Source organism: Arachis hypogaea, chromosome 1, assembly GCF_003086295.3.
Source record: "Arachis hypogaea cultivar Tifrunner chromosome 1, arahy.Tifrunner.gnm2.J5K5, whole genome shotgun sequence".
In the NCBI taxonomy this organism is placed as follows: Eukaryota; Viridiplantae; Streptophyta; class Magnoliopsida; order Fabales; family Fabaceae; genus Arachis; species Arachis hypogaea.
Window position 1 is genome coordinate 101613949 of NC_092036.1, and position 71413 is coordinate 101685361.

The 71413-nt window shown below is 32.7% G+C and overlaps 8 protein-coding genes across 16 annotated transcripts; 3 read left to right on the forward strand and 5 right to left on the reverse strand.

The window, feature by feature from the left end:
* Window positions 1–5465: 5465 nt before the first annotated feature.
* On the reverse strand, window positions 5466–21085 carry LOC140183779 (zinc finger BED domain-containing protein RICESLEEPER 3-like). Its single transcript, XM_072232868.1, has 3 exons — window positions 20789–21085; window positions 20377–20707; window positions 5466–5560 (listed from the first exon to the last, which is right to left on the reverse strand). Exons 1-3 carry the CDS (start codon window positions 21083–21085, stop codon window positions 5466–5468), a joined length of 723 nt encoding a protein of 240 aa, XP_072088969.1.
* A 4107-nt stretch (window positions 21086–25192) lies between these two features.
* On the reverse strand, window positions 25193–27583 carry LOC112759454 (inositol transporter 1-like). Its single transcript, XM_025808051.1, has 5 exons — window positions 27430–27583; window positions 27266–27336; window positions 26604–26939; window positions 26400–26507; window positions 25193–26026 (listed from the first exon to the last, which is right to left on the reverse strand). Exons 1-5 carry the CDS (start codon window positions 27581–27583, stop codon window positions 25193–25195), a joined length of 1503 nt encoding a protein of 500 aa, XP_025663836.1.
* Window positions 27584–36826: 9243 nt separating this feature from the next.
* LOC112703827 (uncharacterized) lies at window positions 36827–39096 on the forward strand. Its single transcript, XM_025755453.3, has one exon. The coding sequence runs from the start codon at window positions 37462–37464 to the stop codon at window positions 38716–38718; it is 1257 nt and encodes a 418-aa protein (XP_025611238.1). The 5' UTR covers window positions 36827–37461; the 3' UTR covers window positions 38719–39096.
* Window positions 39097–42585: 3489 nt separating this feature from the next.
* LOC112703831 (late embryogenesis abundant protein Lea5) lies at window positions 42586–43364 on the reverse strand. The gene is made up of 2 exons (XM_025755471.2): window positions 43025–43364; window positions 42586–42944 (listed from the first exon to the last, which is right to left on the reverse strand). Exons 1-2 carry the CDS (start codon window positions 43102–43104, stop codon window positions 42737–42739), a joined length of 288 nt encoding a protein of 95 aa, XP_025611256.1. The 5' UTR covers window positions 43105–43364; the 3' UTR covers window positions 42586–42736.
* A 991-nt stretch (window positions 43365–44355) lies between these two features.
* LOC112703861 (uncharacterized) lies at window positions 44356–44703 on the forward strand. Its single transcript, XM_025755493.3, has one exon. It carries the CDS (start codon window positions 44356–44358, stop codon window positions 44701–44703), a length of 348 nt encoding a protein of 115 aa, XP_025611278.1.
* A 1203-nt stretch (window positions 44704–45906) lies between these two features.
* Window positions 45907–52664, reverse strand: LOC112703847 (kinesin-like protein KIN-13A). Of its 2 annotated transcripts, none has more exons than XM_025755485.3 (13): window positions 52313–52664; window positions 51864–52119; window positions 51550–51771; window positions 50743–50934; window positions 50069–50173; window positions 49826–49903; window positions 49590–49671; window positions 48836–48998; window positions 48167–48502; window positions 47561–47779; window positions 46859–47459; window positions 46691–46756; window positions 45907–46312 (listed from the first exon to the last, which is right to left on the reverse strand). In XM_025755485.3, the coding sequence occupies exons 2-13, from the start codon at window positions 52077–52079 to the stop codon at window positions 46130–46132; spliced, it is 2463 nt and encodes an 820-aa protein (XP_025611270.1). In that variant the 5' UTR covers window positions 52080–52119; window positions 52313–52664; the 3' UTR covers window positions 45907–46129. The 2 variants fall into 2 exon arrangements, with proteins under 2 accessions (XP_025611270.1, XP_025611266.1); XM_025755481.3 differs by having other exon boundaries at window positions 51864–52132.
* Window positions 52665–56888: 4224 nt separating this feature from the next.
* Window positions 56889–63849, reverse strand: LOC112703870 (putative ubiquitin-like-specific protease 1B). 8 transcript variants are annotated; one of them, XR_011867968.1, is made up of 10 exons: window positions 62854–63847; window positions 62605–62681; window positions 62431–62524; window positions 62216–62314; window positions 61672–61764; window positions 61462–61581; window positions 61250–61353; window positions 60814–60886; window positions 60191–60416; window positions 56889–57443 (listed from the first exon to the last, which is right to left on the reverse strand). XR_011867968.1 is itself a non-coding variant. In XM_025755516.3 (9 exons), the coding sequence occupies exons 1-9, from the start codon at window positions 63487–63489 to the stop codon at window positions 60354–60356; spliced, it is 1359 nt and encodes a 452-aa protein (XP_025611301.1). In that variant the 5' UTR covers window positions 63490–63849; the 3' UTR covers window positions 59615–60353. The 8 variants fall into 8 exon arrangements, 4 of the variants coding, with proteins under 4 accessions (XP_025611301.1, XP_025611291.1, XP_072063857.1 ...); XR_011867963.1 differs by having other exon boundaries at window positions 61672–61770; XM_025755516.3 differs by lacking the exon at window positions 56889–57443 and having other exon boundaries at window positions 59615–60416; window positions 62854–63849.
* A 3242-nt stretch (window positions 63850–67091) lies between these two features.
* Window positions 67092–68542, forward strand: LOC112703932 (uncharacterized). Its single transcript, XM_025755549.3, has 5 exons — window positions 67092–67388; window positions 67470–67576; window positions 67647–67794; window positions 67884–68078; window positions 68151–68542. Exons 1-5 carry the CDS (start codon window positions 67173–67175, stop codon window positions 68382–68384), a joined length of 900 nt encoding a protein of 299 aa, XP_025611334.1. The 5' UTR covers window positions 67092–67172; the 3' UTR covers window positions 68385–68542.
* Window positions 68543–71413: the final 2871 nt, after the last annotated feature.

The window sequence follows — 71413 nt, forward strand, 5'->3', positions numbered from 1 at the left end:
TGTCAGCATGCTTGTCCAAAGAATGAGTGGAATACATAGGAATTGAACGAGGTAGAGAGATGGCAAGATCAATGGATGAAGGTGGAATAGTTGCAATCTGAGGCAAAAAATCTGTAACTGTAGTACTACTAACACCTGAATTTTGATCATTATTATTATGAAGAAAAAGGAGAGAGAAGAAAAGATAGTTTCATGAAAATTAACATCCCTAGAGGTACTTATTTTTCCATACTTTGTTAAGCATCTATATCCTTTCTGATTTAAAGAATAACCAAGAAACAAACAAGGTTCAGATCTATATTCTAGCTTATGCACATTATATGGTCTAGTATGTGGAAAACATAAGCAACCAAACACTCTTAAAGAAGCATAATCAGGTTTGTTATTAAATAAAAATTCAAAAGGCGACTTATTCCCTGTTACATATGAAGACATACGATTAATTAAATAAACTGAAGTTGCAAAAGCCTCATTCCACAGAGTTAAAGGAAGGGAGGCAGTGGCTAAAAGAGCTAGAGCAGTTTCAACAATATGCCTATTCTTCCTTTCGGCTATCCCATTTCGTTGTGGAGTATGAGGGCAAGTAAGCCTATGTATAATACTTTCTTGGGCTAAAAAATCTGTAAAAGTCTTAGACAAATACTCTCTAGCATTATCAGTTTATAGAGCTTTTCTAGAATGTCCAAGTTGCTTTTCCATTTGAGATTTATATAGTTTAAACACACTGAAAACTTGTGATTTATTGGTTAAGAAATATATAGTTGTGTGCCTTGAGTAAGTATCAATGAAAGATGCATAATATCTAACACCTGTATGAGCAGTAATTGGGGCTGGTCCCCAAATATCAGACACAACTAAAGATAAGGGAGAATCATATATAATAGTAGATGGAGAGTAAGAAAGTCTGTGAGATTTAGCCAAACAACATGAATCACACATAACAGTATCAGATTCATTATTATTAATAGGTAGTGAACAACTTGCTACAATAGATTTTACAATTTGCATTGTTGGGTGACCAAATCTCTTGTGATACATATCTAAAGATAAAGTCTTAGCTATAAGAACATGAGAATTAAACTGACTACAGTATGTTTTTATTTTGGAATATAAACTTTTTGAAATATATACATGCCATTAGTTGCTGTTCCTTGGAGAAGCACCTCCTTGGTAGCCTAAGATTTCACAAAACACACATCAGGCCAAAAAGAGAAATAAACTTGATTATCTCTTGCAAATTTTGATACGCTAACAAGATTATGAGCAATTGAAGGGACATGTAATAAATCATAAAGATCGTATCTCTTTTCAGTTGGTTTATGATGTAAAAAGGATTTTCCAACACGCTGAATCTTCATACCTGAACCATTATCTATATACACCTAATCTTGACCATGGTATTCTTGTGATTGCTGTAAGTTGGACTGATCTGGAGTACAGCGATGAGAAGCTCCAGAATCAGTTTACCATGAAGGGTCAGCCATAGTAGTGGGTGTAGCTAGCAATGCTCTGGGGTTATGAAAGGAGGGAGGTGGAAGTAGGGCATTGTGCATGGAGGATGAACCTGAATTTTGTTGGGCATGCTGGAATTGTTGATCAAATCGAAAATAACAGTAACTGGAAACATGTCCCAACTTGCCACAAATTTGGCATTGTGGACGATTAGGATTGTTCCATGCACCCCTGCCTCCACACTATGATCTTCCTCCACGACCTCTTCTACCATAAGTTCCTCTACTAGGCATGTTTGTTGTGTGTCTTCCAAAGCTAGGATCAGAATTGTTTTGATTAACAGGTTGTGACTGAGTAAAATTTACCTGCGCCATAGAGGAATCCAATTTCTTGAATCTCTCAACAATGTCTTCTTGAGCCATCAAGAGAGCTTCAAGATCAGGAATGGAGTAGGGTGGATCTTTTGCTGTAACATATGTGAGAAAAGATTGATAATCTTCATTTAAGCCATCTAGAATGACATTGGTGTATTCTGTATCAGTTAAAGGAGCTCCAACAGTGGCAAGGGAATCAACCACTTTCTTGATTTCAAGAAGGTAATCTGATGTTGATCCCACCTTTTTTATTGATTTCAATTGCAATTGGAGTTGTCTGATGCGAGCCTTGGTTTGGGATGCAAAATGTGTATGAAGGCGGCTCCAAAATTCATGAGCAAAGTGACAGCCAAGAACTCGACGCTTAAAGGAGGGGTCCATGGATGAAAATAACCATGAAGCAACATTGTAGTCATCAAGTCTCCATTCTCTATATGCCTTTGATTCTTTTTGAGCTTGTGCATCTGCTGGTGAGGCATAGCGAACTGGAATCTTTGCTTTGTTTAAGTGATCTTCAAGTTCTTGACCTGAAATTGTAAGAATTGCAGAATGACGCCAGGTGAGAAAATTGTCATTGTTCAATTTCTCGGGTAAAGGAATGGATAGTGGTTTTGCAATTGTTGTCGTAGGTGTAGAAGATGCTTGAGGAATGGAACTGGAAGGTAGTGGGTTGTTGATGATTTATGGATCCATGGATCTTTGTCGCTCTATGATACCATGTAAGAATAAGAAAGAAAAATAATTTCTAAGCGGAAGAATGAAACTTATGCAGAAGGAATTAAAAGTGTTATTTTTCATTTTCATTGTTTGTACACTAGAGTAGGAGTATATATATATATACACACACACTGAAGCTTCCACTACTAACGTAACTAACCCTACTCCTCATAACAGAATTATTTGAAAACATTATTTGAATTAATTTGAGAATTGCTCAACTAATCTTATTAGATAGAATCTGTTTTTTTTTTTCTTCTTCTTTTTATAACAAATTCTTTATATTCTTTATATATGTTAATAGGCACAAATAATAGATTTGTTAGCCTCTTTGAAACTGCATCAGAACTCAAAATATAGGTTTAACTCTTATAGTAAAAATATAAGAATCCATATTTGTGGGTGGGTAGGTGAGCTTGTGATGCAATGCTTAATATTTTTGTGTGGAACAACGTCTGCGATATAATTCGTCTTTTTAGAAAGAATAGTTGTTGTGTCCTTTCTTTTCTAGAGAGTTATGCTTTGGTCTTTCAAAAACTCGGACCAAGTATGGTATCTACAAAAAATACTTTCACATTTATTTTAAATAATTACCTGTCAAATACACTAAACAAGTAAAGAATGACATTTATGTGTAGCTAATTTTTTTCATCATTTTTCGTCTAATGTATAATACTCAATTTTTGAGTTAATGACCATTCTATTATATATGCTTATTGAATTATTAGTGGGTATGGAAAGGGTATTAGTTTTTTAGAGTAGAGTTTGTTAGCTTAGTACATAACTATTTTGCTGAGACAAAATAAGCAGTCGCCGACCTATAGAGGTACAGATTACCTAAGATTGAGAGCTCTTCAACTCATCTCACATTAAAAAATCAGTTGGGCTACACATCCAAACCTTTTGTATTTAAGTCCAACCAAGCAGGCTCAATACTAAAAAAACTCACTCTTATTAAAGAGAGTGGTTACACGGAAACCCCAAACGTTACCATTTCTCATCGTGCGCTAATATGAAAATTTTTTCGTTCCTCAAATTCAAAACTGCAACAAAAAAATTTTAAATTTCTCTCAAAAATCTTTTAAATTCCTGCGGAAACTACTGCAGAATCTGATGGTGCATTTGAATTCATCAACAAAAACACACACAAAAACAAGAACAAAGATTCCGCAAGATACTGAGAAAACTATTGTTATTATGTTTAGTTAATTTCTCACAAATCTCGCACTTCTACTAGTTCGATTTAAGGTTTAGTGGATCGAGTTCATTCATTTAGTAGATCGAGTTTCTCTGATTCCATTTTTTCTTCTTTTTCTCCGTAACTAGGGCATCGAATGCAACTATGTTGTTAGTTTATTGGTTCTTATAAATAATTTAGTTCATTTCTTAATTAGTTTAATCGAGTTCATTTGTATGCAAAAATGAATTGAATGGATTTTTCTTACTGATTGAATGTTTACAACTTTTTGTTCAAATCTGAACCAAATTCGGTTCATTTGTGAATTGACTGAGGTTCACTTGATACTACTGTTAAGTATTAACCAAATTTGTTATACCTTAAGAAATTCAGGTTCGTTTCTTAGTTTAATTTATGTTCATTTGGTTTGATTTCACTTGAATCTCCTAAACTTGTTTATGTGGGGTTGTTTAGTTAGTTTTTGTTCAAATCTGAACCAAATTTGATTTATTTGTAAATTGAGTGAGGTTCACTTGATGCTACTATTGAGTATTGACCAAATTTTCTATTCCTTAAGAAATTTAGGTTCATTTCTTAGTTTAATTTACGTTTATTTGATTTGATTTCACTTGAATTTGCTGAACTTGTTCATGTGGGGTTGTTTAGTTAGTTTTTGGTCAAATCTAAACTAAATTCAGTTCATTTGTGAATTAACTGAGGTTCACTTGATGCTGCTGTTAAGTATTGACAAAGAGAAGCCACATTATAATGTAAGCATGTACACATTAAATCAACTCTAGTTTTGTATTATAAATATATCATAACATAATATTTCAAATCCTTGCAGAAAACTCACGATTTGATATGCTCAACAAGATCGATAGCTAGGGTGTTCGCCGAATTAAGTGAACAAAAGAAAGTTACCATTGAAGAAATGGAATTCGGTGCACTGAGACATATCCCAAAATTGAAGGTCTTGCACAAGCTCTTGAAGGAATTGATTCTTTGCTTTGATCTCTATCATGGATTCTTGGACACTCGTTATGGCAAAATCTACATAACCCCTGCTAAGATAGGAGATGCACTGGGCCTAATTTCAGGCAGTATTATACTTTCCCTCTTTTACAATTGTATTTTTCCTTTTTGATCTTTTTGTTATTTTTATATTAATTTGTTTATATTAAAATATTTTGTTCATTCATTCAGTATTGACAAAAAAATTTATTCCTTAAATAATTTCGATTCATTCCTCAGTTTATTTGAGGTTCATTTGGATATAGAAAATGAATTCGATGTATTCTTGTTAATGATTGAGCATTTTTTTACTGTTTGTTCAAATTTGAATTGATTTGTTTATATTAAAATATTGTAGGGGATAATTTTTCTGAAAAAGTTGCGTACAACAAACTGAATGAGCAGCAGAAGGAGATTGCTGACTGCTTCAAAGGTGCTACTTTGGCATTTTTGACAAAATCTGTGACAGATATGAGTGTTGAAGGGGATGAGAACTTGTTGAAATTCAAGATGACCTTCATCCTCTTTGTCCAGAAATGCTTCTTATTGTCGACAACAACAAGCACAGTCTCCCTAGTCCAAAAGCCACCTCTCCTTCATGTGGAGACGGTTTGACAATGGAATTGGGTATCTCATGTGTTGAGCTTCTTGATCAAGGGGATCAAAGCCCAGAGAACATGACACAAACTTTCAGTTGATGGCTGCATCTCTCTCTTAATGTTAATATATTTTCATGAAACGAAGTTCCCTGATCCAGAAGCAGATGACGCTCCCAGGCCACCATGGGTGGGTACTGGACACGAAAGAGTCTGGTCGGCCGGATTGCCTTCGAGACAAATAATGAAACAGTAAATAAAAAAATTATTTTCCTTGAAATTTCGGTTCAGGTGCTTTTGAATTATTATTCTAAGTAAATAAGTTTCTGTTTTAGGAAATTGTGAAAAGAGCAGAATTGAGTCTTTTTGACTGCTTATTCAAATCAGAAATAATTTTGATTTATTTGTGAATTAATTGAAGTTCACTTGATGATGCTGATAAGTATTGATAATTTTAGTTCATTTCTAAGTTTGTTTGAGGTTCATTTGGTTTAGTTTTACTTGGATTTGCTAAACTTGTTTATGTGTGTTTGTTAAGTTAGTTATAGTTCTGATATTTGTCAGCTGTATGCATTTGTCGTGTTTTGTTGATGATTGAGTCTATTTGACTGCTTGTTCAAATCTGAAATAATTTCGATTCATTTGTGAATTAACTGAGCTTCACTTGACTTCTTGTTTCTCTGCTTGTTTTCGAACATGGATTGTATGTTCAAATCATTTAAAAATTTTGATTTATTTATTTTTTAGTTAAGGTTCATCCTGATTTTAAATCAAAACTTTTATATGAATTGTCTGAAGTGAAAAAGTAGAAGAAACGAGTAAAAAAAGAAAACAAAAAGAAAAAAGACTGAAGAGAAAAAATGGCGGTGCTGCAAAAACAAATGTTGCTCTAGATAACCGTGACTCGATGGACGCGCAATATGATTTATCGCAGGCGTAAGATTAAGTTTCTTATATAAAGTTCTTTTTCATTCTCTGCTAAGTTTTCCTAAAACCTCATGTAATTTCTTTGCTTTACTAAATAATATATTTTTTTACATAGATTGCCGATTGTAAATTCGTTCAGCGAAAGTGAACCTATGTTACAAATACAGATGAGTTTAGCACGGTCAGTAAACGCACCAAGCAATAACAAGTAATTCCTCTTAATATTTATTAAGTTCTTCTACTTTTAATTAGAATATCTTGGTTGATGATTTAATTTCGTAACTTCTTTATTAGAAAAAATACCCCTGAATCCCGAGTTACATTTTTTAGAAGAAAAAATGGCATGGAAAAAAAAAAGAAAAACAGAATCTACAACCTCCAACTATGTAAGTTGAAATATTTAGGCTGGCCTTTTAAATTTAGGTAACAATTTTTGTTTAATTATTGACATGAAATTTTCTTTTAATTATCAGTAGCCCAACACCTGATCCTCAAGAACAAATCCTTGTGTTTTGAGAAGAAAGTCAGTCTCAACCTCTGGATATGCGATTTTTGCAATTTACTTTTCTATTCTAATCAATGTGCAAATTTACTTAGTGAAAATTTTCAATTTATTTTCCAATTCTAATCATTCAACATTAACTCCTTTTTTGTTTACCTTCATTAGAGTTCCTATTGCAATTGCTCTTCCAAGTTCTCTTGTGGAAGAGCTAAAACAACAAAAGATCTTTACCTCTGTCCCTTCAAAAACTCAAATAGAAGAAGCTTCTGTTAATGAATAAGTCCTAATTAAAATACTTCTATTAGTTTTCATGCTATATAATAATATTTTTGGTTTATTATTAAACACATTATTATGTATTCCAGTTACCAGTTCCAAACTCAACATCAAGCCCCGGTAGAAACTTTGAAAAAGGAATCAAAGCAAGAAGTTTCTCTTAATGTGTAAGTTTTACTTAAAATCCTTTTTATTAGTTTTGATGCTATATAATAATAATTTCGGTTCATTATTAAACACTTTCCTGTGTAATCCAGCTGTCCTTCGGAATCCCAACAGCAAGCCCCCAAAGAAACTTCGGCAAGGTAATTAGAGAAGAAGCTCCTCTTAATGTGTAAGTTTTACTTAAAATTCTTTTTATTAGTTTTGATACTATATAATAATAATAATTTTGATTCATTATTAAACACTTTCCTGTGTAATCCAGCTGCCCTCCAGAACCCCAATAGCAAGCCCTCGAAAAATTTTTGGCAAGGCAATCGGAGCAAGAAGTTCCTCTTAATGTGTAAGTTTTACTTAAAATCCTTTTTATTAGTTTTGATACTATATCATAATGCTTTTTTCTTGTCCTCGACATTGGAAAGATGATGTACCTTCATTCAGCCTTGGCATAAGTCCACCGACCTTGAAAAGTTGGTAGAGGCGGTAATAGATGCTGGGTTGACCATAGCATTGCAATATGCTGAGCAAACCAGTGTAGAGCCGAGTTTGAGCACCCCTGAAGGGTACAAGACTCCGGTGAAAGAAAAAGAAGTAATAGAGGAGTTGAGGGAGAAATGTTATTAGTGGATGACGTAAATAAAGGTTAACAAAGAAAGGGCAACCGATAAGTTTCAAACCGTATTCATGTTGGACCACAAAACTCATTTAGAGGGGATATATGCCACTTTTTATCTTTAAAACCCAAACAAGACGTAGAAAATACGGTAAAATCTTTGTCTATTACATTAACATTAATGATTTTTCTAAAAAATTTTATTCTCATATATCTAATAAATTTTCGTCCTATAGGTGGTTTCCGCAATGTGTATGGTTCTCAACGACAGAAAATGTCGTAGACTTGATGAAGAAATATATTGCTTGCCGACAAATATTGTGGTAAGCCAAATTTTTTATTCATTAAGTAATTTCGGTTCATTTCTTAGTTTAATTAAGGTTCATTTGAATCCAGAAATGAATTCGATGTGTTTTTGTTGATGATTGAATCTTTATGACTGCTTGTTCAAATTTGAAGTAATTTCGGTTTATTTCGTAGTTTAATTGAAGTTCATTTGAATCCAGAAATGAACTCAATATATTTTTGTTGATGATTGAGTCTGTATGACTGCTTGTTCAAATCTGAAGTAATTTTTGTTCATTTTTTAGTTTAATTGAGGTTCATTTGAATCTAGAAATGAATTCGATATGTTTTTATTGATGATTGAGTCTTTATGACTGCTTGTTCAAATCTGAACTAATTTCAGTTTATTTCTTAGTTTAATTGAGATTTATTTGAATCCAGAAATGAATTTAATGTGTTTTTGTTGATGATTGAGTCTTTATGACTGCTTGTTCAAATTTAAACTAATTTTGGTTCATTTGTGATTTAATTGAGGTTCACTTGATGCTGCTGATAAGCATTGACCAAATTTATAATTCCTTAAGTAATTTGGTTTAATTTTTAGTTTATTTCAGTTTATTTTGTAGAATTTAATGTTGGGAAAGCACAACCATAAATACATTGATCCAAACACTAAGGCATCCTACCATATCAGTGAATTTAAGGAGTACCTGTCTTTTCTTGACAAAAGAAAACTAACATCGCATCCATTTGTAAGTTATGATTTCTAAAACTTCTTTAATAATTATGCCGTTTGCTATCATTTAAATTAAAATATTCTATCCTTTTTCCAAACTTCAGCTGTTTGCACCAGTTTGCCATAGAGGCCATTGGTAGTTGTGGATTGGTGATGTTAAGAAGAAGGTCTTCCATGTGCTTGACCACATCAAGAAAAAGATATACCTGAGGAAAGAATAGCTTTGAACAAATTTTTTGTAATTTATTTACATAATACATATTTTTGTTGTAAGGTATCTCTTATTTCTAGCCATTATCAATCACTCCTTTTGCCCGATTAAGAATTGTTTGTGGGCTTGGTTTCGTTCAATTATTATTGAATTGAAATGCACTTTTTATATCCTTTTCAGGGTTTATAGTATCCCAAATGAGGGTCTATGTTGGGGCAAAACTTTTGGTAGACAATGAAGAAGGCCTTGAAGCACCGCATATTTCGATCAGCAGTCAACGAACATTGTATAAATCTTTCTTTATTATAGCACTATTATTAATATATTTTACTGTGCTTTTCTGTGTCTCTCCTATTAATCATATTTTAATTTCTTATTTTTTTTAGTTATGATTGTGAAATATATGTCATGAAATGGCTGGAAACAATTGATCCTAAAAAGATAAAAAAATGGAAAATACAAATGTAAAAACTGAAAATAGGTAAGTAATTTCTAAATTAATAAATTTCGGTTCATTTTTTATTTTATTTGGGTTCAAATTAAGTAATTTTTATTAATTAAATTGTAGGAAGAAGTAGATGCTTTTAGGCGGGAATATGGTCCAACTATTTTTTTGGACAAGGTAAATAAATTGAGAGACAAAGTCATTGAGGCATCTAATGCCATAAGAATCCCAATGCCATCCGCTGCCCTCTCAAATCCTTTTTGTAAATTCTCATATGAGGATATAGAAAGTAAATAGGTTCAATCTGTAATTAACACTAATTTGTAAGAAATTATAAAGAGGCAAACACTTCTTTCACTCGTTATAAATGTTCATGTATATATTTGAAAGTCTTTTTATAAATTTCTTTTTATTTATTTGTTGAAAATGTCTGGGCTATATTGAGATCACATTAATTTGAATGAATCTAGGTTCACACTAAATAGGTTGAATGTATTTATCAAATATGAAGAGCGGCAAAAACACAAATGAACCGAAATTTATACACCAAATGAACCGAAAAATGACCCTCATTATCTGACTATTCAATTCTAAAAACACCTAAACTGTTTGCCACAACAAAATTGCAGAAGCTAATTTGAAAAATTAAAAAGTGACTATTTAATAAAACATCAAATTGAAATTAAAAAAATTAACCCTCATATATGACTAGAAATGAACCGAAAATTAGTTATACATTAATCGAAATGTATTCTAATAAACACCTAAAATTGTTTGCCACAATACAATTACAGCAACTAGTTTAAAAAATCAAACCCTCATTTTTATCAAAGGGGGAAAACATTATATTAGCAAAATTTATTTTAATAAACACCAAAACTTCTATCATCATCCCTGGGATACTTCATATCCTTTACACGATAAAGGCTGGAGCTTGAATGAATCATTGATTCACTATCTAAAAGGTTCAACTGCAAAAACAAATAAATCATATATTAGCAAAACACATTTTTTCTAATCAAAGGCAAATCAATGTTACCTCGCTTAAAACTGGCTTTTTCATTGTTGCATTTGCGATCTTTTTTTCCATATTTGATCCCATTCTATTCTTGGGACGTCCTCTTGTTCTAACATGTGGAGGACTTGAATGTCGTTAACATCATTCAACATAGCGTCTTTGTGAGATAACGAACATTTACTTTTACTTTTTGCTTGATATTCTTGTATCTCAACCATGACATTATCAAAAGTCCGATGCAAAATTCCAGTCAACTCCTAAGATTCTAATGCAAATTCATAAATACTGTGCAAGCAAAACACAAAATCATTGAATCTCTTGCTTCTTGGCTCCAATAGAGGCTCGTCTTGGCTGCTTTTGCTATGTGTGTGCCTCCTCTTTATGTTCTTACTCCAGTGTTTCAATATATATTTCGGTAACATTTTATCTACTTGCTCAAAGCTCAAGACACTCAGAGAATGACAGAACAGTATACCCCTTGACTCAAACAACAAGCATTGACACTTTGCTTCACGTGATATTACATTGTATGTAACAACAAACTTGTTGAATGTTAAGTTAGAAACCTGCTCTACAATTTCATATGCCTTAAAACCTAGAGTGGAATGCATTAATCTTGTGATGCAATTTACCTTTCCTCTAAATTGTGCTTGAACTTTTCTGAACTTCTCGTGAGTATACACGTGTTGAAATTGAGGCTCTATTGGTGATTTTATTGCACACGGTATCACGATATGAAAATCGGTAGCATTAAATTCTCTCTCTATTTGCTCTCTGCTTCCTAGGCAATTATCATATCGCTTTACAAATTGAATCAAGGAGCTATTGCGTGTGATAAAATTGTTAAAAAAAAAAAAACATGCATGCTCTCGCTCCTTTATGTGCTTCTCATCCGGGCCCAAAAGTGGCGATCTAGATAAACTGAATCCATAAATGACGATCTTCAAATAGCTCTGCAAATGAACCGAAAGCAGACACAAAAATGAACCAAAACTTATACCCACTTTCACCAAAAAATAAACATCAATTAATTCGAATGAAACCTCAGTTACCTGAAAGCCACTTATGGCCTCCAACATCATACCTCATGAGAAAATCATTCCGATTCATGTCAAATGTATCTTTTATAAATGAGTTCCAAACAACATGACTCATCTCTTGTTTGATTTCTTTGTGTCACTTGTAGTCATTTAATTTACTTGAGATCTTCTTCATGATATGCCAAATGCACTACTAGTGAATTGTTGTTGGCATACAGCTCTGAATAGCCTTTTGTATTGATGTGCATTGATCGGTAAAAATCCCTTTTGGTGTATTTCATTCCATGCAACAAAACCAACATTCGAATAACCATTTGAATGATTGAATATCCTCATTTTTCATCAAAGTACATCCGAGAAGTGTCGACTGATCGTGGTGATTCACACCCACAAAAGAACCAAAAATCAGATTGTACATGCAAATGGACACCAATAGTTATTAACCGAAACTGGTTATGCATATGAATTGAATATTATTCACAGTGAATCAAATAGCTGTTTGTGTTGTAAGTCGTATCAAATGAAACAACATCTCCAAAATACTCATATGCAGCTTTGCATCTTGCATCAGCCCAAAATGCATTTTTGATAGAGTGATCAACTTCAAAGTTAAGCTCAAAAAAGAAATTTTGATTTTATCTCTTTCATTCTTAATAAGTAATTTCCAAATTCTTTAGTATCATCTTTGGAAATATTCCGTACTTTCCTTATAATTAATTCCTCACATTTTTTTTCAATAAAACTTAGTTCACGATGACCACCCACTGCTGTTAGAAATGATTGATATGTTTTACTCAGTCTGATTCCGACTTCCTCATTATTTTCAATGGTACGACGCACAAACATGCTTAACTCCCTATATTGTTTAAGGATCTCTGCTCGATTTAGATAGCAATGATATGAATGATTCAAAACAATTTTAGAAATGATCCAAAGACCAACGTCCTTCAATATATGTACATAAATCTTGGATGGATAGTTTATTCCAGCTGAGGGGTTTGTCTTCAGAGTTGGAGATATCTTGGATTTTCATTTTCCCTCTCTATTACATGTAATTAGTTGATTCTTAATTTCATCTTCCTTCCGAGTAGTGTTCCTTATTTTTGTAGAAAAACCATCAAGTTTGAAATAATCTTTGTAGAATTTTTCAGCTTCTTCGAGTGTCTTGAAAGTCATCTCAATCTTTAGGACAAATTGTTTATCGACAACACACTTGGACCGTAAAATGAACTGAAATATTGTCATAATAAGACCATTGTGTAATAACCAATGAACCGAAACATATGCATTTTATAAATTCAGAAACTCCTGCATTCTATCCAAATTCAAATTCAAATTCAAATTCATAAACAACACTAATTTTAGCAAAGAATGATGAAATTATTCATTATTACCTTATTCAATTGCATTCTATTCCATTCAATTCGAAATTGTTAAAAATAAACCGAAATAATGTCATAACAAGACCATTGTGTAATACCAAATGAACCAAAAAGTGTCCATCATATAAATTCAAATTCAGAAACTCATGCATTCTAGAATAAACCGAAAATATTATCAAAACAAAATCATTGTATAATACCAAATGAACTGAAAATTGAACACTAATTTTATTACTTTATTCAATTACATTCCATTCCATTCAATTCAAAATTGTTGAAGAATAAAACTAAATAAAATGAAGACCGATCTAAATCTCGTATACTTGATCATCATATCAAATGAACAGCATTGCCTCCAGGGCACCAGCTAGAGGGTTGGTTATTTCGTAATTTAAACATGTGCAAGCATAGTTAACTGCCAAAAAAGGGATTAGATATATAGGAGAAAATGAAAAGAAGAAAAGGGTATGTAAAGGTATTGCTCACGTTGTGTTAGGTGTGGCGCATGTAAACTCGACGAGGCCAACAAACATATCTAAATAAAATGCATCTTATTAGCTGAATTGATGCATTTACAGGTAGAACCTTTTAATACAATAATGCCTCTGCCCCCTAAAGCCACAACTGCTTCCGATACTTACGCTCTTGGCATCACTATTCACTCCTATACTCCACTTCATTATATTTCCGACTTTGGGTCTCATCAATTTAATACCCAAAGACGGGAGTGAAGTACTCGCTGCATGCATGTTCCTATTTTGTTTGTATGTATTGCCGGGAGAAAAGTTACGTAGTCAACATTTTTTTTTATTTTATTAATCTCGCACATGAGTTAACAACTTAACATTAACTAATTATTTATTTTTTTACTAGAATATTAGATTAGTTCTTTAGTATTTATTCCATTGTGTAAACTATGAAATTAAGTAATGAGTTTAATTAACTAAAAAACTTTTTTTTCCGTTAATATCATTTACATTTTTGAAATTATTTTTTATTTTAAAATTTAAATTCTAAATCTTGAAATATCCAAAAGGTATGGGTTAAAAAATAATTTTATAATAAAAAATTGATTAATATTATTAATTAAAAATTAATGTTTTATTTACTCTTAAGTAATTAATACGGAGCAATAATTGGTTTTGGTGTTTTGGACGTGTACTAAGCATTGCCGCAGAAACGTTTTGTGGTTGAAAGTAAGTGATCTGATTCACAATGATGTTCCCGTAGTTCGTTCTTTTGCACCTGTTTATTGTCCGCAACAATTATCAAAATCACTATAGAACAATAGTATACATTATACAACTCCCTTTGTTAAATCACATATTAGTAATTAACGTTCAAAGTACCTTAATTATTGTTTGCATTGTAGAGGAAACCAAAACCTTCATCCTTTATTTCAATAAGTTCGTATGACCTATTTATTCAATGAATGGAATATGAATTTTGCTAGGGAGACGATAAGAAATCTTGACAATGTGTACAATAGATTTTGAATGAGAGAAAAAATAGTATCAAAATTTTTCAAATTATCTAAACTAAAAAATTCAAACAGTTATTTTAAAAAATTAATCATCCTAACCTTAATTTACTAAAGCATTTTGCCCAAACACTCTCCTCCTCCCTTCAACTGTCTGTAACTCCCACTTTTATCAATCATCCACCTCTCTGGTATTAGAAGCTCTTTCATTAGTTATCATTGTCCACTCCTAGTAAAAATAACCATCTAATTAAGGATAAAAATAATCATCCATATACCTAATGAATTAAACATTCAGCATATTTTAATTATATATAACTAAACTCAATTCAATCAAAATCATCATCCATATAAGAATTAAAAGAATCATCTGCATATCTACTAAAATGATCATCCTAAACTAGCCATTGAAATAACTTTGTGCATATATACTGGAAACGAATTATGTCACGTTCTATTTTCCAAGTCTTCCAAACGGAGCTGAATTGGAAGTTCATTGGTCAAGGGATGAGCATGGTGACGTTTTGTTTAGCCACGGTTGGAAAGAATTTGCACAATCCCTGTCTCTCCAAGCGACACCGTTTCTCTTGTTCCTTTATGAAGTAAAAATAAACTATTACATAAAGAAAAAAGATTGGTGAGGATGATGTGCAGCGACGTTTGTCGACAATGAAGCCAGTGGTGTAACTGGATGGCACCGGCAGACTCAGTGTCGAAGGAGCGGCATGTGATTGTGGAGGAGGCTGCGGCAGCGCTGGTATGGCCGATGACGATGCAGCGAGACGAGATGAGAACTAGAGAACGATGACGGCGAGAATTAGACGTGTATTGGAGATTAGAGTGAGATTAGGAATAACCGTGCATAGTGCGAAGGAATTTAAATGCTAATCTTAATTTTTAAAATTTTAAAATTTAAAATTAAATAATTAATTATTTAATTTTTAATTTAAATTTTATTTTTTTTTTAATTTTATTATACATATTGTACACTAAAATTATTCTCTCCCAATATTTTTTCATAGAATATATATGTTGACCCATATATTTATTAGTATAGACTACTTTTCCAAGTTACTGTTTTAATAAGTGTATTGATCAAAGTTTTCAATGATAAAACTATTAATTGGATCTTGGAGTAAGGGTAATAGGGGGTTAAGAACTTATATTAAGATGGTAGGATCGGATAAGGTAGCATGATGATGTTATTTCTTTCAAAACGAAAATATATATGGAAGTGGGATGAGAACAGAAAGGTGGTGGGGACTGACTCAGATAGAACTTAGATGGGGACACTATGAGATGTGAATGAGAGTAGGATTTGGGAAACATAACATTAGAATCAAAGAAAGGAGAATGGAAGAGACTCCAAATTTTTCAATTTAATTTTTTGTAATTTGGTTTAAGATGAAAATTCACATACAATAAATTTTATGTAAAGTTGATAATTGAAAATTATTAGATAAAAATTTAGTCAAATCATTTAATATATCTCAACTATTAACTTCACGTGAAGTAATTGACTGCACCTAAATTTTTATATTGACTTAAACTTGTGTTGACTTTAAAAATTCACGTGGATATGCGTTAAATTCTCTATTTATATTATTTAAAAGGTAAATTTGGAGAGAATGCGAATAAATTCATGCCTGATATATGCATGATATATATATTCTAAATTATGTCTTATGAGTTGATATATTCAAAAAGAATGTTGCCACAACTTTATACTCAATTTAGGAGTTAATCTGCAACATTAATAACTACTAAACAGAACATATTATATTTATTTGATATTATTTTAATTAATATTTTAAAATTTAAATAAAATACATCGAAATAATTATATAACTATTATTTATTATTAAATAACTTATTTCATTTTTTACATTAATTTCATATTTTCCAAATTATTATTTATTAATTCAATGTGTTTAAGTATAAAAAATATGAGATTAATTAATTTGAAATATATATAAGTTTTTTAACCGTAAATAATAGATATGAGTCTTAATCTTTTATATATAAAATAATAATAATTCTATGATGCTTTTTAAAAATATTTATTATTTTTTTTAAGTGAGCAAGAATATTTTTTTAGGAATTAAAATGAATAATTAAAAATTCAACGGATAGTATGCTAATGGAGAAGGGAAAACAAATTGGTACTTTGTTTAAAGAAGTATATATCAATTTAGTACCTAAAAAATTTTAATATTGACAAATAGTATTTGATTTTTGTTATTAATAAAATAAATAATCTTTAAAAAATTTTAAAAATTTGACAAACATGTTCATAGACTCGTCAAAACACATTTTTGACGAAAAAGCTGCTGAGGTGGACACTAAATTTTAATTTAATGATATGGTATGTTTCTTTAACTAATTATTGAATTATCTTTTATAATTAATTAAATAATTACAAGTTGGAAAAAAATTCTCAAGTCTTTTATCCTAAGCTAACCTCCTCCATGTCAACCTTTGCAAAAGTGTTTGCCTTGCGCCTTCCACGGTCTCTCCTTACTTTTTTATTGTTGTTCCAGGCACTACCACCACCGATCTAAAAACTAGAGCTATATATATATATATATATATATATATATATATATATATATATATATATATATATATATATATATCTTTTTCAAATCCTCCCGATGATTGTACTTCTATTATATAATCTGATCAACTAAACAACAAAACAAAAAAATCAGAAAGAAAAACCAAAAAACAAAAATTGAAGAACAATAAAAAAAATTAGTTCAGCAGCAGTAATTCTAAGAATACAAATTTTGTTCATCAGTATTTAATAAAAGATGAAATGTGAAGAGGCTAACATACCAAAAAGAAGAACGGCCAACAGCGAAGATAGTAACGACAGCGATAAAGAACGATCTTGTTGGAGGTGACGACGAAGACCGGACTGCAAGGAAGACGATTCTAACTCTGGTGACACTACAAGAAATGTGCTGATCACTGTCGGAGTTATCGTCGGATTTAACATCGCATATTTCCGTTGTCTTTATCAAAATTTGGTGGCCACTTCAGCATCCTTCACGTCGGAAATGTGTTCTAGCGAATTTAGGGATACGCTTGTCAATTTTTAAAATTATTTAAGGACTATTTTATTGATAACAAAAGTCAGATACTATTTTATCAGCGTCAAAATCTTTTAGATATTGAGTTGATATTTACCTCTTGTTTAAACGTGCTTTTGATTCAAAAATAAATTCCATGCACGAATTATTCAAACAGCAATGCTAGGGAGCCAGCAACATTTGTGATTGGTAGCCATCAACTAGCCATCAATGATGATTTGATGGTGTGAAATTGGTGTGAGATTTCATCCAATGGCTCACTTTTCTCTGTTGGTTACATGCTGACCAAAATACAATAAAATTACTGACCCCCTAGACTTTTTCTTATTCAAATACAAGAGTCCAATCTCCAAGAGGCCAAACAAATGTTTGATCGATTTCAATGTGTAGGAGGGAATGTATTTGGAAAGTGAAAACTCAAATGTTATTGTGTTATGTGGAGTTATTAATTAAGAAGTATTAAATGATTTAATATGTTTAATAAATTTTAATTATTAATTTTATATAAAAATAACTGTATATAAATTTTTATTATTTTGAATTTTTATAAAGGACATTCATTATTAAAAAAAACACTACTAATAATATGTAAGAGAGTAAGAGCTAGTTTTTGTAAAGGAAAACACATATACAAATTAAAACAGTATATAAAATACATATATAAGGACATTTGTTATTAAAAAAAGAAAAAATAAATAATATGTAGGAGAGTAAGAGCAAGTACTTTTTGGGAATTGAATCCGCAATATCAATTTTTTTGGCGGCATTTATTTATAAAAATAGGACACTCAGACAAAGATACAAAAACACAAAATTATATTTGATAGAGGAGATATAGATAGAAATATTGTATTTAGAGATATTAAACTAATGTATTTTGTGTTTATCCTGATAGGAAAAATACAAAGACACTAATAAGAGACACAACTTATTTTTTATTTTTTTATTATTTTTATTAATTTTTTATAATTATATTTTTTATTATTATATTTTTCGTCTCAAATTTTTTTAATGAAAAAAAAGAGAATAAATTAATTTTTTATAATTTGTTTCAATTTATCACCAAATAAAATACAAAAACACAAAATTTTGCATTTCTATTTTTTATATCTTTTTCTCAATATCTTATATTTTCTGTTTAGGTATTTTCTGTTTTCAAAAACAAACACAACCTAAAAATTGTGGATGAACTGCGACATCGTCAATCCACTCCTTTTACCCAAAAATTTGGTGTCCCCCCTTTTCACTTCTTCAGATCTGAGTTCTCTGTTTTATGATTTGGCCTTTTGAACGTTGCCACCAGACCAAGTATATCACTGCTGTCTCTCCCTTTTAGAAACACATTGGTATTGACATGCATCATACTTATTTAAGTTCAAAATTTTACAAGCCAATCAATCACAATTACACACACAGAACGGAATATTAATATTAATATTATATGTATATAACAAATTAACCTCTATGCATATCATTTTTCTTTAATTAAATTCATCAAAGTATAATTTAACAAAAAACTTTATATGTATCATTTTGGTATATTTTTTTTCATCTTTTATTTTTACATACATTAAAAGTAATTGATAAACAATGAAAACATTTATATTTTATATTATAAAAAAATATACAGAAAAATTTAAACAAAATGTACAAACATTATTTTCTCATTTAATAAATAACAAACATGAAGTGTTCAACAAAAAGATATTATAAGTGTTATGTTGATTATTTAAAAAATTATCAAAATATTTGAATTATAAATTTATAATATATATTTTAAACAAAAACAATTTTTTTTAATATAAGAGTTTAGCCATCCAACAAGATTGCTTGGATGCAATCATCTTGCATTGAATAGCCAATAGCAACGAGAAAATCCATAAGCTTTTGAATGCTAAAAAGATACTCAATTGCTGATGAGGTTTGCTTGCAAGCTCGAAGCTGAGACTTCAAGCTTTGGATTCGAGTTCTTGATGATGTGGTGAAGATATGAATAATCTTCTTTCACATTTTTGCAAAAGTTGAGCAATGAACCACTTTGTTTTTATAAGCAATGAACCACTCGGTTGAAGTTGATGATTTTGATGATGAATCCAACTCTTCTTTATTATCAAGAACTGTGACAAATGCATATTGTGATGGTGCGTTTGCTAGATCAAGGTGATTATCAAGCTCAAGAGTTTGGATTATAAGCAGAACGATGTGTTGCTAAGTTGAGAATTTATTTTTTTCAAGCTTATTAGTGAGAGGAACCAAAGTGTTTTTGGCAGAGGATGATGACGTGGTGTCAATATGTTAGGCCCTATAAGGCTTTGGCCCTACTTTATAGGGCCAGAAGAATAAAAAGCCATTTAACTAATAGGGTCAAATTTTTAAAAAGTCCTCAGGGCCAAAAGCCCTCATGGACCAAAAGCCCTAGGGCCAACCCATGGGTTACTTAAACCTTTTTTTTTTTACATTCTCTATTTTAATAACACATAAAACTTATTAAAAGTCATTAATTTGTTTTATCCCTTTATCATTTTTATGCGTAAAAATAAAAAAATTGAAAAATAAATGTTAATAATGTACATTGATCATATTAAATCCAACTTTTAACTATATATAGCAAGAAATCAAACATAGCATTTACTGTCTCATCACCCTTTTTCTTACTCTCTAGTATTTACCATCAATAATGTCTCTAGAAAATTAAAATAAAGTTGACACAAAAATTCATCATCTAAAATTATGAATGTTGAGGGGGATGCATCGTTTCTGTTGACACTTCTTCTTCATGAATTTCACCAATTTCATCATCTAAAATCAACCAATTAAAAAATAGTTAGAAATTTAATTTAAAATATTATTTAAAAAAATAGCATAAATATTTACCATCATGATTTGGAACAAATCCACGTAACCAACTCCTTGTGCAAATAAGCATTTGAACATGCGCATGAAGAGTGGAACTTCTATATTTTGTTAAAACACGTCCACCAATACTGAATGCAGACTCAGATGCTACCGTAGTGATGGGAATACTTAAAACATCTCTGGCCATAACTGACAGAGTGGGAAACCTATCCTCATTAATCTTCCAAAAATTCAGCACATCATACTTCAAATCATCTTCATTGGTGTGAATCAAACCTTCTTTTAGATAAATCTCTAATTCATCTTTATCCTTGGAAGTTTGGGTTTCACAGTCAAATTCTCTGAACTCCTAAAAGATGTAGTATAAAGATTATTTAAGTAACGAATAAACATAATAGGAGAAAAATAATACTATATTAAAATTAAATACCTTCATCACCATTTTGCTCTTCTTTGTAAGCCTTCCTTCTTCAGGTGACATAGGAGATTGATTACTACTTTGAGAAATTGTTGAACCACCAAAAGTATTTATGTACTCTCCATACAACCTTTTAAATTTCTCCAATACTTCATTTGCCTTCAATTCAAAGGTTGAAGGATCTAGTTTTTTGTAACAAAACCTCAAGAACTTTAACTTTAATCGAGGATCAAGAATTGCCCCAAAAGCCAAGACAGTGCTATAATCCTTCCAATATTTATCAAACTTCATCTTCATTCTGAAAGCCATGTTCATAATAACAACATCATCACAAGTTTGATTGTCTTCCAAAAGACATTCAATTTTCCAAACTTGCATAAAATACAAATTTGATGTTGGATATGATGAACCCGAAATGAGATTTGTAGTTTCATAAAATGGCTCTAAAAATTCACACATTTTTTTTGCTAAGCTCCATTCTTCATTTGTCGGACAATCTTTATAAGCTCCATCTACAACACTAAGGATGTCAAACGCTTTTTCAAATTTAATTTCACTTTCCAACATCATATATGTAGAATTTCATCGAGTTGGAACATCTGATTTTAGACCAACACCTTCTTCAATTTCTGCTTGCTGCACACAATCTTTAAATTTCATCATTCTCCCATCAGAAGCTTTCACATATTTCACACTCTCTCTTATTTTAAATAAAGCTCCAGCAGCCACCTTTAACCCTTCTTGCACAATCAAATTTAAAATGTGAGCGGAGCAACGCACATGAAAATATTCTCCATCGCAAAGCAAACTATTCTGCTTACGTAGATGAGTTTTTAAGATGTTTTGCATGTTGTCATTTGCAGAAGCATTATCTAAAGTAATAGAGAATACTTTCTTATCAATACCACATTGCTTCAAAGAGTTAAATAAGACTGCTTCCATATCGGTTCCAGTATGGGGAGGAATCATTCGACAAAAATTCAAAATCTTACTCACTAGTCGCCAATTCTCATCAACAAAATGAGCTGTCAGACAAATATATCCTTCAGTGGTAGATGCTGTCCACACATCAGATGTCAAACAAATTCTATTAGGTATCCTAGACATCTTCTGCCTCAATTTCTCTTTTTCTATTGAATAAATCATTTGAAGATCTGAAACTAAAGTGTTTCTAGAAGGCATTATAATTGTTGGACTAATGTAATTAATCCAATCTCTAATACCCTCATACTCAACAAAGCTAAACGCAAGATCATGTTTTGCTATAGCCTGAGCAAGTTTTTTTCTATGAACATTCTGATCAATTTTAGTTGGCAAACCCTCTATATCATCATCAAATCTAATATTGAGGGGTATAGATTTACAAGAAACTATATGACGACTCAGATGAGAAGTCCCGTAACCATTCTTAGTTTTTGGATTTTTTCCAATTTTGTATTCATGATGACAAAAATTGCATTCAGCCTTTTCAATACCATCTCTGTCTTTTCCAATCTTCTTAAAAAATCTCCAAACATTAGATCTTTTACCAGAATCAACACTACCAGAAGCTTGAACAGGAGTCTCAGAAACAACTTCATCATCCATGTTTATAAATTTTCTAATCATATCCAAATAATGTGTATTAAAATTCTATAGCAACAACAACATTCATTAATTCATATTAATTATTCATCTTATCTAAATAGGCATATGCAACTGCAAAATTCAACAAATTAAACTAATATGACAACTATATACACATTAGAAATGACTAAAAAAACTACCTTCTATGACAACTATATTGGTCCACTGCATTTATAATTTTGTTTAATCCACTCCAGCACAAAATATCACAGCCATAGACAACAAAAATAGGGTAAAAGGTGAAAAAAGAAAGGTGAAAATGATGGGACTCTTCTGAATGATTCTAGAAATAAGTACATATAATAAAGTGTAGGAATCATTCGTAACTAAAAGTTATTAAGAGTGCTTAATCATTCGTAATTCACAGCACTAATCATGTTAGTGTTAGATACCATATAATCCCATCAAACATAAAATTATCTCAAGAAATTTCTTGATATTATTTTCTTTACCCCATTATTTTGCAAGCAGGATTTCATATGAACCATGCATCCTCCACCATTATCACACTTGTTGATATAGCTATATATACAAATGAAGAACAAGAAAAATGACTCACTAATTGATTAGGCTTAAGCTACAAAATTCTCCCTCAGAATCAAATAATGCAATCTAGATCCACCAATGGCATTATTTATCATACACATGCACACTCTTTGGTCCTTTAAAGCCTCCACAACTCCAACACTAGCAGCCACAATCCAAGGCTTTCTAGCTGAGCTACTTTGTATTAATTCGTCTCTCAAAAATTGAACAAGTGATGAATAACTATGTATTTTGATTCATGAAGTAGCACAAGGTTGATGTTATCTATCTATATAAGGAAGTTTTGTGGTGCCAAAGAAATTTGTGCCAAACAATAGCATCACTGAATTACTATTATTGACACCAAAAGTAATAACAACCTGGAAGCAACGAATTTTGCTATGTTCTCACAACTTGAATGCCATTCCTGGTCTGTGAAGTAATTGACAATGGCTTGCATGCAATCATTCAAAAGCACTAATAAACCTTGAAACTGGCAATCTAGGAATAGACATATAATGCTTTCAATGAGTTCTTTAGCTTGTTTACTCCTGCAGTGAGAATAAAAAGGCGTAAGTTGACATTGTCAAACCACTAAACAAGGATGTCAAATCATAAATCATATCCTAAAATCATTTGTCTAACTTTTGAATCATGAATCATAACACACTGCCATTCAAAAACACATCAATGAAAAAGACTAAAATAACAAGGATTGACACCTTAAATATGTAATATACTCAAGTTACAAATAAACACTTAATCAATAATCACTATGGTACAATAGACATTGGTGATGGTCAATAAATAAACTATGATAACCCAAAAGTCATCAGTAGACACTTAATTCGGGAATTCTTTAAGTGTGCCAGAGGTAATAAAGTAACAGAAAACCAATTCACTATGAACTCTTGCCAAAATCACATTAAACAAGTTTAAAAGCAGAACAATTGCTTATGTAGGAATCAAATAGCAGATTATTGAAAAATGGTAACTAAAACTCAACTTTGATTCTCAATTCCATAATCTCCTTTTGGGAAAAAATTGAAAACAAGTTCATAGTTCACATTCCACAATTCATAGTTCAACCATTTTGAAATCACCCACCTCAGTTTATTAACAAGAGAATTAAAATGGGTGATGCAATTTGCAAACAAACAAAGAAGAAACTCAGAGAGGGATAGAAAATGAAGAAACCTACCTCTGATTTCGCGTGAGGGAGGAGAAGCAGCCAAAGATTTCGCAGGTAGAACACAGAAGTAGAACGCAGATCCTTTGATTCCTTTCACAGTTTTACCGTTTCAATGCAAGTAGTTCTCGCCTTCTCGGGTCAGGGACTCAGGGTCTCAAGGAGGAGAAGATTAGATTTAGGGCTTTTAGGGCTTATAGGGCCAGCCCTGTTTTGCTTTTTTGTTGGGAGGGCTTAATTAGGGTTGGGCTTACAAAATATCATTTTGTAATTTTTAGGGCTGTGGGCTAGAATTTTTTTGGAGGGTTGAGGGCTAGCCCTAAGGTTTGGGCTAAATTGACACTTCTAATGATGATGATACAAGAGTTAAGGCCATCGTTGATCATGACCAGCTTTAATACCATGTAAAGTTATTGAAAGAGATGAAAACTAGAGAAAAAGTTACGAGAATGAGCTGAGGAAAATAGACCCTTTCCATTTTTTTTAACATTTGAAAAAATAAAGCATGATCTTTTACCTTTAATTTTATAAGTGGGATCAAAATTAAATAGAAAAGAGAAAGCAATAAAGGATGAGATCAAATATTGGACACTATTCAGTTTTTTTTTTCACTAGAGAGAATCTACTCCCTGAGCTGAGAATATAAAACTGAATTGATATTGGAATGTATTAATTTACATAGGAAGTTACCTCACTTATATACACAATAAAAACAAAGAATAACAACACATCAATAACTAACACTTGATCCTATAATAAGTTCTTACTTCATCTACCTAATTTTGCATTGCTTGTCACACATGTCACTAGAGTCTTCTCCCTTAACATTTCCCCCTCCCCCTCTCTCACTCTCTCAACATGTCACAAGATCCGAAAGTGAGAAAGGTCATGGACCATGGAATTCTTTAGCCAAAGCTACCGGTAAGCACGCAAATACGTGTGTGTACACACACATATATTACATCTTTCATTTTTTTCCTTTTAGTTTTTGTTCTTCTTCATTTCATGTTCAAACCCTAAAATTTTATGTCCTTTCATGCTTTTACAGGTATTAGACGTATCATAAAATTTATTGATCATGTACTTGCTTGCTCAACCATGCTTTCTGTGTTTTTATTTTTTTCATAGGCTTTCTCCTTCCAAATATTTGAAACTTCTTCAAAAGTCAACCCTTTTGTCTCCGGCATATAGAGAATCACGAAAACTATTGCAACACAAGCAACTGCCAAAAGAATCATAAAGCTCTCACCAAGCCCAATGACATCTACAATTGAAAGGAAGCTAATGGACATAATGACACTACCAACCCAATTAATTGTTGCAGACATGCCACCACATATTCCTCTATATTCTTCAGGGTATATCTCTGTGTTCACAGCCCAAGGAACAGGACCCATTCCAGGTGCAAAGAATATAATGTACAAAGCCAAACCCACAACAGCAAGCCACCCATAAACTAAACTCGGGTTGCCATGTCCTCTAACATAACATGAAGCAGAGAGTAGGATCAAGGCTCCAACTACACCTGTTAAACTACCGAGAGTTAGCTTCTTTCGACCTACAATGTCAATAAGGTAAATTCCAAGAATTGTGCCACCGGCATTAATTGCAGAAACAATAAGGGATAAGAACAAAGCCAATTCGTTTGATTTGAAGCCAGCTAATTGGATGATTGTTGGGCTATAGTACATTATAACACTAATTCCAGTAAGTTGTTGGAATGCTTGAAGTCCAGCCCCACATATGAATGCAAATCTAATTTCTTTCAACTTGAATACATCACTGTATTTAACTTTGACCTTATCCCTTTGTTCTTGCTTTATGTGAGCTTCAAGAATTTCTATTTCGTCCTCCAACCGAGGTGATGGATAGATCTTAGAAAGAACATTGGTGGCTTCCTCTTTCCTATTCTGCAAGTTAAAAGGAACTAAGCTTTTAGTTATTGTACCAAAAGGAAATCAACATAAGGATTTATTTTACCTAGATTTTATATATGACTACTAACATAAAGTTGTTTTCATGTGAAAATGATAGTTGAAAATTGTTAAATGATAATTTAGTTAGTTAACTTTAAAGTTTACGTTTATAATTTAAGATTTAGGTTTTAAAATTTAAGATATACAAAATAATTTAAAAAAAATTTGGTTGATGTTGGCTGAAAAAATTAGTTTCCTAGCATTACTATTTAGTTGAATACGTCAAATTATCTAACAATTACCACTTATTATCTTGGCACAGAGACAATTTCACGTGAATGATCACTAATCTCATATCATCGTTTACCTTCAAATAAAGCCATCTTGGGGATTCAGGGAGAAAGGCCATAAGAACCAATTGAATGACAGCTGGTGTACCTGCAATTCCAAGCATCCAACGCCATGTCCCAGGAACCTGCATACATAATTTCGCCATTAGAAAATCAAGAATGTAGATGAAGAAAAAAGTATTAGTATTGGTATTGTTGGTTAAAAGGTTGGGTATACTTACTCTAGTCAAACCATAATTGATGACAAAGGAAAGAAATTGCCCAGTTGTAATCATAAGACAATTGATACTAACTAATCCACCTCTTATTTCAGATGGCGATACTTCTGCTATATACATAGGAGCAGTAACAGAAGCGAAACCTACACCTAGGCCAACAAAAAATCGGCCCACTATGATAAGAGTTGGATTTGGTGCGACAGCGATAAGGAGTGATCCTAATACAAAACAAATATCTGCGATAATAGTGGCAACCTTACGTCCTAAGAAATCATTAATGTAACCACCAATGGCGGCGCCAAAAATTGCACCAATTAAGGCCATGGCAACAATTAGTTCCTACAAATATACAAAAAAGAGAACATATAATTGGTGCAAAAGGGAACTCTAATATAGTCCTATTGGTGCATATAAAATTTTTGTATCTTAGTTATAATTGCGTGAATTCACCATTTAGATAATACGGCATACCAATTCACAATTTATTTGTGTAATAAAACGCTATATGTACATTTTTCACATCAAATATTTTTAATGTGATGTACTGTATAACACATACTGATTTCTGTACCGAAATGAAATGCGTTTCATGTAACTATGTTCATAGTTACAAGCTAAAAAATTAAAGAAAATGAGAAAAAAAATCAAGTTTCTCCCACTCTTACTTGAAGAAAACTACTATTCTTTACAACTTCAAAATCATCTTTTATGTACAAGAGAGCACCAGATATCACACCTGCAAATGAAAACAAACTATGAGCTATATCATTTTGTTTCCTTTTTTTCTTTTTAACCAATGAAAGGGTACAAAGTATGCATATGTTTATACCAGTATCATAACCGAATAGAAGGCCACCAATACCAGCCGCAAAAGTAACTCCAACAACGTAAGAATTTCGGAAAAAGGATATTTTGTGCTCTGGATGCTTCTCCAAATAATCAGAGCTTCCTGCTTTAATCGACACGGATATATCAACCACCATTATTACTAGCGCGCTTGATTAACTAGTTGTAAATTGCATGTTATTCCATGAGATCGGATATCGTTTTATAGACAATAGAGTTGTTAAATTTAGAAATTTTGTTGGACTTCTTATTCTCTTAAAAGTAGTTGATGAGCATATATATGATAACAATATTTGTTTCTTTTGTAAAGGAATAGTTTTGTGCTGATGTTAAGATGCAACTAGATTATTGTCTCTTTTTTATTTCTTTTGCTAGCTTTCTGTTATTACTCTGTCAAAACAAACATGTACTCAAATATCTACATATGTTGAATTGTCATTTTAGGTCCTTAATTTTTTTAATTTAGATTATTTTAATTATGTGTTAATATCATTAAATAACTTTCTATTTTGTCTAATCGCATATATTTATAATATTCATGTGGGTGATTAAGTGAAAATTATTTGTTCATGTATTGATATGTTAATTAGATGTCTGTAAAAATCAATTTTACACTGATATTTATATAAATTAAGTCCAAATAATTAATAAATCTGAATCATACAAATTATTTGCATATAGTTTCTTTGGAGAAATGTTAGTAACAATATTTTTTATCAATATTAATTAATATTTTTAGCCAATATTTTTTTATATTGTTAGGAGTTAAGTTTAATGTTTAAAATTTAAAATTGTATATTTAAGATATAGAATATTAGTCAAATATTAATTAAAAATAATAAATTTTATTAATCATATAACATTGTTGTTTTGTTATGTTAACTTGAGTTGGGAATATATTTTTTTGGTGAACTTTTAAAGTTGGTGGAAATTTTTTCATATAATGTAATATAATCTATTTTTTATAATTCAGTCATGTATAATTTAATATCGTTGTGTAATTATTATTATCCGTCATCTTTGGGTGATAGAATAAATGATTGTTTGTACTTATGAAAGATGAAAACGCTAACATATGTACCCATGATGGATCAAAACTCATCTTGCACCCACGGAAGATACACTCCGTGTGACAAAAGTACCCTGTCTTGGATATGCATTTGCTTCGTGGTTATTCGAACTTACGTGACACTCCAACCCCCCAAGCTCTATCTACATGGAAGGCTACGGTGGTATATGATTGTTTGATAAGATTCTAATCATCAAATTGAAATCCTAGAAAGTTATCTTCCCCAATTCAAACCCTACCTCGAAAATTGAAACTTGTTGAATTTCATATAGTGTTAAGTGCACCCACGGTTAGAAAGAATAACATCGTAACCCCTGAAATATCTTTGCGTATATTTAACTCTGCTGTAATGATAGAAGTCACAACAATGCTTTAGGTTTGAAGAAGATGAAGGAGAAGAAGCTCGACAACAGATGCCTCTGTGGGAGGTTGGCACAATGACAAACCTTAATAGATGGTTCATCCGATGTCCTCTATGGGCAGTAATTGCCAAACACTATTATTGTTGAGGTTAGAAATTTATTTTCGAATTTTAGTTGACATTTGGGTGCGTCTTTTGTATTTTTTTAGAGAAGAGACTGCAAATACTTTGTGTAGGTGAATGAAATTGAAGAAGGATGGGAGGGCCTAGCAAGATCTTTAGCTAAAAGAAATTTGGAGTATTCCTATGCAAGGCATGAAGATAAGTTGACTATCACTGCAGTTGGGAAAAAATCTTCAAGCATCCTCAATGATGGCTAGGAAGATAGACAAATTTAGGGGCGAAATTAGGAAAATTAGAGTGTTGCTTTCAACCATTGCTTTGGGGCTAGCATTTTGTTTATTTTGTGAGTTGTATTTGGTGATGAAAATATAAGATTGGTATAATTTGGGATTTTTGTTAATCGTGAGATATGTGAATTTTTTTATGATCTTGGCATGACATGATGTCTAAGTCATTCTAATGTTTTTTTTATTTCTGATACATTGACATAGAGTAACTTGATGACATTTAATTTCTGATACATTGACATAGACACCCATGCTTTCAATTTGTTGTTGCCATCTAAATTAATTTTAACAAACTTTATCTCTGAACAATGCCAATCTAAATGCACATCAATCTCTATTTTCTTCTTAAGGAGCCAATAATAAGCTGAAGATGTAACATAGAAACCTGATGGTTTTGGTTTCCAAACCCAAGTGTCTTCCAAAATCATATCAAAGTGTTGTTAGAAGAGTGATAAAATTAACAATATCTTGGGGAACACTTGTATATAGATGCTGCAAGTTCCATTGATTGTCAAGAACATGTGCATGGCAAGAACAAGAACAGTTCAATTGAACATTGTATTTGGAGTTAGTTAATTCTAATTCTCAAAATATAGTCATCACATAAGCCAAAGAAGGCAAGTGAGGAAGTGCATAATCCATCACAAGAAATCAAAACAAAACATTATTATCACAACCATTATAAATTAGAAAATCACATCACACCCTCAAAAATAGCGTAACTAACTCTACCCTTAAAGAGATCATGAAAATGCATAACAAAATACAAGAGTCTTGTATCTCTCTTTAGTATACCAAAACAACAAAAGGCAAGCATAAATAGTCTGCGAGCTATCTTAAGTACATGAAAATACGAAAACATAAGAGTCTAAGAGTATCGAATTCCTCTCTTATATGAACGTTCACAAACACATCAGAACACGTAGTCTATGAAATTGGGGTTGAGTTATTGCTCCCGCTTGAGACACCATTTTTTGCTTCGCTTAATGCGCCTATCCTACCTCGACCTCTGCCTTGACCTCTATCTCTAACAGTTGTGCCTTGGCCTTTAGCACTTGTCGTCACACCAGGTGTAGGCATAAACTGCATGAAACGTGTGGTTGTCCCTACACTAGCACCTTGCAGTGGATGAGGTATAGTTTGAGAGTTGTGTGTGGAAGGGGTTATAGATGGATGGTTGGTAGATGGTGTAGGTGTTTCATATGTTTGTACAATCGGAGGAGGTCGCCTAACATTTCTCCTTTCAAGTTGTTGTTGCCATCTAAATTGTTGTTTCATGTGTAGATGGATGGTTGGAAGATGGTTGGCATTTGGGTATATTTTTTCTACAGTAGATATTAACCCCTAACAGTATACAGTAAAATAAGCAGTTCAACAAGAAGCATATATAACAATGATCTGAATCAAATTCAACAAATACATATATCTTGAATCACATTTCAATAATTATGTAAATAATGTTCAACATGCTTCAACACTTATCATCTCAAAGCTTTGTGTTTCTTAAGAATCCCCATTTTCGCTTCAAAGGGAAAACATTTATTTTCGATATTCCAATATGGTAACAACAAAGGGAAATAACAAGATCAGTAATGTTACTGAGATTTCATATCATTCAAAACATAAATCTATATATACATGCTTAAAATATCAATGGTGTCAAAAGTATTCATGTAATTGTTTTTGTTTAAAATATTTATCAATGGTGGACAAATTACCAAAAATATTATTCATCACTATAGTTTGAACTTCAACTGGAAATCAATTCGGCTTAATAAAGACATAATTTCCATTCACCAAAGATGCTATATATGCTAGAAATCAATAGCTCAATCTAATAAGCTCCACTCCATCCAGGTTCCACAATTCCACGGCCATTAGAGAACAATGTAATAAAAACCGAAACTTTTGCTATGGATGTTTATTTTATACAACTTCTGAAGTGTTAGGAAGACTCATATTACCATGAGAGACATCTTTATTAGAAAATATACCAAGATTTTAATATTAATACACACAACATTCAACAAGGACCTATATCAGATTTCAACAAGCATCTAAACAAGATTCAACAAGTACCTCAATCATAATCATAATAAGTCCCTAACCAAATTTCAAGAAAGACCGAAATCAAATTTCAATAATTATTTGGGTTCAATAATCAGATTTCATGAACTATATTTCAATTTTGTATCTAAATTAGATTTCAATAATCAGAGTTCAATAAGTCCATAAACCAAGATTTAAGAAAGAACTAACTTAGATTTCAATAATTATCTAAATAAGGCTCAACGATAACCTAAACTCAAATTTCAATAATTATCTATTTGTATTGGGTTCAATAATCAGATTTCATGAACCAGATTTCAAGAAAGACCTAAATCAGATTTCAATAATTATCTATTCGGGTTCAATAATCAAATTTCAATAATCAGATTTCAATAAAGACCAAAATCAAATTTTAATAATCAGATTTTATTGAGTATCTAAATCAAAGTTCAACAAGTCCATAAACCAAACTTTCAGAAAAACCTAAATCATACTTCAATAATTATCTAAACAAGGCTCAACGATAACCTAAATCATAACCAAATTAAGTCCCAAAAACATATTTCAATAATTATCTAAATCAAAATTCAATAAGTTCCCTAGCTAAACCAAATTTCAATATATGACATTCAATAATACCCTATATTAGATTTCAATAAGTACATGAATCAAATACAATGAGATCACTAAATCAAAATCAACAACTAATCAAAAGAAGTACCTTCTGCATATCTGACATGAGGTTAAACCCGTTTGCCTGAAAATCTCCAACATCTTCCTCAAGTATCTCTAAAAATCACTTCCAACTTTCTTTGTTTTTTGATTCTATAGTTGCATAGGCAATAGGGTATATATGATTATTTGCATCATGTCCTATTGCTGTTAGTAGCTGACCCCTGTAATACCTTCTCAGAAAGATTCTATCTAACTCTATCAATAGTATATAACCACCCACAAATCTCTTCTTCCATGCATCAAAACATACATAGATCCTAAGAAAAAGAGGATTTGAATCAGATATAGGATTCGTGTGTATCCTTACGGTCGAGCCAGGGTTAGCCTTCAGTATCTCGTTAGCATAATCACAAAGTCTTGCATACTGTGCAATTTCGGAACCCTTAATCCTCTCCTTTGCCTTCTTCATAGATTTGTAAATTTTTCTCTCGTTGATCATCACATCATACTCAGCTCTGAAGTATTCGTCATCCTTTCTCATTGTCAAGTTTGGTTGAACCGTTATCGTCTCTTCTAGCTCATCTATAACCCATTTTCTATCTGCTGACTTACAATGATTTTTTCTATCGTAGGTGTGTTCGTTTACAAAAGTCTTGACCTGATAACTTGCTGGAAATATTCTCTTGGCACAATATATTTGCCAAGGACAGTCCTCATCGTACCATATAGCTGATGATTGGATTTTTGACAGTTTAGAATTTCACAAATGAATTCTCGTCAAAGTATAGTCTCTAAACCAACAATAATCCTTTCATACAAAAGATTGTTTGTCACAAGTAACAAACCCCTAATTTTATAAACCGAAGTATTCAAACCTCTGGTCGTTCTCCCTAGGAATTACAATAAAGTGTCTTATTATTGGTTTTGAGTTATTTTGGGGTTTTGGATAAGAAGCATGAAAAGTAAATGGCAATGAAAATAAACTAACAACTATAAAAGGCTCTTGGCAAGATATGAGAACTAGAAATCCTATCCTAGTTATCCTCCTCAATTGTGATGAGAATTGTTTATTGCTACCACTTAGTTAACCCTTACTAAATAAAGGAAAGTTAAGTGGATGAATTGACTTGAGTCACAAGTCCTAGCCAACTCCCAAGGAAATACTAGCTTTAGTGTACTCCAAACCAATTAGCAATCTCTCCAATTACCGATCAACAAAGGAATTAGATAACTCAAGAGTCACTAATTACTCTACCTAGGCCAAGAGGAACAAAACCTACACTAAAGTCCAACCAAGCATTTCATCAAACACTTGGAAGGCATAAGAGAAAAGCATAGTAATTTGAGAACAAGAATAGAATCTAACAACAATTATTGCAAAGAATTAACAACAACAATCAAGGAAATCACAATTATCATGAATTAGCTCAAATTGCATTATTGAAAGAAGAAATAAAAGAACAACAATCTATCCATAACAAGATGAAGAATCATAAGAAGTAAAGTACATAACTAGAGAGAGGAAGAGGAGAAGATTAAGAATTGATAAAGGAAAAGTGAATCAAAGCATGAATTAAACCTAGATCTAAGAAGAGAGATTAACCTAAACCTAATCCTAATTCTAGAGAGAAGTGAGAGCTTCTCTCTCTAAAACTAACTCTAAACTAATCCTAATTATGCTATGTGCTTCCAAGATTCAATTCTGATGCCTTCCTCTCAATCCTTGATCCTTTTATTCTTTCCTATCAGTAATTGGCGCCAAAAATGGGTTCAGAAACCCTCTCAAATCGCCAGGCACGTGTTGCTTTAATGAAGTCATGTGCGGTTATAGACGCGTGCGCGTCCCTGGTCGATTCTGCAATGTGTGCGCGAGCGCCATGTGCGCGTGCGCGTGCTTGGTCGAGATCAATTCTTTTGTCTTTTGTGCTTCTCTCCATTTGCATGCTTCCTTCCTTGCTCCTTTGATCCATGCCTAGCCTATTTCAATCCTGGAGTTACTAGCAAACACATCAAGGCATCTTATGGAATCAAGGAGAAATTAGAATTCATCAAAATAAGGCTTAAAAAGCATGTTTTTACACTTAAGCATAAATATGGGAGAGATAACAAAACCATGCTAATTCATAGGCTAAATGTGACAAAAGGTTATCAAAATACTCTAAATTCAATATAAGATAAACCCTAAAAATGGGATTTATCAATAGCCTTGGATATGGTGAATCACAATGAGCAAAGAATATGCTTCTTCCAATATTGATATTAAACTTTTGGACTACCTTCCTAAAATGGTTGAGGGTTTCAAACTCCATCCCCAACACCAACCGCACCTGTGCTCTGAGAAAAAACTGGAGTCTAGTCAACATCTTCATCACTTGCTAAGCTTTGCAAGTCCTTTGACTCATAGCAATGATATCCAGCATTTTCATCAGAAAAATCATCCTCATCAATGGAGACATAGAAGGTTAGAGGCTTGTTTGGATCAGGGTTCCGAATAAAGGATTGTCCTGTAGGGGGAGGCCTTTTTATTGATCTTCTCATGTTCACGTTTGGCCGTCCCTCAACCTCATTTGAAGGTATGGTTTGATTATTTTGGGGAGTCCTATTAGAGTTAGAGGGTTGGACTAACTCAGGGATTGATTATGAAAGTGGTTTTCTATATGGCTCTGGGATGTATTAGGTCAGTTTTTCAGGTGTAGGATGGTCAGAGACATTGGTTTCAAAGGGTGGGACTAGGTCTAAACCATCAGTATGTATTGGTTGCTGGTCATGCTCAATAGGTGGTTGGGAAGGTTAGGATTGAGTTGATGGTGGCTCTTCCAGTTGCACAGGTGTTGTAGGAAGCTGAGAAATCTGTCTTACTTCATAGGATGATAAAGGTGTTGGACTTGCTATCTGTTGGGTCATAGTGACACTGTCCTCATTTTGGGCCTCAACTTCAGCTTGGTTATTTTTTTCATGGGCTTTTTCCATGGTTTGGGTCTCCTTCACAACTTAGACATGACCTACTATTTCAGCATCGTCATCATCTTCCACTACTATCAGTCTTCTTCTTGGACTCTTCTTTAGAGTTGAAACCCTTTTAGTACAACTCCTCATTTTCATCTTTGATGGAGTAATATTTTTCTCAACTAGCACAGGATGATCCACTAGATGCTTTGTATAGACATTAATTTTGTTACCGTTTTTCACAACTACCTCATACATTTTAACTATGTCCATATCAACCCTTAGTAACCTCAACCCATTATCAAGCTCCTTTCCAAGTTCTAGCTAGTAAAATTTAGCAAAGACGTATGTTCAATGTCCTTCAGCAAATCAGGTATGAAAAAATCATTGATGGTATCAACGTTAACCTTCTCAATCTCTGTTACTTCTCCACCAATGTAACTAACCTTCCCATATGACCCTCTCTCAAACTGTCCTCTATGATTAATAGGCATAGTTATATGGATCTTGGCCATTTCTGGAAGTAAAATTAAACAATACAATCTAAAAAATATTGTCTATAACTGTAGCTAACACAAACCCTCAACCAACTATTCTAACAATTCTCAAACATATAAAATTAATCACAAGGTTCGATAAAGGAACAGAATCAGTCTAACTAATGGCAATGACATACCTCTCTTCTTCGCGGATCAAAGGGAGTGGCGTCTTCGTTGTCGACGACGAAATGCCTAGTATGAGGCTCTACTCGCTAATCTATGCACGATTCTTTATTACGTCTTCATTATGACCGATTGTGCATGCTCTGGTCATCTTTTCCAAATTGGAATGGAGCGACGATGACGATGAAGCTCTGCTAGGACACAATGGATTCTCCCGCAAAATGTACTTCTTTTCCCAAACCCTTGGTGAAAAAAATTGTTCACATCCACATAGATAGAGCTTTAGAGGGTTGGAGTACCACGTAGGGTCGGATAACCACGAAGCAAGTGCAGATTCAAGACAGGACACTTTTGTCACACAAAGTGTATCTTTTGTGGATACAAGATCAATTTCGATCTATCATAAATACATATGTCAACATTTTCATTTTTTATAGATACAAATGGTCATTTATTTTTAGATAATATTTGTATATTTTGTAAAGCTTATATGCTAATCATTCATCAGTGACTAGTTGTATTTAATAAAGTTAATTATGTTAACTCATGTTGCACTCTGCTTAATATAGTTGTATAATATACGGTTAATTAAAAGTTTTTATATTTAATTTTAAGTATGATAACTATAACATTTATTTTTGTTAGTATATTGTAAAATTTATTTAAAGGTGAACTACTGATATTTTATAATATGTTCTATATAATTTAAAAATTTCATTACCATTTATCTAACAATTTGTTTTAAGAGTTTTAAATTACGAGATAAATTTTTATTTGTTGCTATAAATATAAACTAGATAATCATATATGAAATATAAGAAGAACTGTATACAAAAGGCTTTGAGATATCACTCTACTTTAAAATTGAAAACAGTCACTATGTCACTCTACCTCAAAATTGAAAATAGTCACTATTCCACACTTAGTAATGGATGACATTTGATATTCATCTCAAAATTGGAGCTACATGCAAATGCAAAACAAATATTTAAAATGATTCTAATTTTAGAAAATCTTAACATGGTCACATAACATTTCTCATCTCCCTAAAGATATTATAGCGTAGATCAGTTTAGAAACAAATTGCGACAAACATTTCTGCACTTTTCATAATTTTTGAGTTATATAATAATAAGAGTGGCCGTAGTTCAATAAAAATTTCATAGAAGAGAGGAAAATATATGAAGATTGCAAGGAGAATCTGAATAAATATAAATTTTTATTCCTAGAATTAAAAAAATAAAACGAAGGAAATGACCTCTACAGATTTTGGAGCAACAAACTCTATCTTTCATAGATTCTTCTGTTTGGATTTACTGGCTATTGGCTACTGGCTAGTGCAACATTACACGCATAATTTATAATTCCTTTTATATTTGAACAACCACCATTTATATTTTTTTTCTTAATATTGTTTTTAACTCATTTTTCTCGATAATTATTCAGTTAACCTTTTCCTTGAGCCGTGTACCATTATGATATATATGATAAAATTTTATTTTTTAAATGAAATCAAAAGTAGCCATTTTTAGTTAAACAAAAACTCAATAAATACAAAAGATAGATATGAAATTACATTTTTGAATTATAAAAAAGTTAAAAAATAATTTCATATGTACATATGATGATTGAATTTTTTTTTTAAAAGTAGTTGTTATTTTGTGGAAATTTATTTAGTAATGGTAATTTAGAAAGTATTAATGGGTTATAAGTGATGGGACATAATAGGGGGGTATGGAGGAGTGTTTGAGTTTGAGTTGAATAGAATAGAATAGAATAGAGAGTGAGGGAGTGATCCACGTGGTTGTGAGAAGTGTCCAACCCTTCTTAGCTTGTTGTGTAGATGGCTGAAATCAAATTAGGCGCCGACGACGACATGGCTGACGGTATGCAATGCACCGACCACCCTTACAGAACGAATCCCGGCGGAATCTGTGCCTTCTGCCTCCAAGACAAGCTCGGCAAGCTTCTCTCCTCTTCTTTCCCTCTCCCCATCCGCCCTTCTTCCTCTTCCTCTACCTCCTCCCCTTCCGACAACATTCCTCCCTCCACCTCCACCTCTACCTCCGCCTCTGCCTCCGCCGTACCTCCTCCCTCACTCTCTCTCTATCCTACTTCCTCCGCTAACACTACTCATTCTAGAAGGCCACGCCTTCCTTTTCTCTTGGTCAAGAAGAAGAAGAAGAAGCCCTCTCCCAGCTCCTCCGCTGCACCCTCTGACGCCGCCATTCTCAAGCGCAGCAAGTCCACCGCCACACCGAGAAGACCACGCTCTCTCCTCGACCCTGACGACTTACTCATCCACGATTTCACTCCCAGGAAGAGGAATCACGGCTTCTGGTCCTTTCTCTACCATTCTTCCAAGTCCTCCAAGAGCTTCAGGGACACCATCTCAGAAACTTCCAAGCCAAAGGAAAATAGCAAGTGCTGCTCCGGTTCTTCTCTCATGGCCAGAAGGACCGACATTGTTGTTGTGGAAGAAGATAACACTCCCAACAGTAGCCACTCCACCGCTTCCTTTGAGCGCAAGGTTTCCAGATCCAGATCTGTTGGCTGTGGTAGCAGGAGCTTCTCCGGCGACTTCTTCGAGAGAATCTCCACCGGTTTTGGTGACTGCACTCTCCGCCGAGTGGAGTCTCACCGCGAAGGCAAGCACAAGCAGGGGTCGTCTTCTTCTTCCGCTGGCGGCGCCGGCGCTGCCATGAACAACCACCACCACCATTGCATGAAGGAAAGAGTGAGGTGCGGAGGCCTATTCAGCGGCTTCATGATGACGTCATCTTCATCTTCGTCGTCTTCTTCCTCTTACTGGGTCTCATCCTCTGCTGACGATAACAATAACAATGGGAATAATAAAGCGTCCTCTTCTTCTACTGCTGCCGTTGCAACATCACTCTCACACTCCCATGGCAGAGTCAGGAGTTGGGGTTGGGCGTTTGCGAGTCCTATGAGAGCTTTCAGCGCCAAACCCTCTTCTTCCAAAGAGAATCAGAATCGGAGGGATATTATTAGAGATGCAAATCACAATGATAATCATAATAAGAAGAATGCCACGCCAAACTTGTCTGCTATACCTTCATTGCTCACTGTCAGAAGCTGATGAAGAAAGAAATCCCATTTTAATTACTACTATTCATTTTGATTTCCTTCATTACTTAATTAGCAATCTGATACTACTTTTCTCTTATAAATTTGGTGTTCATGAATAGTTGCAGCTGCTTGTAATGGAGGCGTAGTACTCTGATCTCTCCGGTGAGAAGAATATCTCTGTCATCACATCACGTGGTTCGTCTTAATTTATGTTATTATGACTGTTGTACTTCTCCTTGTTGGATAATTTTCTTACTTTAGTAATTAGTATGGCCAAGACATGTAATTTTTAATTTTGAGGAGAATTACTTTTCACATGCATACACATGTTTTGGAATCACCGTTGTAGAGGTTGTGTGCAATTTCAATAAAAATTGTTACTACTAAATACTAATTGTGATGAGTTATATAGAATACATCATGTGCAAAAGGTTCCTTATGTAGTCAAATACACAGCTAGTGAAGAAAGTGGTCCCGTAGTTTGACATTGAATGGGACTAGATCTTGTAGGCTGTGGCATGGCATTTATTCCATGTTCTCGCACTCCATCTACACCTGCTGTTACTTCTCTTGTATCGTATGGTATTCCATGTCACTCATTCACATACAGCTGTATACACAGTCCTGATTTTTGGTCAACATATCGTCATGTGCCTATCCAAGTACACCAAGCACCACACTCGCTAATTAATATTATTGTTGCCATCAGGAAGTAATTTAATTTCTTGTCTTTTACGCTAACCAACCAACACTCAAATATATACCGTCGGTAAAACGTCCAAGCAACACCACATGGTATATTTTTTTTATTGGAATAGTAAAATTGTCTAGTCGAAGAAGGGACGAAATGAAAGGAAAGAAAAGAAGAGTGATGGTGACTGGTGTTATTATAGGGAAGGGAAGAAAGATAGAAGGGTGCAAACATGGACATATGATGGGGACTCTTTCTCTCTCTCTATTCTCTAAGGGGTGATGGGAAAGTACACAAGGGCCAAGGAGAGAGGAGACACATCAGGAAAGCTGCTAAAGGGACACTGTTAACCTCATATTGGTGGATGCGCATCATTAAGATGTGGACCAACTAACCTGTACTTTTAACCCACACCCCCTCTACTTCCCATTTTCTTTTCTATCTTTCGTTGCAACTCACGGTAATTCACATTCTGTTACCATCTCAAATCTATCTTTCTTAATTATTCCACTGCCTAATATTTCTTTGGTTGCTAACGGTATCTTCTAGCTCGACCGGATAAGAAGAAAAAAATTCGAATTCCAAGAAACTTATTCAAATAGACGAGTGAGTTAACAATTATTCAACCAATTTAAATTGGTTCTTGATTGCCTAATATATCGACTATTGTTTTTCTCACCCTTTAGCTAGAACCAAATCGTTGAGTACAAATTCAGATTAGGGACGAGGAAAGAGTAATTGAATTCCTCTTTCTAAGCTTTAATTTTTTTAGTCCAATAATCAACAATATATTTTTAGCTCATATTTTTAAAGAGCAATGCTAAAAGGCCAGTAATATTTGTGATTGGTAGCCATCAACTAGTCATCAATGATGATTTGATGGTGTGAGATTTCATCCAATGACTCACCTTTCTCTACTGGTTACATGCCGGCTAAAATGCAATAAAATTGCTGGTCCTAGACTTTTCCATTTTTACATAATGTTGATTAACTGCTGGATAATAACAATATATTTTGTTTAGGGTATTATGAATTATGGTTACTTTCCAAAGAGCTATAGCTTGCGGGTATAGGTATGTAGGGTTTTAGACATACAATGCACTCAAGCAAGTAAATACAGAATTTTTTTTTCCATGGAATAAAGAGGAATAATCAGTTAAGGACAAACGAACATATTTCCTTTCTTCCTTGCATCCCTATACACGCTAATGTGGGTCTACCAACCTTTTTCGGCAATTTTCTCTATTGGTTACACCCGCTTTATTAATTCAAGTATGATCACATTATCTAAACTCCTTCCTACATACTCAAATCAATCTTAATGGTCCCAATACTAATTAGTTAAACTTGGATTAGGTTGTGATTAGTAGAGCAATGCGAGTGAGATGAGATGGGCCTACGGGGCAACGGGCTTGTGATGGGCATGGGGATCATGATGATAAAAATAATCATAATTATTGAGGAGGAGAGATGGGTCCACTAGTTTTAGAAATTTGGGCTGAGCAATGGAACGTGGCGTCTCAGGTTGTTCAGGTTGTAGGTCCAAGAGACAACAGTTCCATCTCTTTCCAATTCCCATGCACAAAATTACTTGCCGAAGAAAAAGAAGCAGCACAAAACAACAAAAAGCTTTTCCACCACAAAACAAGATGAGAACGACAAACTCACAAAAGCTTTGTTGAAAAGAATCAAACGAGACATAATTATCACGCTCAGTTCTACCGTGGCTGCAGTTACGGTGGCGATCGTGGTCACGCTTTCGCGGCCTATTCACACCCTAACACCGTAACACATGACATCCTGTTTAAAATATTTTAATGATATTCATAATTTTTATACGATCTGATATAAATTATTATAAATAGATGATTTTACTTTTAATCAAACTTGAAGAAGAATAACATGTCAAAATATTATATAATATCTAATTAAAGAATAATATGTTACTAAATTAACTTGTCCAATTATTTTTTTTCTTTTTAGCTTTTTATTTGTTCGAATTACAACAAAAAATGAAGTAAAATTATGAATTTTACCAACTGAACAAATAAATCATTACGAATTTTATCATAAAACAAAATTAATCTGTTTAAAAAGGAATTTCACATTCTAATTTCATAAATCCAAATCATCATATTTTTACCACGTCAAATAAAAATCTATTTATCCCAGCTTAACATGTAACATCGTAAGACTTGCATTTCATATTCGAGACCTATTTTTCCAAAAGATCACATTTTGTTATATCAAATAGAAATCTATTCCCACTTGATGACATGTAACGTTGTCTCACTAACCACTAATGAATTAGACAGTTATTTTTACTAAATTAATAATTAAAAATTATTACATAATAATTTAATTAAATTTATCAAATTATTTAAAAAAATTTAATTATTAATTTTGTATAAAAATAACTATATATAAATTTTTATTTCAAAATAAATATTAAACTAATATCATTTAATGAATTTAATAAACTAAATCAAAACTTAAATAAAAATTTATATATAATTATTTTTATAATAAATTAATAATTAAAAATAATTAAATAATTTAATATATCTGACTAAACTATCATTTTAATATTATTAATCTATAGAGCATGATATTTCATTGAGTCATCGTATCCGCATGTTACATACTGTATCCAATCATATCTTAATAAAAAATAAAAAATTATTCTCTAAACATATTTAGACATACTTAAATACTATCGCATATCATTGTATCAGTATATTCTTAATATGTATTATTAAAATAAATTTAAAAATAACATATTATTATTTATTAAAACAAAATTATTTTAAATACTTTATATAATTAAAATAAATATTAAAAATAATTAAAAAATCAATTTAATTTTATTATAATAAAATAATAAAATATTATTATAATTTATTTAAAAAAAATTAAATTTTATATACATACGTGTCTTTTATCTTATAAAATTTATCTTATAAAATTTTAAAATTTATGTGTTTTGTCATATCTATGTCGGTGCATCATAGTTATTAACTATTAATTTTATATAAAATTATTATGACCAATAATTAATTATCATTTCACACCTTTTTCTGTTCCGTTCTGCTAAGTATTTTGATTCTTATTAATCCGGTCTCATACAAATGGAGGGATAGCACGATTAATTGTGTTATTAGATTAATAAAAGAACAAGAAAGAAAAAGTATGAAGGATAAGTCCATTACTAATTTAGCAAATATAGATAGATAGAAACTAAGGACACGCAAACAAAAACGAGTATATCATTGCTATTGCTTTCGGATACGATCATAGGAAGCATAGAAAGCCTTTTGGTTTTGATATGATAATATGATTATGAGTGTGGGCCCGGGGTGTGGTCTGATGTGAGTTTGCGGTTGAGGAACATGTGTCGGAGCTCCACCGGGTCAATTTGTGGAGTGTGATTGATGGGCCTGTAGTAACCGCTTACTGGATCTGGGGCCCAATCTCTGCACACACCTCCTCCCCCCTTTCCTTCTACAATGGAATTTGAAGCATCAGACACTGCCGCATAACCCCGCCTACCATGCAACAAACTACAAATCACCAAAAATAAAATATCAATCATAAGGAGGAAGAGGAAAGAAGAAAAGAAACTCACCGACGAAGAGGGATTAAGGAGGAGGAAGCTTCAGCAACAAGAGCACCAAGGCGGCTTGCTTGTGAGAGAGAGCGAGCCATGCTTATTATTTTATATGATAAGGATATTGTTAGTTTGCTGCTGCGGAAGATCGCTTCTGATGGATGTAAGGCGGAATTCCGCAGCAGCAACCACGGCTTATGGGGTGGCTCTGTTCCCTCTGGATTCTAATGTTGCCTGTGTGGTTCCTTTTATAACCACAATACAAGAGAAAGTGTAGTTTAAGCTAGGGTCGGGGTGGCGGAGCGGAACCATGTGTCGCCATTTGGGTGCCAACACATAAACCAACTTCCTCTTACCCCACGACACGCGTTACTACCCTTTCTTTAGTTCATATTGGATCAAGATATTTTCTCTTGCATTCATTGAATTGAGACCTTTTTTTATATCAAGGTTGTTGTCAATTAATCAAACAAGTCAACACAGTGGGCCTGAGAGCTAAGTAGTGTCAAGAGAGCAGAGGATAGAGCCTCCCATTAGGATTTGGATAACATTTTCATTTTAACAAAACAGCCAAACATGACCAACTATTTTCTGTGTAACCACAAGATTGGCACCATGTGTGAGCCAGCCTTACATCCTAAAATCTAAATGCAAACATAAGTACCTTCCAAACACTTATTTATCTGAACAATGAGTTATTATATACACAAATTAAAATTTATATCTTTCAAAATTTGTTTAAGTATAAGAATTATTTCATTAATTTGGGTTAGTTGAATAATCAATTTGTACAGTAATTTGATTGGCCAATAATAAATTTTTAAATAAAATTTAAATTTATAGTAGATTAATTTTTGACCTATTAAATTAGGAGATATCTTGGACAAACAAAAAATATTATAAGAATCATTTAATTGGTTATCGTTTTTTTTATTTAATTGAAGGCTATGGACACAGAAGAGAGTACAAAAATAGGTATATCCGAGAAAATGGGCTTATATATTGCAGCCTACTTTTTTGCCATCAGGAAGGCCCAAAATTTCAAAGCAGTGTGTGACACACAACATAAACAAAACAACATACCTGACCCAAAAAAAAAATCAATTGCGCATGAAACTTCCTTCATGGAAGCACATGCAAGTTGACTCACTCTTTCCATAATTCTGAAAGAAAAAAAAAGAAAAAAAAGAGCAATTATTTTTGAAAGTTAGACGCGTCCCCGCAACCCGAAGAAGCACTTATTTTAAGGACACATAATTCACAGAAAGCAGAGTGATGAAGTAGTAGTTACATACGATTTTGATTTGGCCATTGGTAGGAAAAGTAAAAGGAAAAAGGAAAAGAAAAAGATGATAGAAGAAAGGGGTGCACCCCATGGAATGCTTCTAGCAATTGTGGTGGCAATTGTGGTGGTGGTGCCATTCTTCGTTGGAGACCAGGGTGAAGCCATCACAGAAGCCATCTCAGAGCTTCTCAGTCCCCTCGGCCTCCTACTCCTACCGATCATTCTCCTACTCACTATCCAGTTCCTCTCCTCCGATCGCGGCTCCTTCATCTCTTCCATCTTCACTGGCGAGCCTGAAACCATCCACCGCGCCACCGGCTCCCCTGCCGGCGTCGCACTCTTCCTCGTCCTCATCCTCTTCCTCTTGTACAACCGCGTCTCCATCTTCGGCGGCGACGATTCCGACGACTGAACTCAACTCACTTTCTGGATCTAGCTGCTCCAAGTAGTCAACCTTGTCCGTTTTTTGTATGTACCATTATTTCTTAATTCTTTTTGTGATTTTAGATTAGATAGATGTATGCGGGGAAATTCAGATAATTCCAGGGACCAATGCTCAGCTTTTGTAGTAATAATCGTCCGAGTTGAATTCCTTTATTTCATTTCTTACCTTCCAATCTCAACAAATAAGTTAGAATCAACTCATTATTATTATTATTTGCAATCTTATTGTTTTTCTTTGACCGACGGTCCAACTTGGAAATTCAAATCAATTCTATTATGTTGGTGTTTTTTTGTCGGTGGTGGGTGGCGGTTTTTCGTGTTGTTGACGTTTTATGCGGTTGCGCTGACTGACCTGTGTAATGTGCGGTGCGGGGTGCTTTGGAGTAGTTTGAAGTTTGTACATACAGTACATTACAGTTTTGTGGACGCGTAAACGGTTGTTACGTGTGCCTAGTGGGTCCCTTATTATATGGTATGGGATAGTAACCAACCAACGAAATTATAACCATGTTTCTTCTCAGCATTTAAATTGTGTTTATGTGAAGCAGCATTGGATCCTCTGATCTATTCTTTTGAGATGGATCGCTTTGTTGTTTGTGTAATGGCTGGCATAAAAGAGATCAGACGACAGGATCAAGATCCACATGAGGGTGATCAAAGATACCAATGGACTTAAAGGACAAAGTGAATCTTGCTCCACACAAAGATCCACTAAAGACGCTGTGCCTGTGTCTGCCTGCCATCTGACAAGCGTCCCCTTCTCATCCCATCATGTGCACAAAATGCTTAATTGCTTACTACTAAGTACTAACTCAAATGCATCCATCTTTTGAGACGCTACCTGTCCCTTCCCTAAGCTTTCACACAAAATTATGTACCAGGCAATACATTTGTGTTTACATAAGTGATGCTTATCCCTCCAAATATCATTCTCCTAACGTTAATTAGATCCCAACACATCAACGGTGGCACCCTAGCTTGCTTCTAGAACCCAGGATACAGAAACCTAATTCGTGAAACCAACAGAATACCAAATTGCCAAGTAGGTTTAAACTTTATCTATGTCAAATGAGAACCATCTTGATACTAGATTATGTTTTTATGTAGTTAGATAGCACTAAAATTTTATAATAGATATGTTATACTACTTCAGTAATTTGACAGGAGAGAATCATATGAAGTTTTTTTTTTTTTTTTACACGAATTCAACTTGCTAGGCATGAGGTCGAAGTAACATCACACAAGGAGACAAATATACATTTAAGTGAATTAAATTTGAATATCCAACGAAAGATCCGCTGATATCAAATGAACAAAAACCTTTAAACTATATATTTGCTAACAAATTACATCAAGAACATACACATGATCATCATTGAATAAAACCAGGTCTCTCAACGAGGTACTCTTTTTCTACTTAGTATCTCCTGTTCTTTTAGTCGATGTTGGAATCTTGCGAGCCGGGCTTGAAGACTGACGAGACTAGCTGCTTTGCGAGAGAGAACAAAACTCAGCTGGGTTACATAGTTGTCAATAAGGCTTCCTGGCTGATCCACTTCTGCCAATAATTTCATCTCCTAAGAAACCAAAAATTAAGATGATCACCAACTCAACAGATCATAAGTTGAAAGCATTTATTTTTATTTTTACTTTTATTTATTTTTTATTGACAACCAAGATATTTTAGTTTATTTTAAGAGAAATGCTAGAAGACTATCATAATTTATTATTTTTAGCCATCAATGTTTAAAAGTATAGGCTAACATATATTGTTGGATTACTAAACTAAAAGAATTGGGTTGATTGGCTAAAAATAATGACCCTCTAGCATATCTCTTATTTTAAATAGGGAAAGGTATCCTTTAACTGCCTATGCGACCTAATATCGTGATGCTGTTTCCCATTTAAACTTTACAGTTTCAATATTAAGCTTAAAAAAGAATGTAATAACTCACTTCGCGTACTATCTCCATTGTATCCTCGATTTCTTTCCTATGAGCAGCAAGCAGTGCTTCTTCTTCCTGCAAAAGCAAAAAATGGTGGTAAGAAAAAAGATGGCATAAACAAGTTTTACATTCAACCGAAAATCGGTAAAGCCAATAGCTCCAAAATGTCTGGCAAACCTCAAGTATTGCATTGATATTTCCATCAGGAGAGGCTTCTGTTTCAGACTGCCTGGGTGCAGTTGTAACTGTATTATAATTCCCGGAATTCTGCTGCTTGGAGCTTGTGGTCGACTGATCAGAACCATTGGCATCCCTTTTCATCCAGTTTACAGCCCTTTCAGATTTCTCATCCTTTGTCCCTTTCCTGCGTGGGGGTGACACCTTTTGCACTTTCTGATTCACGTCATTTTGGGAATTAGAGTTCATCTTTTGACTGGTAGAATCACTGTAAGAAGAACTCTTCATTTCAACCCTCTCCCTGTCAGTTGAGACAGAAGCCAAGCTTTTGTCCTCTCGCCCATTGAACAAGTTACTTGAAGAAAAACTTGGTGGTTGCCTGTCAACATCAGCGGCAGCAGAGCTGTAAAATGAATTTTCCTTTTCAACCACTCTCCTGCCCGTATCAACTGTCTTCACCTCTTGACGTTGATCATTAACTTCCTCTGCAGCAACACTAGCTGGAAAGGATGACGTGGATGAGACCTCCTTAGTTGTTTGTGGAACTGGACTTGGGGCTTGGTCTTTCCTGGGATTTCCACTTTTAGATAGACTTTTCACACTGTTCACATTATTATGAAAAGGTTGGTTAGTATCCACAAGCATGAACACACATAGGAGAAGGGGACACCATGATATGAATCACAAAAGGTAAACACATACCGATCTGCATATCTTAATGTATTAAGTGTGTGTTCACATGACCCAGCATTTGGTGATATACAGGAGATCATAACAGTCTTTGAATTGCCAACAAATGAGTCGCGGAGCACTTCTGTCAGTTTGCTTCCACGAAAAGGAATATGGATCTGGTCATTGTCCAAAGCACGAATGCATTCCTTCAAAGCTAAAAGGCTCTTATTGATTTCTGCTCCTTCAATCCTACATCAATGATACATGAAGTGGCAGAAGTGAAGCAATATTTTTATTATTATGAAAGTTATTGAGCTGAACAGGCAAGGAAGAAGGAACTCATTGAAGCAATAACAACAACAGAGTCGTCCCCAATTGTCGTCCCACATCATGTTTCACCATCGAGAAAGAGCAGCACAATTACTCAAGAAACATAAGATGATTCTTTTTTTCATTTTTGTTTTAGGTTTGCAATGGTATCAGACGTAAAAACATTAGCTACAAAGAAGATCTATTAAGTTCACGTTCAACCATAAATGTCATCGGTAGAGAAACTAAAAAAAAAAAAAACAGTAGAATGAAGACCCCATGCAAGCAATCGGTATCCAGGAGGCAATGATTTAAATGCAAGCATACCGTGTCTGACGGTCATTATCTGTAGTGTCAGCACCTCTTTCACTTCCAGCAAGATCGATGAAAGAAATTTTCCCTACAACCTTCCCACTTTTCATCTCATTCCCATCATTGTTATTGTTCCGCCTGCTTTCTTTTACCTCATTATGCCTCTTTACAACAAGTTGTAAGATAGCATGTGATCTGGATGACTCCTCATTAGCACCTGTTGATCCGGTACTTCTTGCGGCATTCCCCCTTTCAATGAATTCTTTGACAATCTGTACATCAGAAACTTCAAATTCTTGCAGTCCTACAATACAAACTTGCTGGCGTCCATCTTCTCTCATGCAGAGTTTCCTATGCAGAGTAACAAGCATACGCACTCAGAAATCCATTAATAACATGTGCATCCAGTAGCATAACATGCAATTGATGCACATAGAGAGAGTGCAATAAATCTTTTAATGTATAGAAGTTTGGACAACTAGTGTTTACATTCATATATAGCTGAAAGGTAAAATTAATGCAAACAATAAACCATTAATGCAGAAAAGTTAGTGCTGCTTGATGCAAATAGTAAAAACTAAAAACACAATCTTCTAATTAGGGTCCATATGACAAATTGAAAAGTATTCATATTAGAGGCACGAATAATGCATTGAGGACAAATAGCAGATAAGAGAAACTCACTTTCTGTCACTCAGAAGATCAAAAAGCTTTCCACCATATATTTCAAAGTAGCTAAGCCACAATTTAAATTTCTGATTTCGGTAAACTGGTTGATGCAACTGTCTAACAAGGTCTTCGGCAGCTCGGAGTGGTAAAGGTTGCATTGTGTATGTTTTGCCACTACCTGAAAGTACAACACTACTAGCATCATGCTAACAAAAGAAAGTAACTGATGAGGAGGCTATATGATTATCAAGCAGCAGCTATGAAATGTGAATGAAGAAAGTAATGGTAACACCAATTAAAATTCTGCTTCATGATAACTGTCAATGCATCCATAAAAAGGGAGTTTGACACATATTAGTTGTGTAATTACATCCAGCACAAGTACTGTTATTATCTCAGTCAAGGCCAAGGCCATCACTAACCTCCAACTCTCAGCACATTATTGGCATGTTATGATATATTTTTGAACTTTAAAATAAATTTGGCCCATATTTCATTTACCATCCAGGAAAAATGTTAGGTTTTCCAAATAAAAAGGGGACCAAAATAAAGATTGAAAAGAAGGAATGTCTATCTTTCTAAAGGGGTCTGGTTAATATGCTTAGCTATTGACAATATCAAGAACCATCTATAACCACTTAGATCAATTAACAAACCAGACAAGTAAAGCCAACAAAAAGAATAGATAATGTTGAGAAAAAATGGAAAGTATTTTGGAATGAAAAAACTGGTACAAGTATGATATAAACCAGCAATAATAGCTTCTCACCTGTCTGACCATATGCAAAGCAGGTAGCTTTGGTCCTCCGAAAAATTGTAGGAATAATTGGCTCAACTGTAACTCGATATACCTGTTGTCACAAAACAACCTTGCTTTTAGCAACGCAAGTCAGAGACAGGCAAACAATTATCATATTACCCAATGATTAAATCAAATACAGATGAAGTTAAAGAAAGAGGAAAAAAATAAAATAAAAATTAGTCTTTGATAAATAGGTGCCTTACTTCATCATTGCTAACATTCTCATCAAGAACAGCATCAAAACAAAACTCATGCTTCTCCACATAAGCTGTCAAATCAACCTTTCATGAGTAGAACACATAATCAGATCTTTGAACATAAAAAATTAAAATAATATCACAAGAATAAATAAATAAGAACTTGATATTGAGTCAGCTATAATATGACTTTTGAACACAAATAGTTCTAAATGGTAAATATAGCGCTTCAATCAAACATAAACAAACCTTCAACTTGGGTTCATGGACTGTCAAATATGCATTGTCATATACAGTTACAATATCATCCTCCTTCTTAGCAAGCTCCTTCTTATTCAAAGGTCTTTTGCGTACCTAATACATGCAATTAAAAGCAAACTATGTTAAAGCAAAACTAATAATAATAGTAATAAAAATAGCATAGATGATAGATATGAGTAAGGGTATTCTGGTAAGTTAAAACTGTGGCCTAAATGTTTTGCACAATCCTCTCAACTGTTTAAAATCCAAAATTACATTTTGATGATCCTGAAGAAGAATAATGCTTCTTTAAATTACATGCAACAAGTAGCAACTATCAATAAAAGATGCATTTACAATTACTACTCATCAGTTTCTTTAAAAATGATACACATTTTACTATAATCCCTCATCTATTTGGGGGGGGGGGGGGAAATGATGGTAAGTAGCATAGTGGTGGTGGTTGCTTGTTATAATATAAAAATATAAAAAGTAAATAAAAAAATAATTCAATCAGAAAACTACCAGGACCCAAGGAGGAACATATATATATATATATATATATATATATATATATATATATATATATATATATATATATATATGCACTAATGAACAAGTATGAAGCCATTTCAAGCATCAAGTATTTATACATTACTTGTGCCCATAAAATACTGACATACCACAACTTTGATCTTAGCAACATTATTTTCTCTTGTACTATTCTCCTTTTCATTTACAGGTAGAAAACTTGATGCATCAGCATCTGCCTCTCCACGTTCCTGATTGCTGGTAATTGGATTTAAGTCATCTTCAAATACTCCGGTACCTCCAGCCATGAAGGGAGATGGCTCAAAGGGTTCTGAAATAACATGCTGATAAGCGGAACATAATCAGAATATCAGAGCCAATACAATATATGCTAGCAAAGATACTTGTACTACTAATCAAGAAAATCATGGTAAATTAAGCAACCTAAGGGAACAATGAGAACAAACATGAGCAACAAAAAAGTGATAATAAAAACATAAGTGTTATACGTTAAAAGTTCAGCTGTTCAAACTCAAGATAGCTTTTCAAGCCTTGGAATATAACCAGATTTTTCACTGCCACCAAAACAAACAGTTGCATAAGATGGTACAAGAAACTTGTAAACTTTTTAACGACAACAGCTTAATAATAACGGGGTAATATCTTCTACAACCAACCGCCATATAGGATATTACAAGCAAGGTAGAGAAAATCGAGATTTTACGTGAAATCGAAAAAGTAAATAAAAAACGTAAAACGTAAAATTTTAACAAGATTTAAATCGTAAAATCGTCAGACTTAGTACAAATTTCGTAAAATCGATAAACTCATTTAAAATCGTAATATCGGAAGATTTTAAGAGTTAAATCGAGATTCTAGCTACTATGATTACAAGTAAATTATACCGTAGACTATAGTTGACTTGAAGGAACGAGTATCTATCATGCAAAGGAACGTACCTCGGACAGAAGCTCTGTATCATCCATAGCATGAAGATCCAAAAGCCCAGCTCCAAAATCCCCCCGGAACTCGGGAGAATAAAACCCTTCCGATGCGGCCACTCCACCAAAGCTTTGTGCAGTGGGTGTATATGGCTCTGAACCAGACTCCCCATTAAAATTGAGGTTTCTCATCAACTTGAAAAGCCTCTGCTTCTCTTCTGCGGATTGTGCCCCATAACCCTATGAAAACATCAAGTTCATTCAAGTCATATCAGATGCTACTACCATACACAAAAATTAGCACCTTCAAATTAACCTATACTAAGACAAACCTGCATGAGGAGGTTGGGGAGGAGGCGTTGGTCGATAGCGGTTGTGGAGGCCAAGGGCGAGGCCAGATGCTGCAGGCCGGCGGACTGCAGCCACCTTGCCATAACGGCATCGCCTGCATCGGTGGCAGGTCCTGCCGCATTGTGCAGGGAACCACCGGCGGCGTGGTCGTACAGAGCGGTGGCTGCAGCATTGTTCTGCTGCATCTGGCCACCCATGTGGCGCTGCGACCGTCTTTGGGGCGCCAATTTTCAAGATCTGTTTACACACGCTTCGCACAAACAACAAAACCATCACAACCATCATCACAGTAACAACAACAGCAAGAAGAAGGAGAGGAAGAGGAACAGTAACAGTAACAGCAGTAAATAGTAACGTTCGATGAGAATTAAGGAAACAGCACCAAATGATTACTACCGAAGAGAATCAATAAACAAGAAGCAGCACTCACTATGAGGGGAGAATTGCGATCCGAAGAAGAACATGAAAATGAGGAGTGGAGGGAGGGAACCCAAGATCAGCAAAATTCGGAATTAAAGTGAAATGGAGAGGGATCGCGCAGAGGAAAATCGAGATCTGCAGTGCGAAATGATGATCGGCAAGGCCTGGATTGCAATTGAGATCTGAAAGTGATCGAAAATCACAAGAGGAACGGAAAGTGAGAAAAGTGGCCCTTCGAATTTAGGTCTGAGAGTGAAGAAGCGAATGGGTTCGGCGAAGAGAGAGAGAGAGAAGGATAAAAGGGTTGATGATATGAATGATGGAGATATACCTTCTGAACGACAAATGTATCTGTCAAATACAAAATTATTAAATTAAATTAAAACGGCTATGATGAATTTCAAGCCTCTTTCTGTAAAGACCATTATGCCCTCACCCGTCTCTCCTTTTAATTCATAGATGTGATATTATTTTGGTAAAAGGATTTAATCATGAGAGATTAAGGTTCCTCTTCCCATTATATAGCTTGTACCGGACGCCATTTCAATTTGATGTCTAAGCTTTGAAGTGGGTAACAGGTTAACGTACCTTCACCTCTTCCCTTTCGTTGACGTACCCGCCAACAAATATTTTAGTTACATATATCATATGAGTATTGTTTAATTAGCAAGCTTTCTTTTCCATAAACAAGACAATAGAGGAGGCATTGGATGCTCGGTTAGATGGGGTAGATGAGTGTGAAGGATGAAGGTGCATGTGAAGTCCATGGGCAATTGTTAAGTTCTATTATTAATATCAGTCACAGACTCAAAGCAGGCTTGGCAGACGCAAGCTCCAAATATTCATAGATTCGAATTTCTCTTCTTTGTTTGCTAGTTGTACTACTACAACTCAATATCTCAATTACAATAAATAAGGCTATGGAAAATCATGCAACCACGAGCGTTCCTCTAACTCTAATTATACTCACCACTCACCACCAATTAACTATTAGCGCATGCATTTTCTTTTCTATTAAGATAATGGCTTGAACCTCTTTTATTTCTCTAGTGGAACATGCATGGATTTTAACAGAAAGGGCCGGCATGATTGTGAGTTTCTTACCCAATCACTATCCAAGAGTTTTGTGCTAGCTAGATATATGAAATTATGGTACTAGGTCCATGAACACTAAGGAGTTTTTTGGCCAGTAAAAAAATGTCAAAGCTAGGATATATCTTGTTATTAGCTAGAATTACTCAATTAACGACAAGCATTTAACCATTTGATTTTATACCCAGCACTTGGTGGTACTTGCCTACTTTGTAGTTGCCCTAAATAACCAATCGGACATTTTAACAGATTGTGTGATATGGATATGGTCCCATGTATATGGTATCTCAAATGCTATGATTATAACAAAGCACTGTCAAATTCATCATGCATTATTATTAAACTTGTGACGATCTGCAATTATAATATTAATAATTGTCAAAATTATATAAAGATGATTATATACACAAAATTTGCACAGTTCGTGGGAATGGGTGGGTGGAAGTGGAACTAATGAATGCTGGAAAACTTTCACGGGTTATTCCTTTGCCTTTGGTTTCAATGGTAAAAATGACATGTACATCAAATACTTTTCTAAAAGGTATTTGTATATATATAAATATAAATATTATTTATCTTTTTAATATATATTTTATATTTTAATAAATATTTTATATTAATAACTAATTTTAATGATTAATTTTAATATACATCTAATATGGTTAAAATATTTTTAGAAAAGTCTTTAATTTGAACTTTTGAAAAATATTATAAACACTTTTATTTTGTGTTTGATAAATTTTTATATATTCATATTTTTAGTTTTAAAAAGTTGGAAATACTTGATAAAGATATTTTTTATGTTAATTTGTATTTTTTAAATTAAAAAATTAATATTATATTATATATTAATGAATACTTATATTTATTCTTATCTTTCATTATATTATGTCTTTTAAAGATATTTTAAACGTTCAAAAATAACTATTACAACTTTTAGTAAATTATTTTTGAAAGGTTAAGTTTAATAAAAATACTTCTAAAAAAAACTTTATTAAATTAAACTTGAGTAGTAGACTTAATTACTCTCATCATCCTTATAGGCTTTTACTCATTGGGAGAGGCCAACGCCACAGAATAATAAGCTAAGGAACCAATTAATTACCAGTATATAAAGTGCATGCTCATAAAACCATGAAATATTTTGTTGATAAAACGTGGATCGTGGATTTTTACTAGCCTGATTTTTCCATTAAAACAATTTAAAAATAAGTGTGAAAAAGGGTGTTTTGTTTCTGTCATCCCATGCGGTGGACAGCGAAGCGTGTTTATTTCAAGGGAGCAACAAAATCAAATAATCAGTATAGTACAAAAACAAAAAAGGCACAAGTGTTAAAAATTTGAAACATATCCTACAATAATGTAGGTTTAAGTTTTCCTTAATTTCATAGTCTAATTAGTACTAATTCACTTAATTTTTTCACAATAATCATATGATTATATTATTATTATAAAATAGAAAGGGAAAAAAAATTAGACCTATCAAATTATGTCAATCATGTTATACCTTAGGGTTCACTTCTTTTTTAACATAACTCATTGCTTTTGCTTGAAGCGTGAGAGGACATATAGATCCAACGATTAATTAGGATAATTAATTTGGATTAAAGTTTCATCAATTCTCTCTCTCTCTCTCTCTCTCTCTCTCTCTCTCTCTCTCTCTCTCTCTCTCTCTCTCTCTCTCTCTCTCTCTCTCTCTCTCTCTCACACACACACACCAAATTAATTAGCTCTCCCGTCTTGTCTAAACAATAAACATACGTCCAAACAATGCGTTTTTCATGCCCCATGGCTACCCAAACTCAACCAATGAGCAGAGAGATTCATACACAAATTTCTTTTCATAATTTCTCTATGCAAGTATGTCAAGGTATAAAATAATACATAATAATAATAAGGTCTTGACTATTGAGATTATCTATTTTGACAACAATATACAATCTTTGAAACGGTGTCTTTAGTTAATATATAATTATAAGGTCTTGGGATTATTTATTTTGACAACATTTTTACTCTCTTTTTTTTTTCTCTTTTCCTTTTGGGCATTGTTTAACCATGAGAGAAGAAATAAGCGACTTCACATTAGTGCAAACAAACTTACTTACAAAGCTAGGATTACGGCGCCGAAAAAGCTAAGAAGTGTGGGAGCGGGGAATGTTGTGATTAGAAATATGGCATTTTTGTTTCAGTGGTGGTGGCATTTTTTAAAAGAGAATTGTTTATTGTAGAAAAAATTGTATATTCGTATAATTGTTTAAATTCAAACATAAGGCTAGCAAATTAATCATTATCTATAAGACGGGATCCATAAAAAAATATCTGTTAATTGAAAATCAAGGAACAACACGTGAAAGACAAGATGATCAGTGGCTTATTTATGGAAATAAGGGACGAAAAGAAAACTCATTTTTGGGAAGATAATTAATTGCAAGGTGGATCCTTAAAAGAGAGTTTTCCAATACTTTTTTCTGTTTTAAACCTGCAATAATTTATTATAGGAGATTGTGGGTTTCGGGATGCGTTAGAATGGATTTGAAATTTTCATTAAAGGAGAGAATTGTTTCAATGGGAGTTGGCACTTGTAAACCAACTCCATGAAAGATTAAGGCCAGTTAAATTATCACCTAATAGAGAGAATAGAAATTTGATAAAAAAAAAATATATTTTGTCAACTAACTCTTGTGCAAGTGTTGCAGAAAAAAACTGTCTCGGAAGAAGTCACAAGTTACAGCTTTACTAATGCACTTTAGAGAGGATTGGTTCTACCAAGAATTGAGCTATTTGCATGGTTTATTTTAGTGGGAAGGGTAAACACCAAAAAGAAATTGAGTAGATTAGGCGTCATTCATCTAAGTGATAATACATGTGTGTTGTGTAAAAAAAATATAAAAGTTGTTCATCATTTGTTTCTTTTCTGTGAATTTACTTGGTATATGTGGTGTGTTTGGTTAACTAGTGTAGGTTGTTCTGGGAATGATCAAAGAACTGTTTGAGAGTTTGATAGGAGAACTTGGCAAAAAAATTAGAATAAGAGGTTGATTAGATTTTGTGTAGTAACTTAGAATATCTGGATGGAACAAAATGTGAGAATATTTAAAAATGAAGAAGGTAGCGTGAAAGACATCAAATTGAGGTCGATGTTGAGTTTCAAAGAGTGGTTTAGTGCTGATCTATGTGATTGTTGATGGCAATGTCAAAAATGACAATAAATTAATTATATTTGTATTTCTTTTGATTTTATCTTTTTTTTTTGTAACTTATCTTTTTGTATCACTCTACTTTAATGTATTGAGTTTTTCTTTGTTAAAAAAAAAAACAAACTTACTTACATTTTTTTTTTGTATATTGTCAGCTAATAGAAATAAAACGAATTGGCAAAAATGGAAAAAATAGCTAATATATATTGCCATTCACATGAAATTCTCATCATGAATATTAATCTCTTTTAAGTTTCGTTTTAAAATGAATGGCGTGGCAATAACATGGCTAATATGTGTTGTCAAGTACTAATTAATGACGATGTAAAATGTCATGTTGAATTCATAATTGCAGTTGTCAAAAGCTGCATCCAAGCTAACTGTGTATGAATGAATAAGTAGTATAGATAAGATTTTTCTTTCAAGACATAAACTAGTAACTGAAAGATACTTAGCCTGAGTGCGTAACCAACTCTCCCAACCTACGTGGTCTTTAAAGCAATCAATTCACATCCACCCCTACTAGCTTTTACAACAAAATAGGTGTCATAAATTCAGCAGAGACTAAAATCTAGCACATGTAGGATAGTGGGGAAACATGAAAAAAGTAGAGCAATTAAATATTTCAATTGACAATGAACTTGAAGACTTGTCCAACAAAATTGTAGTTCAATTAAGTGGTACTTACAACTGAAGATCAGAGATGTTAGAGAGGGGAAATTTACTTGTTTTTGAAGAGAGCTTGTTTGTGTTCATCGAGAAACTGAATGTGTCAACAACCTTCTGAGCTTGGTCATCAACACCCTCCTCATCTTCACCAATGTCTACATCAACTGCTCCTTTCACAACCCGCTGCAAACAAATGAGAATAATAAGAAAAGAAAAGCGCTAAGAAACTGACCTTTCCATTTACTTCACTGATCAATGGATTATTGCATAAATAAGATGAAATTTAAACTCCCCAACATTTGTTTATTTAAGCTAAGGAGTAAGCTACAGTTCCATCAACCCTATATAGGTGGCAACAAAACTTATTTATATATACACAAGGTTGAGAGTTTTGAGAACAAGGCAGATTCTCCACGTTTGGGCTTTCTTGCCCTAAAACCTTAATTAAAAGTGAGGATTAGATTAATGTCTTCTGTTGGAGGAAAATGTCCCTGACATCTTAATTGAATTAACCATGAAATCAACTTTTGTAATTGACTAATGAGTAATGGCTACCATGTTATTAATTGAATAAATGAATATCTCTCTCCTTAATTACCGTTAATCTCATAATTTTCTGGTTTCAGATAACATGTATCCCATTTAAGATTACTATTAGTCAAAATATTTAAATATTTTATTATATTAAAAATTTAAATTTTGTATTTTTTTATAAAATATTTAATTAATAGCCTTGACATGAACCCTTATTAGTTAAACACTATTTTTAGAAAAAGAAATTCTTAAACATTAGAAATGTAGCAAATCATATAACCGGAGTCAGATTAATACTAGCCAAAATTATTGTATTAAATTAATTTATATAATAATCCGCTTAAAGAAACCAAAATAGAAACAAAATGTACTTTAGATAAATGGAAACATCTCTTTATTTTTATGAATAAGATTGTTTTTAAGATTTTATTATAAATTAATAATATAAGATTTAGTTTGATAAAATTTTTATCTTTTTAAAATAACTTGTAAAAACTAACTTTTAAAAGATGACTTGTTAAAAGTTATAACATCTATTTTTGGTAAATTAAATAAAAAATGACTTTTAATATACACAAACAACAAATGTGTTTAATAAAATAGCTTGTAAAATTTAAAAATACTATAATAGGCATTAATATAAGAATTAAATTTGGATATTAATTAATATATGAGATTATATTAAACTGTCTAATTTTTATAAACACAAGTTATCTTTAAAAATTTTTATCTTAGAAACTTTCAAAAACATCCATATTTTTTAAAAATTATAAGCATCAGCATATGATTTTTTTATTTACATTTTTTAAAAAATTTTATCAAACCAAGAACTCTAAAAAGTATCTTTGTCATAAGGTCTTTAAGGATTTTTTTTTTCTGGAATAAAATTATAAAAAACTTTATTTCCACAGAAAAATTATTCTTGGCCAGAATACAATTTTTTTTGTGGGAGCAAGTTCACCATCCCCTCCACGAACTTCAAATTCCTAAACTTCACAAGCACTTTTTTCTTTGTGTTTTGTGTTGGGGAGCACCATTCTTACTACACCATTGTTCCTATATGCTTGTGTCATTCATAATTGAACAAATAATCATTTGAACACATAATTTCATTTTTTTTATGAGCTTTTAAAAGTGCATATTCTTAAAAAAAACTAATATGAAAGTACAAAGATATAATCCATTTTTAAATACAGTTTGTTCCTGTGTACTCTTAAAGACGATAATAATCGTTGTAATTGCTACCGGCAATGTTAAAAAGAAACCATGCTTATTGTGTGTGCAAACTCCCTAATTTTCCTTCTCATCCAAATTAAACCAAAGTAGATTTTTATACTTGGAGAACTCAAAATGAAGTTTGCCGGAAGATGCAGTGAACTTTATATAACACTTGAAGTTTACCGAGAGTACGATGAACCTTATGAAAATAACAAGGGTCGTCGGGAATGCAGCGAACTTAATTTAAATACCGAAAAAAATTAAATCTCGAAAATTAAAGTTTCAATAATTTGTTTTGGAAAATAAAGTTTTTTTTATATAATAAAATCCGGTCTTTTAAGTAGTATGTTTTTAATGGATAATCCACAACTTGAAGTTTCAATTTCCTAGAGTGGAGTTAAACACTAAAGTGGTCTTTAAAATTGGCTACTTACACCGAAAAAGTTCTCGAGATTCCAACTATATCATAAATATCTTTAAGATTAAAAAAACTGCACCATATTAATCCCCTACCATAGAGTAACCTGTGGTATCTCTTTCACATTGAACTAAATGAAATAACATTACTTTAGTTTTGACCCTAAATGCTTGACAAAATATCATTTAACCTTAATTGTCATAATTTTTTGGGGACAAGATGTTTGTAGTTCATTAAGAATAAATGACATTGTTTCATCAAACATTTAGCAGTCAAAACTAAAGCAATATCATTTTGTCTAGTCCAACCTGAAAGGATGTGCCAAGTCACTCATAGCTTGACAAGTAACGATAGAAAAGGGGTAGAACTAACGTGCAATTTTTTCAATTTCGAAGACCTTTGTGGTGCAATTAGAATCCTGAGGACTTTTTCGATGCAAGTGGCAAATTTCAAAGACCACTTTGCGATTTAACTCGCTAGGAGTGCTTTCTATTCGATGGACGTGAGAATGAGAATCTGACCCAACTGAGAAATCGTTTCACAGGATACAGACGAGGTCAAAACCTAGAAGTGAATGATGGTAATTGGTAATGGTAAACAAACTAGTTGCCTAGGAAGACAGGATCAGTCTGATTGGATGATTGGATCTTACAAAAATAACTCTTAAAAAAAGACAAGACTCCTCTTCTAATGATTCGGTTCTCGTGGTATGTACAAATACAAATTTTTACTGGATTATACACTACCATTGTGGATATACCTGGTTGGAATCCAGAATCCTGATAGTCACTTGGTCAGTCCAATCCTCAATCTGAAAATGTTGACAAAAAATGAGTCCTCCTAATCAGACGCTATTAATCTCATCAATCATATCCCAAAATCACAAATGCACCCAAAAGTATGGTCATTGATCACTCCTTAGCTTAGTCAGCTTCTAGTCTCAAGATTTCCTTAGCTGTTCTAAGCCGGAAGTAAGGCATGTCTCCCTACAAATGACCAAGAGGGATCCAAATTCTGAGTCACACCATATAAAAGCATATGATGACATTATTTAAAATATGCATCCATCAAGGAATCATTGATATTATATCAGTTATTCCTCACACCATACACAACCTGCAGAAACCACACTTTGATTTTTTTTTTTTTTAAATAAGAAATTTCAAGCAAATAACAAGACTTGAAACATTTTGCAATGAAAAATTATTGGTAGTAACACTGTCTGAATTGGCACTACAAGTGCATTTCTGATCAGCCACAGATTAACAGCTCACCTGTGATTATTGATTTGATTGTTGGGGGGGGGGGGGGGAGAAATTTAATTTTAACAATGCAAAATAGAAGCATAACTTTAAAGCTAGAATAGACTGCTCTGCTTCTTACCTGGCCAAAACACAATCTCATATTTCTACTGTAGAAATCAGCATATTTGATCATAAACATCCCACAATCATAGCTGTCCAAAAAAAAAAAAAACAATTGAATTCAGAAAATAATTCACCCAAAAACAAAACTGCTGTAAATACCGTAAGCTACAATAAAACCCTTAAAAGCACGTGGTGTGCAAAGATTAGAGGGATAATGAAAGAATGAAATACAAGGTTTGTAATTACTGGTGATAAAAAACATTCACTGCGTTTATTCTTATACTTTTATTGTTACAACATTAAAGAAATTCTTGTGTGCCATACTTTATTCAGAGGATATATGTTAGTACTGCTTTTGTTATTGGAAAAAATTTTCCTGATTATTCAAAGAGCAGGAGAAAAAAGCGCCAAACTAAATTATGATCCCTGTAGTAAAAGATTATAATACACACCAATTCAATTGTTTAGGATGGTCTTTGACAAATTCTTTCTCCCAAGAACTTACATCGGTGTCTTTTCCAGTCTTGTCCTTTACTTCATCTACAAAATACCTAGCCTGGAGGGCATCAATGATAAACATTAGAAAAACTCTGCAGTAATGTAAGGTAAAGGCATATACATCTATCTGCAATATCCTATTTAATTGACAGACCAAAAATTTTACCAGCACTTCCAGCACTTGGGTATCTTTTCCTCTCAGAGAGTCAAGATACTGGAATTTTTTCTCTTTTTGATTGATGACAGCCAAACACCAATGAGACGTTCGATGAATAGGTACAAATATCTAGGAACATCAACAAAAAAGTAAAAGATCAGCATGAAAAGCAATTCAATTGATTTTGAGAAAGAAAAAAAAATGTTCAACACAATTTACTTTATCGCATTCATGGGGGATGTATCCCAGTTTCTTTTGACTGGTCCATCTCCTTACAGAGTTGAAATCATAACCATTCTTCCCACTTATCAACTGCCACTTGACATTCAAAATGAAAAGCATTAACAACATACCAATACGGCTAAATTGCAAAGCAATTATAGACAGAGTATAAACCATATAAATATAAATAAATGATGTTTATGTTTCCCTTATTACGGCCTAGATAGGATGTGTTTTCCCATAATATTAGTATACTATACACCAATCAAGAAGGAACAAAATGAGCTTGTAGCCAATCAGAAGCTATTCAAATTGTCTCACCCCCAAATGGGGTGGGCAGGAACAAACAACAAGAAGGAAATTTAGAATAATGGGGTATCCACAGTAATTAGGATTTACACTTTTCCTTCAGCGATTTAGCCTTTCAATATAAGATAATTCAAATCAGGTGTTTTGTCATCGTTGGAAAACAAGCCATCAAGTGAATGAGTTTGTGCATGCAAACACTACCTAGGTTACATTATAATTAAAAACAAGTTACCTTTGTGTAGAAAAAGGTACTGAAAAAATGACATTGGAGAGAATTCTTTGCCTTCCTTCTCTCCCTCTCTTTCAGAAGTACCAGGTACAAATCTATGACCTGCAAAAGAAAGTACAGAATCATTAAATTGGAGGAGTAACAATTTGAAATCATGATATTTTTTTAATACCAAATTCTTCTCTTCTTCAGAATAAACAATAAGCAAATTATATCACCTTGTCATTTAACCATCCACCCGGCCTGAGGCACTGAAACGTTCCGCCTGTGATCTCAATGTTGGATTTATAATGAGTGACCAAAACCTTCTTCCTGCATAAGCAAGCCCTCAATGAGAGATGAAACAGCTAAAACCATTTTGCTGACATACAAAGAAAATTGTAAAAGCATACCTGTCAGCAGAAAAGGCACGTGCAACCTCATCTTCTTCCTCCTTTGTAAGAGGAACAAAAGGTTTCAGTGACACTAGCTGAAATCCATAGCAACACTTTGTAAATTGCACAAACACTTTAAACCCCGTATTATTCCTTGATAACAAAGTCAACACATTGATATACTTCATTCTAATTTAACAGAATTGGGAAAAGCACTATAGCTTAAATAACAACATCTACAAAGATGGAAGAATGAATGAAATTCACCTCTACAAGTGGTTCCTTCTTCGGATGCTCGGGGCTTAAGGATAGAGTGTCCAGCATCCTCTCAGCATAAACCACATTCAAATTACTATTTATGGACTCAGAAACCAAAGGAGTTGATTGCTGCAAAAATCCTACAACATCCTTAGCATCAAAATCATGCATCCCTTTCAAACTCTGTTCTGTCACCATAGATGGTCCTTCTTCGTCATCATCTTCTATGACATAAACCTCCTTGTTGCGACCAGCAGTGTAAACTTGCGCCGCCTCCTTGCGCTTTTCAAATAATCGAATGCAAGCAAGTGCAGAATCCTTCGCCTGCTGGTACACGCGGTACTTGTGATGCAACGCATCATTGCCCCTACCCTTACCAATCTCCTTCTGAGTTCCTGAAATATTCAAAAGACCGAACTTTTTGGATCTGCAAGGAGCGTGAACCTCCCTATGCAACGGTAGCACTGCATTTGGGTACCGGGAAACTCTTGAACCAGTACTAGTGGGAGTTGAGTTCATGCTCGTTGATTGGAACTTAGCTCTTTTTAATGTGCGGGAATCTGAGGAACTCGGAGACGGATACATGCGATTCAAATTCATGCACTGTTGGTGGCGTTTGTTGTTGCTACTACTAATGAGACCCATTGATGCAGCAGAGAGCTCAGAAACGATGAATTCGCCTAAGAAGAAGCATGTTCAGCAATGTGAATTTGGGGATTCGGCGAAAGAACTTAGAGCAGATGAAACGCAGCCGAATGAACTCAAAACGCAATGATTTTGAAGAATCACGTTGGCGAAGGGTGATGATTAGAGATTAAAGTGAGAAGGAAATGAATAAAAAAAGCGAATTTGGGCTTTATATGAATGAATTGAGGAATTGGCGATTTTGTGATTTTCATTTTCTTCCACTTTGCTTTGGCCTTTCGCGGCACTACCAGAAAAATACAACCTCTTTCAAATGGATTAACAACGAAAAATAGTTCCTAAAAGTCTAAAACATAATGTGTTTGTAAATTGGGTCCTCCATGATGTGATATAGACTAGGATGCCCGAACGCTGATACTGACATGAGATACCACATTATATAAGATACGTGTAAATTTTAAAATTTTACGAATATACATGTATATATAAAATATAAAGTATTTTTTAAATAAATCGTAATGATATTTTGATATTTATTGATATTAAAATATAAATTAAAATTTTTAGTTATTTTTAATATTTTATTTTAATTATATTAAATATTTAAAATATTTGTTTATTTTAATAAATAATAATGTATATTATATCTAAATTTATTTTAAAAATATAGGTTAAGAATAAGACTGGACATGTGATAGTATTTAGGTGTGTCCAAGTATGTTCGAAAAAATTTTTTTTATTTTTTATTAAGACACAGTTGACACAACAGACACGCGTGTCGGACGAGTGTCGGTAAATGTTGTGTCCAAAATATGTCCGATACGCCGTACTTTATAGGATATAGATGCTTATGTGCGGCTGGATTTTTTAAGACGGGAAGACTCGTGTTAATGAAATTAGGTTTTTTTTCAAAAATAAAAAAATTATAGAGTCGTCGCACCCGTCAAACTCTATAAGAATTATAGAGTTCGCCTGACCCGAAAAATTTCCTTTAATTTTTTTCATTCCCGCATTTTAAATTCATTATCGTTATCTCCAAATAATATCTTTTTTAATTTTTTTCAATCGCCCGTTTTTAATCCATTATCATTATCTACATATAGTATATACTATTTTTAGATCTATATACTGTTTGTAGATCTATATACTATTTGGAGACAACAATAATTGATTAAAAATGCAGGATTGAAAAAAATTAAAGGGAGTTTGTCGGGTCAGGCGAACTCTATAATTTTTATAGAATTTGCCGAGGTGCGGCGAACTTGCTCTAAAAAAATCGTATTTAGAGAATTAAAGTTTAAAAATAGTGTTTGAAGAAATATGAATTTTTTATTTCTGAAAAAAAAAATCCTAATATTATTTGATCACCCAAAATAAAAATTATTATTTAAATATCTTTATTATATATTTATGTAAAATTGTAAATCAAATTTATTAAATGTAATCAATCGAATTAATTAATGTATATCAAATTATATAGAGCACTATATTTAAAAACATTGATATTGAATTACTAAATATCACATATATAGTAAATCGAATGTAGTTGATTCAATTTACTACTGCACAGCATATATACAGTAAATCGAATGATTTGATTTATTATCTGTACAAATTATTGACATTTATTATTTTTAAGTCAATTATTTATTTATTTTATGTTAACTTTAAAATATTTTATTTTTAAGTCAATTATTTATTTATTCTATTAAAATTTGAACTTTTTTAAAATGAGAAATAACCTATAGTTATATATTATAAATGACCAACTATATGTACACAATATGTAAATTGAAAAATAATTAAAATGATCAATTACATTATAAAATAATTAACAATATATATATATATATATATATATATTGATATAAATATTAATTTATCAATATATAAATATATATATTTGGTCACTTTATGATGTAGTTGGTCATTTTAATTATTTTTTAATTTATATATTCTGTAAATATAGTTGGACATTTTCTTATGTATAATTATCTCTTACTTCTGACACTAAAAAAATTTAAATTTAAACTCTTATATTATCTTAGAGGGTTATACTTTATATTAATTTTTTAACATAAAAAATTTCGGTAATAATTCTTTAGATACTAATGAAATGATTTTTAATAAATTTTTAGAAATAGTTTATTGTTCTATTTTAAATTTATAAATTTATAAAAATATAAATTTTCTAAAATATAAACTAAAATACAATAGTTTAAATATAGTGTTCCATGTAATTCGATACACATTAATTCAATTTATTACTAAAATACGTAACATAAATATATACATAAAGACATTCAAGTAACTTTTTTATTTTGGATGATTCAGGTAATATTAAGTTGGTTTTAGTTTAAAAAAATATTTTATTCTATTTTTTACTAACAATTAGTTAATAATATTTAGAAATATTGACTAAAATATATTATTAAGTTGAAAAAATAAAAAAAACTATAATTACCATTAATCACATTGATATTAGTCAAATTTTAACCATTTTATAAATGAACACCAGTACTACCATCCATTTACAAATACTAATCCAAACACGGTAAGTCATATCTGTATTGCAAAAGTTTGGTCAATCTTCGAAAAAATTATGAATAAAATGAATAAACAAATAAATAATTTAATTTTAGTACAATATTAATATTAGCATAACAATTTCTCACAAAATTACAGAATTATATACATTAAAATGAATATTTTTATCTCTTAGGTAGTGTTTAGTGGAGAGACAGAGACAAAAAGATTGAGACTGAGAGACAGAGACTAAGAGACAGATATTGAAATAAATTTTAGTATTCTGTTTGGTGCAAAATGGGAGACAGAAATTGAAACAAGAATAAAACTCTAATTTAATTTGCACAAAGGATAAAATTGGAATTAATTAATTGAAATGAGAGTATTTTAGGTTTAAAATGTTATTAAAGTTTCAGTTTCCATCTTTAAAAATTTTAGTCTCCTGTGTCCCTACTTGTTAGAAGTACTGAAATACTGAAATTTTGGAGACAGAGACAGAAATTTTAGTACCAGTCTCTGAACCAACAAACATGATACTGAGTCTCTCAGTCTCTGTCTTAGTACCTCAAAACAAACGCTACCTTATAAATATGAGTTTTGTTTTAATGCATTAACAATAATTTAAAATAGATTAATGTAAAAAAATTTATTTTAGAATAATATTTATAAAATTTAATTTTTATATACTATCAATTTAAAATAATTTTACATGTGCATCTAATTATATAACACCACATCAACAAAAAATAACTATTTTCACATTAACCACGTGAATAATAATCCAAAATAACAAATATAATTAGATAATTATGTAAAAAAAATTGTATCAATATTAAACTCATAATTCGAAAATAAAAAATATACATCATTTGTCTTTGATCCTTATAAAAAAATCCATAGTTGAGAGCCAAGTATACAATTGAGAGTAATGACAGGAAATTCAAAAAAGAAGAGAGTAATCATAGGAAAGGTGACCGTTACCCAAAAGCTAGAGCTTAGTAAAATGGAAAGTGATAATCATATTATTTGTGACCGTTACACAAAAGCTACAACATATTTAAATTTTGAAGTGTTCATTTTTTAAATTTTGTAGCACTTCTTCAAAATTTCGCAACGTAACTACTTCTTCTTCTTTCTCTCTCTGCATCATCGCGACCATGCCGCTCAGACCCATTGACAACGCTCTTCCAACAACATCACCACAACACAGACCCAAAAAACAACCCAAAATCTCTGTTGTCATCAAGAACCAACAATGTCTATCCGAGAATGACCAAAACCAGGTTCCCTTGCCCTCTTCTGGGGATGCCACCATTGATTATATCTCATCTGAAAACCTTGTGCCCATTTCGGACCCTGAAGACAAGATTAAGGTAAGCACTCGTTTCTGTTTCTCATTCAAGCTCGCTCCTTTTTGTTATCTGCACCCATGGGTTGATTATTTGAAAATGCAGAGCTTGGTTGAAGAATTAGAGTCTAAGAATTGGACTAACGTGTGTGAATCACTTAATGATGTTAGGCGATTTGCGTTGTTCCATTCGTCTCTTCTATTTCCTCTATTGTAAGGAATCTCTTCTCTTTGGTTCCTCTCTTTTCAAATTTGTTTGTGTCTAACATGAAGTTGTGAACAGGGGAAAAGTTGTGTTGGTGGTGGCCAAGACCATGAAAAATCCTCGTAGTGCTGTGTGTAAAACTTGTATTATGGCTGCTTCCGATGTCTTCAACGCCTTTGGCGACAAGTTGCTTGACCCTTCTACCTCTGAGGCATTTGATGGCATGGTGTGTGTGGACTCACTTCCTCTTTCTTTCCTTCTTGTTTCATGGTATTGGTTTCACTCAATTGATTAGGAGATTGAATTTTCCAACAGCTACTGCAGCTGCTGCTGAAAGCATCGCAGGATAAACGGTTTGTGTGTGAAGAAGCAGACAAGGCACTGGGCTCAATGGTGGACTCCATGACCCCTCTTCCTCTCTTTCAGAAACTTGGAGCATATGTTAGCCATGCAAACCTCCGAGTCAGGGCCAAGGCTGCCATATCACTCTCCAAATGCGTCTCCAAGATGGTATAAGTTGCTGCTTATTTTCAGTGGTGTTTTTGCGTTGTTCCTAAGCGGTGTGAGTTTGATTTGATGCAGGAGGGGCTTGGAGAAATGGATGAATCTTGGTTGGCAGAACTGATTAAAGTGGCAGCTGATTTACTGAACGATAGATTGCCTGAGGCGAGAGATGCGGCTCGGAGTATCGCCACTTCAATGTATGAGGCACTCACAAAGGACAAGGAACAGAAGCTGGAGGTGTGGCAGAGCTTCTGCCAATCCAAGTTGACACCAATTCACGCTATTTCAATGTTTAAGATAGTTGGTACTTGAAGCAATATTGGGTATTGGGTGTATTAATACGTAGTTTTATAGTCATATAGCAGATATCCGAAATTTAGTTCTGTATGCGAAGTTCCTAAGGCTCATGATGCTGCATGAGTAGGAGGAGTTTTGTTGAATGTTGAAATAAAAATTTGTTTTTCTTTTTACAGCTCGTCTCTTGCAATGAAAAAAGGAAAAGTCTAGGGGGCCAGCAATTTTATTGCATTTTGGCCAGCATGTAACCAGCAGAGAAAGGTGAGCCATTGGATGAAATCTCACACCATCAAATTATCATTGATGGCTAGTTGATGGCTACCAATCACAAATGTTGCTGGCCCCCTAGCATTGCTCATGAAAAAAAGCCATGTTAAAGAAACTAGCAGATTGATCATTAACGAGATACAAAGATTTCCAATTCGATTTCTACTCCAAAAATTTTCGACTACTTTCATTGAGTTCATTCCATTTATACAATTGGAACAAAAACTGAGCGATATTCCATATATAACATTGTGATTTTTCCTACCTAACATTTTGCCTCTTCCCATGATCATCAAACAATTCTACCAAGATCAAAATAACAAGCACTCTCTTGACGCTACACAACACCAATTGTTGTTTCTAATGGAATCAAGTTAATGTCATTTGGTGAGCAAAATTAATAATGTATGGACAATTTTTTACTGTGCAGTCTATGGACCAGTTTGATGTCGCTAATCTAGTAATCTTTCAAAAACTAAATTTATATTCTGAAAATTGTGGGAACTAAAATGCGGATTTACTCTTTCAGATTATAAAAATGATGTTATCTTATGACATAATATATTATTACTAACAGCTGAACTCTTTTTGTCAGCGTTGCAGCAGACACAGGAAAGTTAAGTATGATTTATGCTACACATTGTTCTCTATCTTGGCTGCTTATGCTACAAATCCTGTACTCATTGCACAAATTTAATGAATCTGTAGTGAGACAGAAATGCTACCTTGCAAAACTTAACTTAGCTAATTGATCTCAAATTTACCATAACTGTATTAAATACGATGCAGAGGATATCACTGCTATGGTATCATGCAATCTAAGTGGAAATTTAACCTTCATTATCTATGCTTCCAAAAGCTACAAAGCTACCATAACTATTCATGCAAAGAATACACTTAAGATCATGGTTCCAGCCATGACTACATCGAAACATTGGCATTATAAACAGCTTAGACAAGGATTGATATATTATCATCTCTCTCAAACCAAGATGCCAATTATATAATCTTCGCCCGTGTTCAACAACACCTGCCACTACAATTGCTTTTCTTCTGGATGTATCTGAATGCTTTCACTTTCAACACTACTTCTATTGAGGAGTTCAACAAATGTTCATGATATTGCAAAACATTGCTTTTTAATGAACCTGCTGAGACTAGCTCGCATTCTAAACCGCTTGAAAAGGCATTTTGTGGTGGTTGTTGCGGTGGCACTCACTGCGGCGGCCGCATAAGGGGGAAGGCGAAACTTCAAAGTTTCAAGATTAGGATTTTGAGGTTGGCGACAACAACCTACCTACCTATTTATATATCGATTTCAAAATATCACATATAATCCGTATTATAGAGCCTATTACTTTGTACTTAAATTACTAAAGAAAGTAAATAAATAATATTTAATAAATTTTATATAATTTATTTTTTATTTTAAATATTTTATTTTTTATTTTAAAAAAAAGTTAGGTAATTTAAACACCATAACGAAGACTCCATAAAACTCACCTTTTTATTTTAGTATTAACCAAAACAGGATACTTTAGTGTTGTTAGAATTGTATCTTCTTTGCTAATATGGTACATATCTTCGGTTAAATGGGTTAAATACTTAAATGTTTGTTTAGATGTTTTTAAATTGATGAAAAAAATTTAATGAAAAAATTTTTATTTTTAATTTTTTTAGTATGTTTGATAAAATTTTAGTAATAAAAATAAAAATATTAAAAAAATTAAAAAATATATATTCTTTTAAAAACTATAATTTATATTTTTTTAAAAGATTAAAAAAAAAGATATTTTTTACCTAATAAATAAATAAATATTTTTATATTATTACTCTAACATAATTGATAAATAAATTTTTTTTGTATGAAATATTTAAATATAAAATTATTTTTATTTTTTTTATAATTTTTTTTAAAAAATAACTCAAAAAAAAGATTTTTTTTATAAGGTTACCCAAACCAGCCTAATAATAATTTACTGATTTGCAACTAGTAGAAAGAATACTCGCGAGCAAAAAGAAAATCTTAAAAAGAAAGAATAAAAAACCCTTAAATTCAAATAAAAAACACCACTTTTCCTTTATAAAAAAGAGAAGAAAGCTTTCTCTTTTGTGCTTTTTCATTTGACCATTCTCTTCCTTTTTTAAACTCAAAGCAATTCATGTTAGGAAATTATTTGATTTCTTAACTTATTTGTGGGCAATGCATATATTAATTATAATCACAAATTATGTTATTTCAAATTAAATGACTTATATAATGGTGATCTCATTTATTGTTGTAAATGCTAACCGAATAAGTCATTATTACTTTTGATTTTGAACTAAATGGGAATAAAACCGGATATTATCTTTTGTTCCTTAGATAATTATCTTTTTTAGATTTTAGATATATTATCTTTTGGGCTTTAGATACTATTTTATTTGGACTTTAGGGTTTAATGGGTGCCATGCTCAAATATAAATAGACCTTCAGGGTTTCGGTCCCCAATATACTAAAGCCGCCTTTGTTACTCTTTTCTCATCAAAAGAGTTGCGGTTCAACCATCTTTTATTTATGAATTCAGGTACGCTTTCGCATTATGTTATATAATATTTTTGGTGATTCAATATGGATGATCTGAGTTATTGAAAATTAATTATTACAATAAGTGGTATTAGAGCCATCTATAATTTAATCATCGAAAATATTCAGTTTTAATTCGCTGAATCAATATATGGATTAATATATATTTTGTGTTCCTTCCTTGATAATATTACGTATAAAGAAATAAACG

Excerpts from the sequence above, each read along its gene's own strand:
- LOC112703861 (XM_025755493.3), top strand. The coding sequence starts at position 44,356 with ATGATAGAAGAAAGGGGTGCACCCCATGGAATGCTTCTAGCAATTGTG.
- LOC112703932 (XM_025755549.3), top strand. The coding sequence starts at position 67,173 with ATGCCGCTCAGACCCATTGACAACGCTCTTCCAACAACATCACCACAA. Across the intron at positions 67,795-67,883 it reads CTGAGGCATTTGATGGCATG|CTACTGCAGCTGCTGCTGAA; the intron begins GTGTGTGTGGAC and ends ATTTTCCAACAG. Across the intron at positions 68,079-68,150 it reads CCAAATGCGTCTCCAAGATG|GAGGGGCTTGGAGAAATGGA; the intron begins GTATAAGTTGCT and ends GATTTGATGCAG.
- LOC112703847 (XM_025755485.3), bottom strand. The coding sequence starts at position 52,079 with ATGGGTGGCCAGATGCAGCAGAACAATGCTGCAGCCACCGCTCTGTAC. Across the intron at positions 50,935-51,549 it reads ATACAGAGCTTCTGTCCGAG|CATGTTATTTCAGAACCCTT; the intron begins GTACGTTCCTTT and ends TCCGCTTATCAG. Across the intron at positions 50,174-50,742 it reads TTGCTAAGATCAAAGTTGTG|GTACGCAAAAGACCTTTGAA; the intron begins GTATGTCAGTAT and ends TGCATGTATTAG.
- LOC112703827 (XM_025755453.3), top strand. The coding sequence starts at position 37,462 with ATGGCTGAAATCAAATTAGGCGCCGACGACGACATGGCTGACGGTATG.
- LOC112703870 (XM_025755506.2), bottom strand. The coding sequence starts at position 63,489 with ATGGGTCTCATTAGTAGTAGCAACAACAAACGCCACCAACAGTGCATG. Across the intron at positions 62,315-62,430 it reads GTGGATGGTTAAATGACAAG|GTCATAGATTTGTACCTGGT; the intron begins GTGATATAATTT and ends TTTCTTTTGCAG. Across the intron at positions 61,354-61,461 it reads CCCAAGTGCTGGAAGTGCTG|GCTAGGTATTTTGTAGATGA; the intron begins GTAAAATTTTTG and ends GATGCCCTCCAG.
- LOC112703831 (XM_025755471.2), bottom strand. The coding sequence starts at position 43,104 with ATGGCTCGCTCTCTCTCACAAGCAAGCCGCCTTGGTGCTCTTGTTGCT. Across the intron at positions 42,945-43,024 it reads TCCTTAATCCCTCTTCGTCG|GCGGGGTTATGCGGCAGTGT; the intron begins GTGAGTTTCTTT and ends GTTGCATGGTAG.
- LOC140183779 (XM_072232868.1), bottom strand. The coding sequence starts at position 21,085 with ATGGCTTTCAGAATGAAGATGAAGTTTGATAAATATTGGAAGGATTAT. Across the intron at positions 20,708-20,788 it reads AGAGCAAAATGGTGATGAAG|GAGTTCAGAGAATTTGACTG; the intron begins GTATTTAATTTT and ends TACATCTTTTAG. Across the intron at positions 5,561-20,376 it reads ATTTGTTCCAAATCATGATG|GCAATCCGGCCGACCAGACT; the intron begins GTAAATATTTAT and ends TTTGTCTCGAAG.
- LOC112759454 (XM_025808051.1), bottom strand. The coding sequence starts at position 27,583 with ATGGTGGTTGATATATCCGTGTCGATTAAAGCAGGAAGCTCTGATTAT. Across the intron at positions 26,940-27,265 it reads AGAATAGTAGTTTTCTTCAA|GAACTAATTGTTGCCATGGC; the intron begins GTAAGAGTGGGA and ends GTATATTTGTAG. Across the intron at positions 26,027-26,399 it reads CAAGATGGCTTTATTTGAAG|AATAGGAAAGAGGAAGCCAC; the intron begins GTAAACGATGAT and ends TTTAACTTGCAG.